Source organism: Hermetia illucens, chromosome 1 (genome assembly GCF_905115235.1).
Source record: "Hermetia illucens chromosome 1, iHerIll2.2.curated.20191125, whole genome shotgun sequence".
Taxonomy (NCBI): domain Eukaryota; kingdom Metazoa; phylum Arthropoda; class Insecta; order Diptera; family Stratiomyidae; genus Hermetia; species Hermetia illucens.
The window spans coordinates 106,945,085-107,017,173 of NC_051849.1; the positions used below are offsets into that span (position 1 = coordinate 106,945,085).

Below are 72,089 nucleotides of genomic sequence, written 5' to 3' on the forward strand. Positions count from 1 at the left end.
TAGACAGGCAAAGTATTCTCTTTCACTTCGCGATTATATTATACGGATTTATGAGAGAATATGTAATTCTTAACTTTATTTTTGTAATCCATTCGTCTCCAGCGTCATTAACTGAAAAATATCATCAAACCTTTCGACAAAATAAATAGCAAACCAAACCTAGATTGACCTGCTCAAAAAAGTAGTGATAAATATAGTAGATATTTTATGTGAAATCAACAGCAGTTTCTAAGGTTTTATGTAAACACAAAACCTTATTAAAATTGGTTTACTGTCTGTCTGTCCGTCACACGCATTTTTCTCGGAGACTGTTATAGCGATTGACACCAAATTTGGTAGAAAGGTGGCACCTGTGAACGCTCACGCATGCAGTGAATTACATCCTTTTACGTCGAATTTAAGGGGGGTCCTCATACATTCAAAAGGGGGGTGTAAAATTTTTTTTCATCAAATATAGGCATGTGGGGTATCAAATTAAAGGTCTCGGTTAGTACTTTTCAAAGCCGATCTTAGTTTTGACATTCGTTGGAAGGGCGGGCAGCGCGGGGGGTTGAAAGTGATCACTTCCATTCTCAGAAACTACCAAACCGAAAAATCTGAAAAAAATCAAGAGTCTGCCATTATATGGTGCCTGGGTTCCGAAATACCTTCCATGCCGATATCTGTTTAAATAAAGTTAATAATAGTATATTACTACAATTTTTTGCAATTGGTTAGAAACCCCCCTTAAGTTAATCCTAGAACAATGAAATTTTGCAACGATATAGGCTATAATAGAGAGCATGATCTTACCAAGTTTGGGGGAAATCGCACTATTATTAACAAAGTTATAATACCTCAAATTTGGTGCTTCTTTGAAAATTGAAGACTATGAATGTCAATATCACCCGAAAGTTAATACTCTCACATAATATATGGATATATTATGTGCTACGTACTAAGAAATACACAAAACCTTTCGTACCTGAAGCGTCCAGCTTCCGGTTTCCCGACTTGTTTAAGTTGCTATACTCATATAACCCGTTTGCATAACCTCATTTATTTGAAGAAGCTTTTGAATTGTCAAAGTGTGCGTAATTATTAGGCAGGCGGTATATTACCAGGCCCCGGCAGCAAACATATCCGGCATGTGAATCATAGTTGCCTCGGAAGCAATTTAATTCTTTTTTAACAAATACTTGTACGTAAAAAATAAAATTTCCCATATTTTCGCAGTGCCTGGTGATTTTACAGGATACACTGAAAACCTGCAATGGCTATTTTGTTGTTGTTAGTTATCTCTATCCCAATCCGTTGATGATATTTAACGCTTATATGCAGTGTGTGTGCTGAAATCGAAAAAAAATTATTGCATTCTTTAAAGTACATTAGTTGTGTATGGATTTTTAAATCTTCATCGCCGCATATATTACTATTTTTTTAATGATTTTGACAAATGCTTCGTCCAGCGACTAGATAATACTATATACTAACGAATATTTTTTAAAATTATAATTTCGGCTGAATAGTTATCGTGTCCACCACAAACCATTTCCAAAAAAGCACTCTTGAAAAACGTGTAGATCAGCTATCTTTAAATTTTTTTGTCTTAAAAAACTTCTCTACTAGATTTTTCATAAGAAACTGTAACTGTAATTTGATGCAATACAAATCAACAGTTGATTCTTTATAATAGATAATGCTGTTTTTATTTAATAATTAAGATAGAAAGTGAGAGGAGTCAATACTATTATCTACATTCCACATCAATCGCTGTGTATATCAAATTAATACCAGCTTCGTGAGAGAGATACCCTTACCTTCTTCGATAGAAGTATTGGTATTGACATCGATAAAAAAAAAGATAAAATTTGAAACCGGAAATCGCAATCAGTGTATGAAAAAGATAGTTTGCTTGGAAAATCGTAACTCTCTTGTGAGAAAGAAGAAATGCATGATCAGACTTCTTCCAATCGATTTTATTTTCGGTATCAATGTTCACTCCTACAAAATTTAACAAATCTTAACGTTATATATTCTGATTAGTCAGAAATTTACATTTCGCACATACATTAAAACAAAAATATTGGTGTTTATCTGCATAAATATACACTTGACTTTCGCACTTCTATTGAAAAAGTTCAATCACGTGACAAACGCTCCAACATTTATTCTAAACTTTCTTCGCAGAACTCATACTTTCCCTAGCATGCCGTGCATGTAAGGTTTTTTCCGATACCCCTTTCGAAGGAACAGCTTTACCGCGACGAACATCATTCCCACGCAGAAAATATATAAGAATATCCCCATCCGCATATCCATGTCGGAGAAGACACTGCCAATCATACGCTTGGATCGCATTTTCGCTGGAGTTTCAGGTAATACACTTTCATCATCGACCCCATATCGACTGATGTTCTGAGGGTTGTGAATGTTTTTCAGGAATTGTAGCACTTCCACTTTATCCCAGTCAATATCGTTGCTATGTTTTGTGGAATGTTCATGCCGGCAGGCAGGGCATGAATTTATACTGGGAAACTGGATTTTTGGAAATGCTGGATCCTCAGTTGGGTCGCCTGCAAGTCGTTTGTTCACTTGGTTATGAGCGTTCCAAAGCCAAAGAACGGCATCATCTTTGCTGGTTACGTTCCACATTTTAAGACGCGCTGCCATGCTCTGAAAAAGAAAATTTTTCAATAATATAGAACAAACAGATATTAAAAGAAATGATATTTGTCTATGTGTTTTTTAATATACGTTTAATAATAGATGTGATTTAAAGGCCAGTGCAATGAAAAGAAAATGACCCTTTTTAAGGTTTTGTGTGAAACAAAACATTAGAATCATTTCGATGCTTGTCTGTCGTACCCGATTTATTCGGAACCGGCTCTCATTGCATTTGGTGAGAACATGGGGTCTGTGAATCTCTTTACATATAGCAAGTGGCGGCATTTTGTGTTGAGTTTAAGGGGGCTCCCCCTACATGCGAAAGGAGGGTACAACATTTTTTTCACAGAATATGGCCATGTGGAGTATCAATTAGTACTTTACTATCCGGTAAAATTTAGAGGAGTGGTGGCTCAAAATATGACTTTCAAAGAGTGTAACAGGTCTCATTCTCAAAACTTATTCAACTGGAAAATTTGAAAAAATCAGTGGTTTATCTAAACGAAATCTAAGTCTCAAAATACATCCCGTTCCGATATCCGCACAAGTGAAGTCAATAATAGTATATTAGCACATTTTAGAAAACTAGTCGGAAATGCCCCTTAAGTTCATGCTAGAAGTACAAAAGACAATTCAGGCGCTGTCAACTAATTCTTTGCAAACTGTTGGCGACAATGGGTCGCCGCCCAAAGTCAAAAGGTTAAATAGAGCCCGTTTAAGGTAAGATCAAAGTTGAAGACTCTAGTAAACAGTAGCAAGTCACTACGTGTTGGTAATTCCGAGGTTTGCCTTTCGATTGGAAAATTAAATGCGATTTTTGTTATGCCGGGTCAACGTGTTAAAAGCAATACTAGTCACTTAGTGTATTATAACTTTGGAAAAGGAAAAAGTATTGTATAAAAGAACATTCGGAAATGTTCTGTCTGAAATTCAAGGTGTAAAAAGTTTACCCTATGTGAGGAATGACGAGTGCATGACCGTTCCGTGTGTACATAGTTAAAACTAAAATTGCCCTATACTTTTTAAAAAGTCATTTACACAAATAATTTGATCTGGAAAGCATTATATTGATAGCAGTCAACCCCATACGCTTCAACAAACGTGGAGAAAAAAAATCTATAACAGATACAAACAAGTCGGAATACCGGAAGCTCGGCGCTTCATATTCACCTTATGTGGGCAACTCTCCATGTACGTTTTTTCATTCGTACATAATTAAGAATATAAAATAATCCTTCATATTTTGCCAAACCACAAGATACATATGTAAGTGCAATAGAGATCGAATGTTCATCCTAAATAAACAAACATTCTAGTTAATTGATCTAACGCATCGTGGCGCATTTCCACTTTACTCTAAGTTAATGCTGCTAATGTACAGCGTTTGAATTTGGTACTCCTGAGATGGACTTAAAAGGGGTTTTCCAGGCAAATCCAAAAAAGTTGGTATCATACTCTTAGTAGGTTTATCTAAGCAGATATCGGATTGCACATATTTTGGGACCTACATTTCCTATAATCGCACCACCCAAATTTTTTTTCAGATTTTTGTGTTGGGATAGATTCCGAAAATGAGTTCTCACTTTAAGCTGATACTTGAGGTTAACTAGCAATAACTATTGTTAGAATTGTTGTGCGTGTAGTTTTAAATAAAATAAGGCGACTTTCGATTCCAATAGAACATGCTTGGGATCTGCTAAAGCTTCGAATGCCTGGAGAAACAGCTTGGCAGATCATTCTTCGGTTGAACAGGATATGCAAATCATTCACATTAGAATATATGGAAAAATAAATTGGATCCGTGTAAATGCAAGCTAAAAAGCAAAAGGAGTTCCAATTTACTTAATTTAACTATAATAGCTTAATCAGACGGCGTTTTTTATCGGTGTTTTTGAAAAGAAAAAAAAATTTCTTAGTTGCTTTGTGAATTTAGTTTCAGATGTAATAGTAGTTTTTTTTATTTTCCAGGACGGCGGTGAGACCTGCTCAACTTCAAATAGCGTCAAATAGAATAGTTTTCTACATTGTAGCGTCAAAAGCGCGGGGAAAAACTACTTTTTAGCTCGCAAAATCAAGGGGTACGGGGGCTTACTCTGATGTGAAAAAGTTTAATCGAAGTCTAACAGGAATGACTTTTGTTGCGATGAAACGGTAGTACCGCTCCTGTTAAACTGTAAATTGTAATCGGCTTCAAAGAATCTAATTCCCTGAGAGGAAGAGAGGCTCAGAATGTAATAAATTGCCCAAAGTTGTTAAAACAAGGACAGCTCAAATTATTTTTTTGTAGTTTTAAAAGTGCATTTTCCTGCATAATTTCTCGTCTTTTAAAAGTTCTTCAGAGTATTTGGCAGATTTTAATTGGAGAAGATTAAATACAGTTTGTAATGTTTGGTTGGAAAATTTATTTACAGGCATACCCCGCTTTCTGCGAACGTGGATTGGTTATAATACGACTTTCTTACAATTTTTTTCTTTTATTGAGTTACCAGTCTCAAATGCCAACATTCAGTTTATTTTAGCTTCCGCTAATAATTTATTTCATATTAGTGAATCTTAGATCAGAAATATAACGTTGATGTGCACATTTAAACTAAGATAGGATTCATTTTCAGAAACTATCATCATCATCAACGGCGCAACAACCGGTATCCGGTCTAGGCCTGCCTTAATAAGGAACTCCAGACATCCCGGTTTTGCGCCGAGGTCCACCAATTCGATATCCCTAAAAGCTGTCTGGCGTCCTGGCCCACGCCATCGCTCCATCTTAGGCTGGGTCTGCCTCGTCTTCTTTTCCTACCATAGATATTGCCCTTATAGACTTTCCGGGTGGGATCATCTTCATCCATACGGATTAAGTGACCCGCCCACCGTAACCTATTGAGCCGGATTTTATCCACAACCGGACGGTCATGGTATCGCTCATAGATTTCGTCATTGTGTAGGCTACGGAAACTATCTAACTCAAAAATCTAAAAAAATTCAGACCCATGGGGTTGTATGAAATCTAGGCCTTAAAATGTCTCATTTCAGTATTTCCTCAAATAAAATTAATAGTAGTATATTCCCAACTTTTAGAAGTTGACCGGAAACCCCCCTTAAGTTCATCCTAGGTTTAACAAATTCTGCAGTGACATAGAGACATAGTTTCAAAGTTACAGCAGTTCGAAGTTATCAATTTTGCGTGAATTTACTGCATCTCAAATTAATCTTAACCTTGGACGCATGGGAGAGCTTTGAAATATTGCGAAAGGATGCGACAAAATTGATGAACAGAGATGAGGGGAACTGTGCATCGAGACTAATTCAAGAACTTGCCGTCAAATATAGAGACCGCACCACCCACTAATTGCTGATAATTGGTGACCGTCAACGCAAAAATAATAAGATTATCATCTCTACTCGTATGTGGACCTTTTATCTTTTTACAATTCGTACTCACATATGTATCTTTGACTTTTAAAACAACTTTTTGCTTTTTAAAATTGGTACCTACATATGTATCTTTGATTTTTAACTTTTCTTATTGAAAAACAGAAAAATCTTCCCCATGATTTAGTAGCTAAAGTATTCAGGAAGAGAGTAAGTAGCTCTTGAAATACGTATCTACAAATTATAAAAATATATTGTAGTAGGAGAAGCTACTTACTACAAGCATCGGAACGATAACTAGTTTCAATATTGATAAATTAATTTGACTTGTCTTAACCAGATTTGACATAGGAAAGACGCAGGGTTCCCTTATTGTGCGTAACAAAGACGCATTAAGGGCCAGATGGATTGCTGGAGAAAATATCAACAGTAAATAAAACTTTATTAATTCAAAAGGGAAAAATGTTGATGCCACGCTTTATGACTGCGTTTGCAAGATCTATTATCGGGACCAATTATTGAAGAGAAAGCCAAGGCTTTAACCCTTGGAGTTTAAGATTTCGCTGCATTTAACCGTTGGCTACAAAGATTTCGCAGTAGACACAACATAGCATTTCGATGTGTGTCTGGTGAAGCCTCTGCTGTTAATCCAGAAGACGTTGAACAATTAAAATTATGCGGCAAAAAAAGGAAAATTTTTCCTTTTTCTAGACAATGTAACTTGCCATACTCGCGGCTTGCAATTACAAATCATGGAAGCAAGCATATCAAACACATCATGGTAAGCATTGACACTTCTTCGATGAAGAGACCAATTAACGTCTTGCAGGCCGTGCATTTCACAAAAGTAGCCTGGATTAAGGTGCAGCCAGTAGTAATTATAAACTGCTTTAGAAAAGCTGGATTTAACAAAAATGATTCTGAATCAGAAGAATTCAACCCTGAGGATGACTTGCCCTTAGCAACGATGTCTTCTATTTGTCAGTTGGCAAAAACGCTTGGGGAGGGCTATTTCGACGCAACTGAATTTTTCGAAGTCGATATAGAATTAGCCACTGACTCCCCATCAACACTCCCTGAGCTTGAGATCGACTGTTCCAGTAGTGAAATCTTTAGATGAAGAGGATTTCGATACTGAACAGCGTGAGGAAGAATCAGAGGTGCTGTCAAATCAGCCTACCTTGAAAACAATTTCAACCTTAAAGTTTTTTTTTTGTAAAAACAACTATATCGGATTCGAGCATTTAAAACATTTAGAGGGACATATTCAAACACTGCTCTTGGAAGAGAAACAGAAAATATTACGTCAGCCAACAATTTTGAAAGTTTTTTAAAAAAAGTAATGTAAATAAAAATTGAATAAAACTTTAGTTTAAGTTTTGCCTCGTAAAGAATGAAATAAAAATTTTGTCATATCTTTAGTAAGTGTATTCATTTGTTTACAAAAGTGATCTCCCTCGACAGATTTTTTTCGAAATATTCCTTATGGACGGACAAAAATTCCTCTCTTGAGCGGACAAAAATTACTCAACGGTCGGTGTCCGTCCGTAAGAGTTTTCGTTGTATATGCTATTGAAGCTTGGGGGTAGTGTCAGATATATTTTTACAGTAAACCAGTGGTATTGAGTATATGTACATACATATGTATACTTGTGTGTACCAAGGAAATCGGAAATATGCGTCCGATTAATTTATATACGTGCATGTATATGTCCCCTTTAATCTGGCCCTGGAAAAAATGATCCGGGATACTGAGGTAAATGCGAGGGGCCTGATCTTCTTTAAGTCCATTCAACTACTGGCCTATTGTTGCTGATAGCTACATCATGGGAAGGACGACCCGACACGTACAAACTGCTTCATTCCGATCGACCGGGCGGCGCAAGATCTCGGACTGCACATTGGACGAAATATATGGTGGCAACGTCCGCAACAAAAAAAAATAATCAACGACATCAAATCGCACTGGTCAAACGGGAAGAATAAAAAGAGCCTATTTAAGCTTAAAAAATCTGTTCCACTCGAAACGTCTCATAGCTTCAAAGCTCTTACTATTCAAGAATTTTTGGCCCCCTACATGAGGATGGATGATTTCGTAGTCTACATAACGAAGAAATCTATGGGCGATACCATGACGTCAAGTTGTGGATAAAATCCGGCTCAATAGGTTGCGGTGGGCGGCTCACTTAATTCGTATGGATGAGGATGATCCAGCCCGAAAAGTCTATAAGCGCAAAATCTATGGTAGAGATAGAAGACGAGGCAGAGTCTGCCTGAGATGGAACGATGGCGTAGGCCAGGATCCCAGACAACCCTTAGGGATATCGAATTGGTGGACCTCGGCGCTAAACAGGTCTAGACCGGATAGCGGTTGTTGCGCCGTTGATGATGATGTTTATGTACAGTATTCGGTATTAAGCAATATTGGTTTGTTTAGGGTGTGCATAATATCTATGTCTGTAGTATGTACGTATATCTTGTAGTTTGAAAAAAAAAATATATATATATTTTGAGTTTTTAGCCATATATAGAAAAAATATGCGTAGAAAATTTTTCACATAAGATGAACACAAAACCTTAATACCCGAAGCGAATTGTTTTTATCTGCTTTAGGTGAACTTCTTCACATTTGCTAATGATGTTGAACTTTTGGTGTGAACCGTATAGAATTAACTATAATGGATGCTTTATTTTAGTACTTTGCAGAGCAAATTATTTGTTTAAATGACTGGTGAAAATGGTATGCAATTGAATTTTAAATTATTTTGCAATTACAACCACCACCCACTCAAAGTTCCTCATATAGGGAAATAACAAACTTTTAGCTCTTCTCTTTTGATTGTCTCTGGCTACTCAGGATGATCTTTGCCCATCGACCATTCCCATTAAGTCATTACATTACAATTTTAATATAACTTAAAATAGAGGAAATAGAGGAAATGATATTAATTTATTTGTCTTCTTGAGGAGAAAGTAGTCCCAATTATAAAATTTAACATTTCTGAGTTCCACAGATCGGCACAGGGGTGTAGAGTAATGAGTTCAAGTTTCAACTTAATCGGTTAAAAACTTTTCTGTTTCCCCGAAATCTTTGAAATGTGGTTCCATAGCAATCCTTACTGATGAAATGCTCCAAAATTCTTCTTTGTATAGTGTCAAATTCTTCTTTTCTAACAGTACATACGGCGGTTTATATACCTACTACGACGCGCTTCATTCATTGCCCTACAACTTTAGAAACATTTCGAATTTCAATATTACATTCAGGCAGTACATTTTCAATATGTTATACTTTCAAAATATTTATATTAGACTGCTCAAAAAATTACATTCAGTTTTTTTTCCCAATAAGTGGACGAAGGCAGTATTGTCTGTAGTTATTTAAATTTTCAAATAACTGGAGTAAAAGGGAAACTGTTTTTCCTACAGGGTAGGGCAAAAGTTTTTAGACCTTTACGTCAGAAAAGCACCTGAAAGTGTGCACCGAAAAAAAAAAACAATTTAGAAAATCTTGTGTCTCTTTTTAATTTTTCTTATACCTGCTACTTAATTCTTAGCATAAGAACTCAAAAGAGAAGATAGGAAAATCTGAAGATAATTTGTATGTAAACTAGGCGACATAATCCATCGAAGGATATTTTAAAACGTTATAAACTGCATTTATTTGAATTAACTCAGAATAAACAGTACAAAAAGAGAAACATAACAAATAGATACATCTAATAAACTTTTAATTCATTATACAGTTCGATACAGTTTTAGCGAAAAGCACAATACTTCGCCGTGTTTCATGGTGCTCCATAAATTCTTTACCTCTAATACAGTATCTATTTTCCGCTAAACTTTTGGTGGAATATCTTGTACAGACTTTCATCTTTAAACAGAACTTGTTTCCAGAACGCGTTTGTGCAGCAAAGCAAATTCTTTTAAGTTTTTAGCTCCACTGAGGACAGGGTTTTCCTTAGCTATTCTAGAGGAATGCCGGTGTTTGTTTAGAGTTCTTTGCACCGTCCTAATGCTAACATTTCATTACACTTTTGTAATAGTTCGTCTAGTTTTACACCACTTTTTTCTTGGGCTTTTGCGTATTGCACTCACTATCATTGTTTCTTCCTTTTCAGATAACTTACAAGCCGCGCCCTGTCCTTTATTTTTATTCCACTGTTCCGTTTCCTTATAACCTTGAACGATATGTTGCATTGTTGACTTCGATCCTTTTGTGATTTTAACTATTTCCGATAATGCTTTCTTCTCTTCCAACTTCACAAGTCAACAAATCACTCTATGCAGAAGCCAAAAGAAAGATCCGAACATTAGCTGAAAAGAAGCCAGGAGTAGGTACGTGCACAATGACGAAACAGTTGAATGCATCCGTAGGCTTCGGTAAACAAAGTCAAGTTTATAACGGTACATTCAATCAGTCTGAGGGCTGTCCTTCCGTAAAGAACATCTGCGATCACGTTAACTCTGCTAGAAGCTTCAAAACCTTGGCTTCGCTGATGATAACGCCCATGGTCGGAAGCGCCGTGCAAACATCTTGTTTAAGGGTGAATCATGAAACGCGGGAACGAAAGATATTGTGAGTATACCTATTATAGCGGCGGAAATTCGCCAAAAATAGGGCGTAGCAGAAGTAAACAAGTCGGGAAACCGGAAGCTCGGCGCCTCAGTTATGAAAGGTTTTGTTTGCTTCTTCTGTGAGTATATTTGAGTGTAGAACTATCCCATTTGTATGTAGCCCGTTATGTATATGCATTAAGCATGTCTGACTACTCACTTCAGTGTGATATTGATATTCAGTTGCAGCTAATTTGCACGGTAAAGTCAATTTTGAGCTACTGTAACTTTGTTACTAATAGTAGGATTTTGATCAAACTTGGGACTAATATGCTTCATATTATATCTTATACTACTACCAACTTTTATAATTCTGGGAAAAACTTAAGGGGGTTTTACTCAATTTTCCCAAAAATATGATAATATACTGTTATTAACTTAATTTGAACAGATGTTGATATGGAGAGTATTTTGAGGTCTGGGCACCATATACAGGCTTCATGAATTTTTGAGATTTTTCGGTTGGGTAGTTTCTGAGAATGGGTCCGTTCAAGAAATCATCACTTTCCACCCCTCCCACTCCCCGCCTTTCTAACAAATCTCAAAACTAATATCGGCTTTGAAAAGTACTAATCGACACCTGTCATTTGATACCCCCATATGACTTTATTCGGTGAAAAAAAAATTTTTTTTACATATATGGCTGGCTGTGTTCTCTAAATGGAAGCCACAGAATCGTTACTTACAAACTTGATAATTATCATAGATGCGATAGAGCCAATGTATAGGGAAATGTGATAAGGCAAATCTAATCAAATTGAATCGTCTGTAACTCGTCTGCGCTTACTCACGGTTTGAGATATTTCATTTTTTTTGTCAGATTTCTAGACTACTGTCATAATAATTGCAAATTAGAGTTTGTACCTATAAATGTATGCCACATTAACAATTTCAGAAAAATCAAACCGAATGAAATACCAGCACGCAAATGAAATTAGCAAAAATATCTTTATCTATGGAGATAACGAAAATGAGGAAAAACAATGAAAACCAAACAGAAAACGACGTGACACTCTTCGTTTGCACCTACATTTCCATTAAATTGATTTTGCACTGGGGACTATGAATAGATAATTTTTATGGCAATCACGTAACCTTGGTTTGTTCCCTAAATAGTCGCTGATTTTTCGCCAGCCGGTGTCCAGGAAATAATGAAACTACATCAACAACCTCACCAAATTCTAAACATGCAATAAATATCTGATGTGCGGTGATAAGCATATGCCTCTCAAATCGTGTTAAGCTTGCATTAACTCCGGACTACAAAGACGTAGTTCACGTCTATCGATAAACATGGAAGATGTATAACAACGAATTCAATCTTGTTGTCGGAGATGCTTGAACTTGTTTTGAAAAGCGACGTGCAATTCGTGCCTTCCTTATTACGAACATGGACATACATAACTGGCCGTTTGCGTGGATTATCATGATAATTGGATCTAATGAGATTCGATAGAATCGTATTATTGTTGCTACATGGACTTTTGCTGACGTTTGAACACTTGTCTCGGCGGAGAGGGTAAAGACCAGAAGAGACTGTTGCTTTCGTTTGATAGACGTTGCTGGTCAAGAATTCAGTTGGAATTGAGATTGGAAGAAGATATGGGGACCAGATACTGGAAATAATTAATCGAAGAAGTCTTGTCGATATTCTACCTCAGATGATTCATCCAAATTCGATGCAAAAAGGAGCATTTTTTACAATTCCAAAGATTTAGTTGATGCATCTCTGAACTGACCTTTTGAATTGACCAACATCACATTCCACCAAATGCACCGAAGGAACACGAATAACCGGATTTCAGTTAGTTTTTGACTCAAATGCAAATTTACATTCATAACAAATAAATAACAAAAACGCGAATTCAGATATATTTTCTGTTTGTAGATCGAACAGCATTCCGCCATACGACTGAGCTAAAAATTATTATAATAGTTTTTTGGGTGGTGAAAGCGAGTTGGAAGCAAAAAAAGTAAATCTTAAAATAGGTACAGAGTTGTTTTGATGCAGATGTTGAAACACATTCCATAGATTTTGAAAGGTAGTCGCAGTTCTTTAAACTGAAAATATTAGGACAACTCTTGTCCAAAATCCATCAATACTTGTGAAATAGCAAGGCAGGATTGAAACCATTTTCAATATGAGCAATGATAGTTTGAGACCACCTGTTTAGAATTCTCCCAGCATATCTTGATTTTTCGCTGGTATTGGTTGTGGAGAAATGTAAATAGTTTTTCATGGCAGTAAATATACTTGTCTGAATACAAATGAATTCAACGCGAAACACATCAATATAAGAGGCTTAATCATTAGTTTTTGGGAATATTTAAAAGAAAAAGGTTATTAAAGGAAAAATTATAGAACTGCTTCCATAATTGAAAGCGCGTCTTTATTTATACCATCCGATGAAATTTAATAAATAAATATATATACATTGAATAGATAGAATATCGGTTTTTCGCTCCTTAGGTTCAAATTTTGAAATGATACCATACCTATGCCTACTTCTTATACATTTATGCGCTGTAGAATTATTATGTGCACAATACTTACTGTTGATATAATCAAATGGAAACATCCATCGTATATTGCAGCTCCCGCGACACGCGGACCAAAAAAACGCATTAAATGTAGTTACAAAAAAAGTGAGCAGGCTATTTAAGAAGCATCGTAAAAATACTTGAACGTCTACATCAGTCGTCGCGGCAGGACGTGAAATTTGTGACTTATATATTGGTCCTGGATAAGACACTTATGCTCTGTAAGAAGCAACAGCAAAACCATTCCCGATGAGACCATCGCACCTCAACATCGGTCGATGTCCTGCGAATCAATCCACCGTAACAAATGAGAACGCACTGGCTCGTCGCGAATTAAATGGTGGCGCTTTCATCAGCAGACTTTATGCTCCACATCTTAACCAGAAGGTTAAGATTATTTGCTACCTTACTTTGGTTAGACCGGTGCTCACCTACGGGTGTGCTATCTGGTTTAATTTGAGTGCTAGCCAAATGGAGAAAATAAGGATCTTTGAAAGGAAATGTCTGCGTGCTTGCACGGGGCTTAATAGGACTGCTTCGTCAAACTATGAGCACTATGTAACTAACGAAGTGATGTATGCAGCTGCTGCTGTGCCAAGAATCGACACAGTTATCGTCAGATTGATTCGGAATCATATAGTGCGATCTGCTTCGCATGGTGAGAACCCTTGGGTTTCGCAGCCGTTCTACCCAAATGATGGGTATTTCGAGAAAACTCTCACGACAGGCTTCATTCCTCCCGAAGCGTTCATGTATCTTGACAGGAATGGTCTAATTCTTGATTCTGCCGGTGATCCGGTTATGTATCATATACATAGACGGGCCACGGACAAAAGGATAGAATACCCCCCGAATTTGAGAGTGGGGCTCCGGGATTCGACTGGAGATACTCCAGAGCGAGAGCAATTGATATTAAGCGGGATGAAAAAGAGAAATCTTGGTACTGGTGGTTGCGGGATGCCGGTTAGCGGTGGCCGTGCTCAGTTCTGCCATTTGCTTCTTGGTGGGGCTTTGTAAATATGTACATATTGAACGGGTGCTGATTTTGTCTCCAGTTGTAACTTATAAATATATACGTTATGATTCTTTGTTTTTTTTGTATGGATGTTATTGTAAAAAAAGAAAAAATGTATAACATAAAATATATAATTATGATAGTTTTAAGAACAATAATTTAAGTATTTTTTGAAGCGATCAAATATTTATTATTACTTTTATATTTCTTTATTTGCCACTAAGGCCAAGTGAATTCTGTCGGGTTTTTGACCATTTCCCGACAACTTATTGTAAAATTAGATTTTTATTTCTTACTGTTTCTCTTCTCTGTCTGTAAATTGCTATTCGAAAACTTTGAAAGCCCACAGTGGCCATTAGATTTAAGTTATTTTTGTTATTTTAAAAGATTGTTTTTTATTGTTCATTTTTCCAATCTATATACTATTGTTACCTATTTCTTAAAAATAAAAATGATTTTAAAAACAAAAACAATATAATCAAATGGAAACATCCATCGTATATTGCAGCTCCCGCGACACGCGAACCAAAAAAACGCATTAAATGTAGTTACAAAAAAGTGAGCATGCTATTTAAGAAGCATCGTAAAAATACTTGAACGTCTACATCAGTCGTCGCGGCAGGACGTGAATTTATGACTTATATATTGGTATCTGCCTGATAAGACACTTATGCTCTGTAAGAAGCAACAGCAAAACCATTCCCGATGAGACCATCGCACCTCAACATCGGTCGATGTCCTGCGAATCAATCCACCGTTGAAACAAACTGAGAACGCACTGGCTCGTCGCGAATTAAATGGTGGCGCTTTCATCAGCAGAGAAGAAATGGTCTTACTTATGCGAATTCCGACCATTACGAGTCTCCAAAAACCGTGAAAGTTAAAAGTACGTTCCGCAAAGCGGCTTATGTTATGCGTCACCAAGCCTAGGTAAGTGGGTCATCAAATGAGATATCTGGTTTTGGAATGATAATCCCTAAACGAAGGTTTGTGCGAAAAAACACTTCTGTCATAAGCACACAGAATGTGCAAAATTTATTGATATTGGGTTGGGGAAAAAGTAATGTCGTATTTGTGATCGAGTTTTGACGCTTTATTTAACATATTTAGAATTACTCGATTTGAGTCAAATATGCGCCGTTTTGTTCGCAAACTTGCTGCTATTCAGAAGGCAACTCCATTATTCCCCTCTTATAAAATCCCCCACCCCCTTCCTTATTTGCAAAAAACTCAGACAGCCAGTTTTCGCAAAACCTCTTTTGAGGCGAACTTAGTAGCACCAAGAGCGTTTTGCATGGACCGGAAGAGATGGTAATCACTTGGTGCCAAGTCCGGACTATACGGTGGGTGCGATAGGACATCCCATCCGAGCTCCCGTAGCTTCTGGCGAGTCATCAAAGATGTGTGAGGCCGAGCGTTGTCCTTGTGGAACAGAACACCATTCCTATTGGGCAATCCTGGCCGCTTCTGGTCAATCGCTTGCTTCAAACGGTCGAGTTGCTCACAGTAGAGGACCGAATTGAGGGTCTGGCCATAGTTGAACAGCTCATAGTGGATGACTCCCTGCCAATCCCACCAAACACACAGCAAAACCTTCCTGGCCGTCAATCCGGGATTGGCGATGGTTTGAGCCGGCTCGCGCGCTTCGAACACGATCTTTTTTGCTTGAGATATTCGTACGTGATCCAATTTTCATCACCAGTCACCATCCACTTCAAAAATGGATCGAATTCGTTCCGTTTCAGCAGTGCATCGCAGGCGTTGATTCGGTCCAAGAGATTTTTTTCTGCCAACTCGTGTGGCACCCAAACATCCAGCTTTTCTTGGAATCCAATCTTTCGCAAAAGGTTCTAAACGGTTTTATGGTCCTTACCCAGTTCCTGGCCAATCGACCGAATGCTCACATGCCGGTATACTTGGATGATTTAGACGATTTTATCGGTTTCTACGACGATTGGCCTACCAGTACGAGGTGTATCTTCGACATCGACTACACCAGAACGAAATCGATCGAACCGACGCTGTGCTGTGCGAATCGTTACAGTATCGGACCCATAAACTACACAAATTTTTTCGGCCGCCTTCGTTGCATTTTTACCTCTCAGGTAGTCAAAATGTAAAATATGACGAATTTCTTCCTTGGTGGACTCCATCTTTGACGCGCTATAACTTGAGACTGAAACGTACGATCATAAAACTGTAAAAGAGACCTGTAGACCAGATTGTCGTCTTCAAATCGCCGTATAGTATGACCCGATGCGCTAAGTACAGTAGAAGATATGTTTAAGCGTCGCAATCTATTGACAAAATACGGTATTACTTTTTCCCCAACTTAATATTTTAACCAAATTTCGTGACAATAGCAGCAACCATTTCGGAGTAAATCTAGTGTGTCGGACGTCAAATTGATTTTCATAAGGTTTTGTTTTACATACCGCCTTCTATGTTCACACTGATCTTGGTAAGTGAATTCTCGTTAGCGTGAATTACGTGGCCAATTCTATCGAAGACGCCATTCTCGTAATTGCTCTACGGTCGCTGCAAACTTTTATCGACCGTGAATATACTCATTTCGGATGTGACTATAGCGTGTTCGCTACTGGTCCGACGTAACATCTTCGCGAGGCGGTAGACGGTCAACACCCAGAAACATAGAAAGCCAATTGTGGAATGCCACTTCATCCAAGTTATACTAATGCGTGAAACAATTTCATAATGCGGTTCTCTTCTCCGGAAAAATAAATAAAAGTGAAAAAATTTACACAATATATTAGAAACAAGTTAGTGTTAGAATGTTAATTTCAAATGTGAAAATATAATTACGGGACGACTCGATTTGCATATATAGCTAGTAGGTCATAATTTAATTAATCAAAAAGCCTGACTATTCACTTTAATATGATACTGTATTTTTATATTGTTTTATGGTATTGTAAATTCACACGAAATAAACAATTTTGACTTACTTAACAATACGATAATAGTACGATTCTCTTCAAATTTTCTAGTATCATGCCTTATAATGTTTCTTTTATTTACGCAAAACAAAAGCAAGTGGGAATACAGGAAGCTCGCCCTTTGGGTATAAGGATTTTGTGTTCATTTCATGTAAGAAACTTCAACGCACATTTTTCTATCCGTATATAGCTACAAATCCAAATCCAAACTACAAGCCATACGTACATATTACAGCCATAGATATTATACTCACCCTAAATAAACTGCCTATTTCCGAATGCTGTGCATACACATGCACATATATAAATTGATATTGCTCATATTTCCGATTTACTTCGTGCACAAAAGCATACATATGTACATATATAGTACGTATATTAAATACAGCTGGATTAATGTACAAATATATCTATCTGAATTAGACACTACTCGCAAACTTCATTACCACGCGTGTGCTATATACCTATATACATACATGTCTGGTTGGAGTAATTGATATTCATATACAAATCACTAAAAAACTAAAACAAAATAATTCTTTCCGACGCCATTCATATGCACTTTCTTCGTTAGGGGATTGTCGAATTGGTATGTTATGATAACGTCATACACATTGTAGAATGCACGAAATCCACAAAAAATGGCAAAGTTAATAATAGTTGAATTTTCTTCAAACTTGACCAAATTGTTCATTATGTTATTCCTTATACCCATGCCATTTTGTATTTCTGGGATGGACATAAGGGGGGTTACCGAGTAAATTTCTAAAATGTGGAAATACACTATTATTACCTTCATTTGTACAGATATCGGAATCGGATGTATTTTGAAGCCTAGATTTCATAGGGATGTACCACTGTGATTATTTTCAGAATTTTCGGTTGGATAGGTTCTGAGAACGAGACCTGTTACACTTTTTGGTGGTCATATTTTGAGCCCTCACTCTCCTACTAGTTTCGGAAAGTACTAATTAAGCCCTTTCATTTGATACCCCACAAGGCCGCATTTTATGAAAAAAAATGTTGCACCCTCCATTCATATGTATGGGGAGCCCCCTTTAAACTTCACACAAAATGACGCCACTTGCTGTATGTAAAGGGAACAACAGATTACACGCTCTCATCAATTTTCGTGACAATCAGTTTAGTCGTTTCCGAATAAATCGGGTGTGACAGACAGACAGACACCGACTCGATTCTAATAAGGTTTTGTTTCCACAAAACCTTGAAAAGGGTATCGATGAGATAATCATGCATGCGGTAAAATCCAGAAGGATGCTTGCATATATGATTGCTTGGTTCACGGATTATTAGAGCAACGAAAACTACTTGTCAAATTTTGTATTGCAAACGGAATTTCATATGCTTAATTGAATGGTAGAGAGCATTCGGAAGCAGTGAGAAGTCGTGGAAGATTTGCCTCGCCCTGGTCGGCTATTAACGTCTTCAACTGAAATTAACAATCATAAAGTGAAGAAAATGGTGACTAAAAATTGTCACTTGAGTTTTAGAGATATAGTTGAACTTTTTGTTTCTCGTGGATCAATTCGTACCATTTTACACGATATCAGCATGAAACGCGATTCGAAAGACCTGAATTTTCTCCAGAAACTCAATTATGTACTTAAAAATATGATAGAATAAGTCAATTCCGATTCCGCAGTTGCGGAGTTTGACCAGTCAACGTCTTTGGAATGCCGCTTTTCAACTGCAACGGAACCGAAAAAAAAATTGAATTCACGGCGAGATTCCAAGAAATGCGTTTGGAAAATGTTGATAATTGAATTATTAGTTGACTTAAATGCGAATACTTGTCAAAGGAGCGTGCAATAAACGGGTATTATTTAAAGACTCCACTGAGAGTCGAGAGGGAGTTGGTCAGATAGTCGGGTGTTAAGGTTTTATAACCTATACAGTGTAAATGCTTTTGCCTTTGTTTTACATTCACTTGAATTCGTTACTATTCGCGGCAATAAATTTGCCATGCACTGTTATTACCCCTTATTTTGTAATTACTAAAATGTGGTGGGCGGAGACCCTCCTAAGACGGGAGGACAATTCCAAAAATCTAACAAGTCGGAATACCGGAAGCTCGTGCTTCGTGTATAAAGGTTTTGTGTTCATCTTATCTAAGAAATTTCAACGCACATTTTTCTACCCGTATACAGCTACAAAACTACGAGACATACGTACATATTACAGCCGTAGATGTTACGCTCACCCTAAACAAACAAACTGCCTATTTTCGAATACTGTACACATATTGGCACGTATATAAATTGATCGTACCCATATTTCCGATTTACTTCTTATATCTATCTGAATTAGGCTCTACCCGCAAAGTTCATTAACACGCATATACTATATACCTACAGACACACATGTCTCGTTGGAATAATTGATATTCATATACAAATGATTAAAGAACTAAAACAAAATAATTCTTTTCCACCCAACTCATAAGAACTTACTTCGTTGTTGTATTGACGAATTGATATGTGATGATGACGTCATCAGGTTGTAGAGTGCACGAAATTCACAAAAAATTGTAAAGTTTCACTCCCTATAACTTTGTTAATAATAGTTGGATTTTCTTCAAACTTGACCAAATTGTGCATTATTTCTTCATTATACCCATGCCAAATTTTGTACTTCTGGGACGAACATAAGGGGGGTGCCGGGTAAATTTCTAAAATGTGGAAATATACTATTATTAACTTTATTTGTGCAGATATCGGAACCGGATATATTTTGAGGCCTAGATTTCGTAGAGATACACTATTGAGATTTTTTTCAGATTTTTCGGTTGGATAGGTTCTGAGAACGAGACCTGTTACACTTTTTGGGGGTCATATTTTGAGCCCTCACTCTTCTATGTTTCACCCAGTATCAAATATTGAACCAGTTTCGAAAAGTACTAATTGAGACCTTTCATTTGATATCCCACATGGCCACATTTTATGAAAAAAATGTTGCACCCTCCTTTCACATGTATGGGGAGCCCCCCTTAAACTTAACACAAAATGGCGTCAGTTGCTGCATGTAAAGGGAACGACAGATCACATACTCCTGCCGATTTTCGTGACAATCGGTTCAGCCGTTTCCGAATAAATCTGCTGTGACAGACAGACAGACGGACAGACAGGCATCGAATCGATTCTAATAAGGTTTTGTTTCACACAAAACCTTAAAAAATGCATCACAATATATTTGAGGTAGGAGAATCATCGATTGAGGATACGATTCATCGTGGCTCTCCCTTTCGATTGCGGCACGCGGGTCCAGGCGAGGTCAAAGCCGTTATTTTTTTATTTTAATTTTACCAATTTAGCTCGCGTGTTGACCTCTTGGTAGGCCCGCGCGAATCCCCTGTTTGTTGAATTCTCACGACTCGTTAAAAGGACACATGACGGATCGAAGTGCTCAAAGGATCCCTACACATTCTCCGAGTCTGGCTAGCATAGAGACAAGCAAGCACATGTTCCGTCAACATTTCGATGGAGCTTCAATATTTGCGAGCGGAACTTTACGGGATATAAATAAACAATTCGGAAAACCGGAAGTTAGGCGCTTTAGTTATGGAAGGATTTGTTAATATTTCATGTAATAATAATCGAGTACACGATGGTTTCATTTATATATAGTTCGTAATGTGTAGGTGGTGAACAAACCCGATGTTCAATTGAATGTGGTATTGACATTTTATCTTTTAGCAAGTACCAATCTGCCGCAAAAGATGCTTGCGAACTTTGACCGACTGTAACTTCGTTAACAATAGTAGGATTTAAACCAAACTTTCCATGCTGCTCCATATGAAAGCTTATATTAATGCAGTTTTACGAGTCTAAGCTGAACTTATGGGGGTTCGCAGTAAATTTTAAAAATTTATTAATATACTATTATTAACTTTATTTTAGCAGATATCTACATGGAGGATATTTCGGCGCATAGATGTCATATAGAGGCATCATCATAATTTTTTCAGATTTTTCTGTTTCTGAGAATGACTCCTTTGTGACCCTCTTAGTCCACCGTTTTGTAATCAGCTTCGAAACTAAAACTCGATTTGGAAAGTACTAATCATCAGATATTCCACATGACTATATTCGGTGGAAAAAAATAGTACATCCCTCTTTTGGAAATATTCGGGACCCCCTCTTAAGTTCCATATAGAACTATGCAGTTCATTGCATGCATAGTCATCGTTCGGATGCTTGTAGTTCTTCTAAATAAAAATAAAACTAGGTAGCTTTCTCCTACTGCAATATATTTTAATAGTTAGTAAATACGTATTTCGAGAGCTACTTACTCTCTTCCTCAGTACTTAAGCTTTTAACTTTTTAAAATTTGTACATATGTACCTTTGGCTTAACTTTTCTTATTGAAAAATTGATTTAGTAGCTTAAGTACTGAGAAAGAGAGTAAGTAGCTCTTGAAATACGTATTTACTAACTATTAAAATATATTGCAGTAGGAGAAAGCTACCTAGTTTTATTTTTATTTATCATTGCATGCATGTTTTCAACAAAACCTTAAAAAGTACTTTGGAGCGACGCATAATTAATCGAATGAATGGAAAATGTGGTGAAAAATCGGTTTTGCCGTCTGGAGTTAAGTTTAACAATCGCATAAAGAAAATGAACTTAAAATATTTTTAATTTGAACGGATGGACGGGCTTGTAGCTTTTTCTCTACAGAGGATGCAATTCATTGGATTGCTTTCAGAGATTAAACTGATCATTATAACTATATAGTTCAAATTATAAGGTTTTTCACACGAAAGTTAAAATGCAACTGATGTAGCGATTATTAAAACAAGTCGGGAAACCGGAAGCTTGACGATTCAGGTATAAAAGGTTTTGTGTTTCCCTATGTGAGGAGCATAACGTAGTTCTCCATTGGCTTATAGCATTGACCCGAGATATTGAAATCGTTGCGTTCTGGGCAGGTTACTGCCATTGCCAGAACTGAGCGATTTAAATATCTCGAAGGGCAGGTTACCGACATTGCCAAAACTCAGCGATTTAAATATCTCGAGGGGCAGGTTACTGCCATTGCCATAACTCAGCGATTTAAATATCTCGAGTCAATGCTATCTGCCAATGGAGAACTGCGTAATGAAATTGTTTCACGCATTAATGCAACCTGGATGAAGTGGCATTCCCCAACTGGTGTTCTTTGTGATCGACGTATCAGCGCACGTCCCAAATCTAAAATTTACTGCAATGGCGTCCGTCTGCCACTCTCTATAGTTTTGAGGGTTGGCCGACTATAAAGGAGAATGAACGGCGTCTTGCGGTAATGGGGACGAAGATGTTGCATTGCACTGGTGGCGTGACACGTTTTGATTACGTCTGAAATGAGAATATCCGCGATCGATATGGGTTTGCATCGATCGTGGGAAAACTGCAAGAGAAGCGTTTTCGATGGTGTGGTCACGTTATTCACGCTAACGAGAATTCAACAACCAGTATTGATCAGAACATCGAAAGCAATGGTACGCAACCAAAAAGCCGGCCAAAACAATGGTGGCTTGATACGCTGGATGGGGATTTAAAGGTCTCGCGATTACATCCTGATGAGGCATTTGATAAAATAAAATGACGAAACCGACCATCACGAGTCGACCCCGCTTGTGAACTGAATGCTGAAGAAAAAGAAAAAGATGTGAGGAGCGACGAGTGCACGACAGCTCCGTGTAATATAGCTAAAAATTCCATTGCCTTCTATTTTCTAGGAACCGATTTAAATAAATCATTTGATGGAAAGCCCTGTGTTGATAATGGCCAACCTCATACGCTTCACGCTCTGAGTTTAATATTATTAGCGAATGAAAACAATTTAACCAACATCAAATATAAACAAGTCGGGAAACCGGAAGCTGGACGCTTCAGTTACGAAAGGTTTTGTGCATTTCTTTGTACGTAGCATGTAATATATGCATATACAATATTATGTGAGAATATCCACTTTCGGATGATATTGACATTTATAGCCTTGAATTTGCATAGAAGCGACAACTTTGACGTATTATAACTTTGTTAGCAATAGTGCGATTTGCACCAAACTCGGTAACATCATGCTCTATGTTACACCCTATATTGTTGCGAAATTTCGTCGTCCTAGCATGAACTTAAGGGGGGTTTTGCAGCGAATTAATAAAAATTATAGTAATATACTATTATTAACTTTATTTGTGCAGATATCAGTGTGGAAGGTATTTTGGAGCCCAGGCACCATATAGTGGCAGCCTCTTGATTTTTTTCAGATTTTTCGGTTGGGTAGTTTCTGAGAATGGCCCCCGTAAAGGAATGGTCATTTTCAACCCCCCGCACTCCCCACCTTTCTAACAAATGTCAAAACTAAGCCTGTTTTCGAAAAGTACTAACCGAGACCTTTAATTTGATACCCCACACGACTATATTTGATGAAAAAAAAAATTACACCCCCCTTTTGCATGTATGGGGACCCCCCCTTAAATTCAACGTAAAAGGATGTAACTCACTGTATGCGTGAGCGTTCACAGTTCCCACCTTTCTACCAAATTTGGTGTCAATCGCTGTAACCGTTTCCGAGAAAAATGCGTGTGACGGACAGACAGACAGACAGACAGACAGACAGACAGACAGACGGACAGACAGACAGACAGACAGACAGACAGACAGACAGACAGACGGTAAACCGATTTTAATAAGGTTTTGTGTTTACACAAAACCTTAAAAAAGGACTAGGGAGAATTAGATTCTTCTTGAATGGAATTTTAATATTTCACTGGAATTTCAATTATTCTCGTTAATTATGACGTCAGCATCTTATTTGTATGGCTTAGGATGCTGTTAATTAGCACGAAATTGATAAGTTTGAACTGCTATAACTTTCCCACTAATAGTTGGATTTTCATGAAACCTGGCATATGTATGCACGAGGCTGTCCTCTATGTCGGTGCACTTAGGATGAACTTAAGGGGAGTTTTTTAGTCTATTTTTAAAAGTTGATAATATACTATTAGTAAATTTTTTGAGCAGATACCGGAATGGGACATCTCTCGAAGATTAGATTTCACATAAGTGTTTTACACAAAGCCTTAAAAAGGGCTGCAGATAAATAGATAAATAAATGTGACTTTAATATTCCACGAGAATGTCAATTTTTCCGGGTAATTATGACGTCAGCATCTGATTTGCATGGCTTTGGAAGCAGTAAACTCGCGCGAAATTGCTAAGTTTGAACTGCTACAACTTTGGCGTTAATTGCCTGATTTCCATGAAATTTAGCACATATGTACGAAATATTGTCCCCTATGCTGGTACAAAATTCGGAAGTCCTAGGATGAATTTAAGGGGGGTTTTCAGTAAATTTCTAAAAAGTAGTAATATGCTATTAGTAAGTTGACTTGAGCAGATATCGGAATGGGACATATTTTGAGGCCTAGATTTCATCTAGGCGCACCACCCTGATTTTTTTCGGATTTTTAGGTTGGGTAGTTTCCGAAAATGAGTCCTGTCTCACTTCAAATGCGTACATTTTGACTCCTTACTCAAGCACTTTGCAATTTATGCCAAAACTAATGTCAGTTTCGGAAAGTACAAATCGAGACCTTTCATTTGATACCCTACACAACTATATCCGGTGAAAAAAAATTTTGAATCTCCCCTTTGCATGTATGGGGAGACCCCCTTCAAACTCCACCTAAATTTATGCCACTCGCTGTATGCGTGGGATTTCATAGTTCCCATCTGTCCACCAAATTTCGTTCGGATCCGTTTAGCCGTTTTGGAGAAAAATGCGTGTGACAGACAGACAGACATTGAATCGTTTTGTTATACACAAAACCTTAAAAAAGAATGATTCCTGAATTTTCACCATTGTTACCGACTTAATAAAAAATGTAAACAGGGCTACTGGCCTATGCTAACGATATCGACATCATGGGAAGAACCACCCGAGACGTACAAACTACCTTCATCCAGATCGAGCAGCCAGCGCGAAATCTTGGGCTGTATATCAATGAAGGCAAGGACAAAATATATGGTGGCAACGTCAGCACCGAGGACGAACCAACCTAACAACATCAAACCGCACTGGTCAAACAGGAAGAATAAGGATAGGAGAATACAACTTTGAGACCGTTGACAATTTCTCCTATCTAGGGTCGAAAATCACAACCGATAACAGCTACCATGATGAAATCCGCCCATGGTTGTTGTCAGCCAACAGAGCCTATTTCAGCTTACAAAAACTGTTCCGCACTGAAACGTCTCACCATGGGGTCAAAGCTCTTACTGTACAAGACTATGATCTTGCCAGTCCTCATGTATTCCTCAGAAACTTGGGTTCTTAGCAAGAAACATTGCGAACTCTTGGTCACGTTCGAGAGAAGAATCCTCCGAAGAATCTTTGGCCCCCTACATGAGGATGGACGATTCCGTAGCCTACATAATGACGAAATCTATGAGCGATACCATGACCGGCCGGTTGCTGGATAAAATCCGGCTCAATAGGTTACGGTGGTCCGTATGGATGAGGATGATCCCACCCGGAAAGTCTATAAGGGCAATATCTATGGTAGAAAAAGAAGACGAGGCAGACCCTGCCTAAGATGGCAGCGATGGCCGTAGGCCAGGACGCCAGACAGCTTTTAGGGATAGCGAATTGGTGGACCTCTGCGCAAAACCTGGGATATCTGGAGTTCTTTATTAAGGCAGGCCTAGACCGGATACCGGTTGTTGCGCCGTTGATGATGATGAAACACCGAGGGACGAAATATAGTCATGTGGGGTATCAAATGAAAGATCCCTCTCCGAAGTTTTGACAATTGTTGGAAAGGTGAGGAGTGTGGGGGTCGAAAGTGATCATTTCTTTCTCGGCCCCTTTCTCAGAAATTACCCAACCGAAAAGTCTGAAAAAAATCAAGAAGCTGCTACTATATGTTGTCCAGGCTCCATACCAATATCTATTCAAATAAAGTTAATAATAGTATATTACTGTAATTTTAAGTAATTGACTGCAAAACCCCCCTTCAGTTCATACTAGAATTATGAAATTTTGCATTAATATAGAGCATATTATCAAGTTTCCTACCAAATGACACTATTACTAACAAATTTATAATAGGTCAGATTATCGCTTCTGTGCAAATTCAAGACTTTCAGTCGATATCACTCGAAAGTGATTATTCTCACATAATATGTGCGTATATTATGTGCTAGGTACAAATGGGATAAATGTCCACTCAAATGTTTTTAAAAAAGAAACACAACACAGAAGACAAAACCTTCCGTATTCATTCAATCATGTGACAACTTTAAATTGTGAATATAGTTTTCACTAAATAAATAAACAAATATTGATTTGAAATTATAATTATGCCTCATTTGAATTGAAGTCTACATAAAACCTAGTATAATTTAGTCATATTAATCCCATTACACAAAACCGTGACTAATATTGGAGGCAGCCGTTTTGAAGTAATGAACGTCTACATTTCATTGGCTTTCTACTACTATAATCTAATTTGCACAACGTTGTAGTATATAAGCCTAATTCTACTGAAACCGTTATCAAATAGGGTTGAATATTTTGCACGAGAATGATTTACAACAAAAAAATAGAAAAAAAAATCGTGAATCATGCCTTGAAACTGCAATCAAACCAATGCAGGCAGTTAACTTGGAAAAACTAATTTGTTTACTTGGAATGGATATTTACTGCCACTGATCATGACCCGATCAACTAATGTTTTCCTTTAGTCATATTCGAATACGCTTTCCACTCTTCCAATGAGAAGTTTAATTGTTTTTTTTGAAAATTGGTTACAATCATTTTTTTACCAATGTGCCCTACATGCATATGTAGGTCGGGTTAAAGGCTTCGAACATAGGTTATAAATAAGCAAGTAAACTTGTCATTGTTAAACAGATAAGCTGTTGTCGACAGGCTGTTGCTTCGATGTTTGTTTTCAGGCAAAGATTTCATCAGCCCCGATGAGGATCTCGTGCATGCCACAGAGCAGTAATTACAAATGGAGTTAGCAAAAGTTCACTGTTTACGATATTTTATAACTTTTTTCTAGCTAAAGTGATTTATCAGTGGTTAGGTTATCTTTTGAAATGGTCAGTGAAAATGCAGACCAAAAAGCACAAAATTATGGAAACTGAATAAGTAAGTCTTGTTCCGTCTTTATTAAAGCCGTTTATTGACCACTAATAAAGCACTGTGGGCAGAGATGAGTTTAAGGATCGATGTTACTTTTAAGGTTTAGTTTTACACAAGCCGGAAAAACAGGAAGCTCGACACTTCGGCTATGAAGGTTGTGTTCATCCTGTATGAGAAATATTCCTTGATTTGCCGAACTCCGCCGTTCATGTGAATTCATTTTATATGATGACAACTTCATACACCTCTTAGATTGCCGGTAAACCCATGTGAAATTCAAAACTTGACCTTCTATAACTTTGTTAATAATAGTGGGATTTTCTTCGAAATTTCCTAAATTATGTATTATATTATTACTTATATTGGTACGAAATTTTGTATATTTTTAGGATGAACTTGTGCAGATGATGTTTGCTTAGCGTCTAATAGCAAAAATGATCTGAAGCAAATCGGCCAAAATGGAATGATCGCCTTATGCAACACGGTCTCAGAATGAATCTGAATTAAAGTGAATTGTCGACGACCGACCTAACGAAGCAGCCACTGTCACTGTCAGCGTCAGTGATCTGTCCAGAACTGAGCGATGTAAATAACTTGAATCAATGCTATCAGTCTAATGGAGAACTGAATTATGAAATTGCTTCACGCATTAGTGCAACCTGAATGAAGTGGTGTTCATCATGTACATCTGGTGTTCTTTGTGATCGACGTATCAACGAATGTCTCAAATCTAGAATTTACCGCAATGTCGTCCGTTCTGTCGCTCGTTATGGCTCCGAGTGTTGGCCGACTTTAGAAAACAATGAACGGCTGTCTTACGGTAATGGAGACGAAGATGATGCGTGGGATTAGTGGCGTGACACGTTCTGTTCACATCCAAAATGAGGATATCCGGTATCAATATGGAGTTGCGCCGATCGTGAAAACATTGCGAGAGTGGCGTCTTCCATGGTATGATCACGTAATTCGTACTAACGAGAATTCACTTGCCAAGATTGGTCTACACATCGAAGCTGGTGGTAAGCAACAAAAAGGTCGGCCGAAACAACGGTGGCTTGATACGCCGGATGGGGATTTGAAAGCCTCATGATTGCATCCAGATCAGGCATTTGATAGAACCAAATGGCGAAACCACGACGAGCCGACCGAACGGGACAAAGGCTGAAGAAAAACAAGAAGATAAAAATAAGGGAATCTTTTGGTCAATTTCTAAAATCTGGTAATATGCTTTTATTAGCTTTATTTGAGCAGGTAGCGGAATGGGATGTATTTTGAAGTCTAGATTTTGTATAAGTGCACCATTGTGAATTTTCTCAGTCTGTGTTTGGATAGGTTCTTAGAATGAAACCTGTTACACTTTTCGGGTCACACATTTTAAGCCCACACACCCCTATGTTTTACCCAATATCAGAAGTAAGATCAGTCTAGAAAAGTACTCATTAAATCCTTTCATTTGATAGCACATGACTATGTTCGATAAAAAAAAATTACGCACCCTTTCTCATGTATGGGAAATCCCCCTTAAACTCCACAGAAAATGGCGCAGCTTACTGTATGTAAAAGTATTCAAAGACCTCATATTCTCACCAAATTTTTATTTCAGTAGCCTCAGCCGTTTCCGAATGAATCGGGTATGACAGACAGACAGATATTGAATCGGTTCTAATAAGGTTTTGTTTTACACAGAAAAAGGCTGGGGAGAAGTAGATTCTTGATAAGTGGAACTTTAATATTCCGCTCGAATATCAATTATTCTCGATAATTATGACGTTAGCATTTTATTTGCATGGCTTATGATGCAGTAAATTCGTCCGAAATTGATAAGTATAACGGCTACAACTTCGATACTAGTAGTCGGATTTCCACGAAACTTGGTAGTGTTATGCGCGATACTGCCTGCTACGCTGCTGGTTGCTAGGATGAACTTAAGGTGGATTTTGCAGTCTATTGGCAAGTTTATTTGAGGGGATATCGGAATGGGACATATTTTGAGGCTTAGATTTCACCTAGGTGCATCAACCAGAATTTTTTGAGATTTTTGTGTTGGGTAGTTTCCAAAAATGAGTCCCCCCTTTTCTTAGAGAGCCCCTCTTCAAAGTCCATGCAAATTTATGTCTTTCACTGTATGCGTGAGATTTCATAGTTCCATAAAATTTTGTTTGAATCGGTGCGACCGTTTTGGAGAAAAATGAATGTGGCAGACAGACAGACAGTGAATCAATTTGAATAAGGTTTTGTTTTATACGAAAGTTTAAAAAAAAGCTTATTTTCCCAGGATACAAAAGTGATATACAATTTTTCCACGTCTTGATTAATACATTACGAAGACGGTATTAACTAGACTGGAAAGCCGACGGAGCCATTCTCAGAAACTACCCAGCCCATAAACGTGAAAAGAAACACGAAGTCGCCCCTATAGATGCCGACCCTACAAAACACCCTTCATACCGATATCTACCGAAGTAAAGTTAACAATAGTATAGTACTCTCTTTGTGGGAAATTTGTGGAAACTCCCTTAAATTTATCCTAGAATCCGATTTCCTGTAATAATATAAACCACGATACCACCAAGTATAGTAGCTGAAAGTTGCATGTTTATGTAAATTTAAAACACTGAATATTAATGTTGGTGGTCAAAGGGTAGTATAGGACCCAGGGCGAAACGTAGATTGGTACTCACGATGGAGCATAAAACCTGGGAAATGCCTGCTGAACCAACACCAACAGCTCTACTACCAAACCCTATCTCTACCTCCACGTGGTGACCGCTGGGAGCTCTTTCTTAACGAAAAGCTGCAGACGGAGAAGGATGAAGGCGAGTCTCCCGCGCCTAAAAACGGGACAAATTATACCAACTGGTCCTCCAGGTTGGGGGTTGGGTAGGGCTGACAACCCCTACACGGAAAACAACTTGTTACGGAGCCACAATAGGAGGCTCGGACTGGACGAATTATACAACGACGAACCCGGCAACAACAACGGAATCACGATTTGCGCATTTTCTCATGGAACGTGCGCTCCCTGTACAGAGATGAAGCTGATAAGCAGCTTGCCGATACCCTGTCCCAATATAGGGCTGATGTAACAGCGTTATAGGAGATGCGTTGGACAGGGGCCAGTTTCCTGGAGAAGAGCCGTTACACCATATATTATAGTGGCCATCCAGTAAACCATGTGCTCGGAGTAGGTTTCTTAGTCAGCCAAAAAATGAAACCTGCTGTTATCGGCTTTGAAAACGTAAGCGAACGGCTATGCACTCTGCGCTTGCGAGGCCAGTTTAGAAATATAAGCCTCATTAATGATTCACACCCCTACAGAGGAGACTACAGAGTCGGAGAAGGATACCTTCTACGAGGCAGTAGAACGAACCCTCGAAGCCTGTCTCAGATATGATATCAGAATCATACTTGGGGATTTTAACAGCCAAGTAGGGAACGGAGCCTGTATTCAGGCGATACGTTGGATCCCATAGCTTATACGAAAATACAAATTATAACGGACTGCGGATTATTCAATTAACAGTGTCACACGAAATGGTTGTTGGAAGTACCCTGATTTGCTGCGGAAAACGGTCCACAGACATACATCGGGCCTCTCCAGACGGGACCACTTTCAACCAAATTGACCACAGTGTAGATCGAACTGCCGCCACCTCTCAGCCTTGATGAATATCAGAACATATAGGGGGCCACTATAGACTCGGATCACTATCTCGTTGGCATGCACCATGCCGAGCTCGAATAACAGCACCACCCAGAATCCCCTTTGACAATCAGGTGAGAGTTAACACTGAAGCCATCCACAACACAGCCCTAAGCAACACCTATAAGAGGGGAAATGGATGCCGCAATAACCGCAGTCAATAGAGGACCTGGAGATGAAGCATCAACTAATGATCTTCACAACCACCTGAAGAACGTTATCATTGATACGGCCACAAATTTACTTGGCCCCAGCCGCAAAAGGAGTCGGAACGGCTGGTTTGACGATGAATGTAAGCTAGCAACGGAACGGAAGAATGCCGCATACCGAGTAATGTTGCATTCTCAAAGAACGCGGGCACGCGCAGAGACTTATCACGAACTCCGTCGAGCGGAGAAGCGACTTCACAGACGGAAAAAGGAAGCCTGGGAGAACCAACAAGTCTGTGCACTAGAAAAGTACAGGGAGCAACCGCACCAGGCGCGCAAGTTTTACCAACAAGTAAGCAGGATGAAGCCTTATACACCACGATGCTCATCTTGCCGAGACAAAGAGGGAAATCTGATTTCCGACAGAATGGGCATATTGGAGCGAAGGGTTGAGTACTTTGATGAGCTACTGAACAACCAGAACATCGGCGAGTTGGAGGTCCCGCCAACTAAAGACGACGAACAAATACTGCCACCACCAAGTATAGGAGAAACAGTCCCTGCAATTCATCGGCTAAAAAGTCATAAGTCGCCAGGAGCCGATGGAATTACAGTCCGAATTGGTTAAATATGGAGGCGGCCAGTTACACCAAGTGGTTCATCACCTTGTGCTCAAGGTAGGGGACAGCGAATCAATGCTTGACGATTGGCAACGAGGCATTATCTGTCTCGTACATAAAAAGGGAGATATCACACAGTGCAGCAATTATAGAGGTATCACGTGGCTGGGTAACATCTATAAGATATTCTTCGCTATCTTGCTAGGCCGGATAGCCCCATACGCCCACAACATCATTGGCCCATACCAAAGAGGTTTCACTCTAGGCAAATCAGCAACAGATCAGATTCTCGGCGGCAAGCGTTGGAATATGGACAACAGTTGCATCATCTATTCATCGACTTGAAAGCCGCCTATGATAGCATAGCTAGGGTCAAAACTGTACACGGCCATGAAAGAATTCGGTATCCCGAAGAAATTGATAAAACTGACTAGGCTGACCCTAACCAATGTGCGATGTCAGATAAAAGCAGCAGGATCACTCTCAAGACCATTCGACATCAACAACGTTCTACGATAAGGGGATGCCCTATCATACGTCCTCTTTAACCTGGCCCTGGAAAAAGTGATCCGTGATGCTGATGTAAATGCAAGAGGTACGATCGCATTTAAGTCCACCCAACTACTGACCTATGCTGACGATATCGACATCATGGGAAGAACCACTCGATGCGTACAAACTGCCTTTATCCAGATCGAGCAGGCGGCCATTGGGCCGAGATCTTGGGCTGCACATCAATGAAGGCAAGACGAAATATATGGTGGCAACGTCAGCACCGAAGACGAATCAACCAACATCAAACCGCATTGGTCAAACAGGAAGAATAAGGATAGGAGAATACAACTTTGAGACCGTTGACAACTTCCCCTATCTAGGGTCGAAAATCACAACCGATAACAGTTACGATGATGAAATCCGCGCATGGTTGTTGGCAGCCAACAGAGCCTATTTCAGCTTACAAAAACTGTTCCGCCCGAAACGTACAAGACTACGATCTTGCCAGTCCTCATGTATTACTCGGAGACTTGGGTTTTTAGCAAGAAGAATTGCGAACTCTTGGCCGCGTTCGAGAGAAGAATCCTCCGAAGAATTTTTGGCCCCCTACATGAGGATGGACGATTCCGTCGCCTACATAACGACGAAATATATGAGCGATACCATGACCGTCAGGTTATGGATAAAATCCGGCTCTATAGGTTACGGTGGGCGGGTCACTTAATCCGTATGGATGAGGATGATCCCACCCGGAAAGTGTATAAAGGCAATATCAATGGTAGAAAAAGAAGACGAGGCAGACCCTGCCTAAGATGGAGCGATGGCGTAGGCTAGGACGCCAGGCAGCTTTTAGGGATATCAAATTGGTGGACCTCGGTGCAAAACCGGGATGTCTGGAGTTCCTTATTAAGGCAGGCCTAGACCGGATACCGGTTGTTGTGCTGTTGATGATGGTGATGAATATTAATGTTACACTAAAGTGAGTAATCTGACGTCTATATAGACATACATAGATTACTAGTTGGAACAGTTTTACACTCAAATGTTCTTACAGAAAAAAATAGACAAAATCGTTCATACCTAAAGCTTTGGTCATCTTTTCCAGTTTTACAAAACATGTTCTGACCAACTTTCTCCAGTAGCCGTACAGGAATCTTTTGGACAACCAAATAGAGCGGGGACCTTTCAGTTTGTACTTAAGTAGGCTGAATAGCTTCAATTTCATGAAATTTTGCAGGCTAAAACTTTCTTTCGTTTCCTCCGGAAGAGTTCTCTTTGTTTTTGGAGATTTTACCTTGCGTAGGCAGCGTTTTATTTTAGAAAAGTACACTCAAAAATCGCCTTTTTCTATGGAAAATGGCTGAGATACCTTTAGACTGTTTGGAGAATTCTTTTGCTTTGGCGTCACCATTTACAACATAATAACGTACAGCATTTATGCGAAAAATCAAGCCCGCAGGAATGAATGAACTCTGCCTCGAGTCGTAGGTTAACTTTGATCTTTAGGGTTCTATGTTATTACCGTCATTTAAGCGATAAATTAAGGAGTACCCGCTAATACTCTACATATAGCCTTCTAGATAGGTATGTAAGTATTACAGAGCAATCTTACATAATATTTCTTCTCGGATAAGTTTTCCGCGTTGATGAGCTCCTCAGTATGAAGCGAAATTATACTTTGAAGAAATAGGACCACTTCTTGGGTGGATAAAGTTTTCTTCAAGTTTATTATTCAATTTTGAAAACATTCACTAGGAATATTATGCCGATAATCGCTTATGTGGTTCCACAACAATTTGTCAATTAGCCTCAATATGTTGATAACATTATCTTGACTTCTGAGCAGCATGATCTATCGAACAAATTGTCTGTGGAGCGGAAATCGTTTAAAATACTAATTTATTGACTGATGTCTTATTAATTACGGCGTCATGCTAAGTGAGTTCGCTCTTATTTGATCATAAAATTGTACGGAAGTTTTCAAACAAATGATCGATCCCCAATGATAGCGATAACTGGCTCGTTTGGAATGAGACAGTAAATTTTCTTTTTTCTCACAAAACTTCGGTGTTTTGTGTTTGTTTGTTATCAAATGGATACTTTACTGGTTAAATTGGTGTGTAAATATGATTTGAATCAATGGGAAGACAGGAAGTTTTTACCTATCGACAGGAAAGATTCATTTTAAATAACATTATTGCTGATCACGTATTTCAACTAATATACTATAGATAATATGTTTGGGTTGTCACAGTTTTGTGAGCATGAAAAATGATTTTAAATGCCGGAATTGCAGGTTTAATAGCACAACACTCAACACGTCACTTGGTAATTTCCCTCGAGGTGAGCTTGTTCGTGGAATCGTTAAGTATAGACAGTTCAGAGAGGTGGAGCTATTATAGCATAAAATGGGTTATATAATGGATGATATAATTCAGACACAAGTCTAAAATGCTGCTTTTCATTTGAATGGGGAAAAGATGATTAAAACATTCAAATACGAGTGACTGAATCCTCATGCGCTATCTAAATCTAATGATGATTGGGAATGCTAAAAATGTGCTTGTATGCGGCGGGAACGCAAAGAATTACCAAAATGATTGGAGAAGAAACTGCGAAAAGGTTTACGTGACTGGACGCCGTGCTATAAGAAGAACGACTTCTTGGTCAGAGTCTACCTATTTTTATCAAAATGTTGATTTTCTTCTCCTATTCATCGATTCTTCTTTCAAGTAACGCTATTCATGCATTGGATGATTAAACTCTCAAACGCGTACGCTTATCGGCTTCTATATTCTTTCACTTTCACGTTTGCCTTTGAACTTCAACATTATCAATTTCGTTGATAAAAATGTCAACTGTAAGTAAAAGTGACTTACATATAATGCTAGCAAACAACATTTTCGTATTTGTTCAAGTTTGCTTCAAATCTTTATGTATTATAGTTCGTTTTGCCTTTAGCGAAGGTTATCGCTACGGCCGTCACATAAATTTTATTAAATGAGAAAAATTCTAATTAAAACCAAGTTATAGTATGTAATAGTGTTATATGTGTATATTTGGATTAAGTGAAACAGTTCATGAAAGAGCAACTGAAGAGTGAAACTAAAAGAGAACTAAACTGGAAACGTCTGTATGTAGTTTCCTTACAATTTGAAGGCTATTCGTTTTATCTTGAAATACTATAGATTTGCGAAGAATTCAACACAACCCCTTTTTGAGTTTCGTTTGGCTACAATAAAGCAAAGGACGGAATTGTATGTTGAATGTTCCAAAATACAATTAATTTCACTTTGTGGTAATTCTTATATGTGTATTATTTCACTGAGTGGCTTAATCAAAGCAGCTGCTTAAATATTTTAAAATGGTTCAGTGTACGAGGATCGTCTCAAAAACCATGCACATTGTTCTATTCTCCTCCTTCCCGCTTCTCAGTCGCCGATTCTTAGCGTCTCAGAATGTTTACTACGACAGGTAGCTCAGCGCGGCTGTTCAGCTGATGAATACGCTAGCGTAACGGAATTAGATACTCCTTTTACTTAGGGAACAAGTCAGAGTCTGGTGAACTCGTGTTTGAGCTGAAAGGTACATGAGGCACCACTTTCCAGTCATACATGCCAACGCAATAATCAACCACAAAGGCCCAATGTGCGAGTGCCCATTATTATGCGAAATCACTATGTGTAAATTGCTCTGATGGATTTCTGCAAGAAGACGCGATAGTACGCTGCTGTCACATTCGTTTGACCTAGAACTCGGTGCTAAAGGCCCATAAGGACATTTTTATCTGTTACTAGCGGACCCGACAGACTTCGTACTGCTTCAATCGATAAATAAAAGACCTAAACTTTTGTATAAAAATTTTAAAAAACGTCTGCGGATTCGACCAATTTCATTATGTCGTGATTGCTGTTGTTGTGTTTGATGTGCACGAACTCGTTGCATTCTAAGCCCATCTACTTCATTATCACTCACTAAATAACGCACTTCTGACATAGCAATACGACTACTTTCTTGCTCTGTCTCTCTCTGGTCATCAGTGCGGTTAGCACGTGAGGTAGCTCTTCGCACATTTGATTGACTGCGACGACCTAAGTCAGGTGATCTTCTCCTCGGCATCGTAAATTGTAAATAATCAAAGTGAGAAAATTTTTCGCTCACTTAGCACTTAGCAGTAAAGTAAATATAAAAAAAAAAGAACACATTACCTGGAATATCACTATAAAAAGGATCGCCAAAGTAAAGAAAGTTCTCGCGCACTCATAGATATCGTAACGCAATATCGTAATACTTCTTTCCGTGTTCTAAAGTGCAACAGGATGGATTGACATATTAGTTGGTTGTCAAATCTAATGTCAAATATTATCGTTGCGTTTAGAAATTTAATTTGTAACAAAACTTAATATCTAGTCTAGGTCTAGGTTTGGTCTTGAAATATTTATGGAAATTCAGAGAAGGTTTAAACGGTGAGAAACAAAAATACTAAAAACAGAAATTCTATTTTCCAATACAACATGTTCTGAGCTGTGAAACATTTTATGTCTTTTGTCTTTTTAGAAATAAAAGATTGTCATTTGGTTGTCAAATATTTCTAGTTGCGTTAAAAAATTTGTCCGTTTCATAGCTGTAATATGGGGTCCGATGAACACAGTGAGTGATTGAACTTTATTGAATATCAATAAAGTTCAAATTGACTCTAAATTTTATTTAGAAAAAAACGTTTATATGGGAAGAAGAAAAGTGCTGGTTTTAGGGTTTTACAGGCAATTATTCGAATTTTTCTCACCTTTTAAACCTTCCCTAGACCTCCACGGACATTTCAAACCCAAGATAAGATAAATCCGTTCAGCCGTTCTCGAGTTTTAGCGAGACTAACGAACAGCAATTGATTTTTATATATAAGAAGAAGAAGATTTCCTCAACTTTCTTTCTTAATTAGTTAGGTCCCAGGGAAGATGGGGTTTTCCATTAGTTTGATTGAGATTTCAACTCTGGTTCCAAATCTCTAACCCACTTTTCATTAATTACACTTTGCAAAGGGAAGGCATTACCTTCCACGACAATTCTGTGTTGGAGTTAAGGGCCTAACGACCCAAAATTTTCTTCATTTTTCAAAATGAGGAAAATAGATGAAGTTGATGCTTTGATAGCGTCGGATATTTCCTCGCATATTGCTTAACGATGATCATTGCGAAAATCCGACACGAAATTTACGTGCATATAAAGTTTTACAAGCAGTAAAACCTTCAAATAAGGAATTTGCCTTAAATTTTGTAATTAAGCGCTATCAAAAGTTCTTGCATATGAGTGAGATGATGCTTTCAAGGAGAGTTGAGAATTCGTCGAAAACTTGCCCCTTTATGGATTGCCGTCAATAAATTTTACCGAAGATGACTTCGAAAAAGTGAAAGAAATCGCATCTGAAAACCGTTCCAATTTTCCTCAAAAACGCTATCATGAATCTATCTATGGATATGATGGGTTGCTGTAGTTACGATCCCAAGTTCCTAGAGTGCAACGTAATTGGCGATCAGACATGTCTCTAGAAGTATGAAATGTTTATATTGAAGGTACTTCCACGACTTCCCGAGATGCTCGCACTCGTCTCCTACTGTCCTGTGCCAAGTGCCCTTCCGATGACACACTTGTCAGGTATCTTGGAAGAATGGATTCTGCCGCATGGCGAAGCCCACAAAGCAATTATCGCCTCCTCCTTAATGTGTGACCTTACCACTTCAGCCTTCCGATCACAATGCGTATGAGTGCCAGGCCTATGCGCCCACCAAGTTCTTCGTTTAAGATAGTGTCAGGCCAGCTTTCGCATGACATCTGGTACTCCCATAAAGCGACACAGAAAAAAATCAGCCCAGAACATTCTCAACTTGAACTTGATTTTGAGATAGCTGCTCTTCCAGATTTCAAACAAGGCGGCGAAAGCGGATCTAGCGCTGATAATGCGTGGGGCAACATCCAGTTCGGTGCCACCGTCGGCAGAAACCACGCTTCCTAGATATACAAATTGATCGACGCCTTCGATGTTATGCCCATTAAGATAGAGAGTGTTTTGTTAGTGTTTATCTTTAGGACTAAAGATCCTACTTGCCTCTCTTTTCAAGTCCGGAGCCATTTGGCCAAGGTCCATGACCCGATGAGAAAGTAAACAGATGTCAACAGCGCAGTCGAAATGTTTGAGGCAAGATGTCACAGTCCATTGAATTCTTCCACGTCCTCCGAACAAGGCAGCATGAAGAATCTTACCGATAACAAGAAGAAATACTATCAGTAGTAGGATGCATCTCTGGCGGACTTCCCTTTGGATCTCAAATTCCTCCGATGTTTTACCTCTGTGCAGTACGTGATATTTTGCGCCACAATATGTCGCTTTGATATTGGTTATTAGTTTCTCCGAAATGCCTCCTCCCTCCAAAATACACTCCCTGTTCATGCTTTCAAAAGCTTTCGCGAAATCAACGAAGAGCAGGTGTAGCGAAGAGCTGAACTCCGCGTACTATTCAAAAATGGTCCGTAGAGGGTTGATGTGGTCAAAGCAGGAGAATTGGGAGCGGAAACCAATTGCTCTCTATCGAACAAGCTTTGGAAATGTTCTTTGATGTGCTCCAGAATTATTTTAACTTCTAGAGAGAGAATGAGTCCTATCAAATTGCTCAAATGTTCAAATTTGAGACTTTTAAGAGAAACGGAAAGGATGACAAATCTAACCTCTGTTGTTCGACAAGGGTATATGCGGAGAAGGAAAATTTTACGATCCCCCTTATTTGCATGGGGACCACCTAAACATCACACAAAATCATGTTTTTCATTGTATACATAGGATTTCATAGTGCGTATATATCTAGTAAATTTCACCTCAATAGGCGCAGTTGTTTCTGAGAAAAAATCTCGACACCAAAGTCAAGCTGAGACTGTTCTACGTAATTGTTCTTCTGTATTGTTATATGAGAGTATCAGATGGAAAGTGATAGACGCTGTTACTTAAAAGTTCCAAGCCTTCGTCAGCCCTTGTCTGTGCCATATTATCGGAGTACGTTGGCCTGACACTATCTCAAACGGAGAATTTGGTCGGCACACAGGGCTGGCACTTGCACACACCTTAAAGTGCGTTTTTGAGAGGTTGTCGAAAAACGAATGTCGAATGAAGTGTCCTATTGGAAGCAGTTAGGATTTTGTACACTTTTTGAGGGATTATGTAGTAGAGTTGACATATGTGATTGCCTCGATAGTCAAAATAGCCATTTGGCAGATTAACAAGCACTTAACTCAGTCTGGATAGAGATCGAAGTGAAATTGACCTCCAAAAAGAACTTTCCTAGAACGCTTTGACGACTAGTCCGGATAGATGGCGGTCTTTTGTGGACGTCAAATTTTCCCGAATATAAAAAAGGTCACCTGGACTACCTAAAAGGTCATGGAAGCATGAAATTACGAAGAAGTCAACTGCTCCTTAGTAGGCAACCCAACTACTGGTAGCATATTATAAGCACAATACTGCGCGACGCATGTCTTTAGGTAAGGTTGCCAGAGGTTCAGAGGAAAATCGAAAGGAAACATACAAGTATATGACAGGCGGCCAAGAGACCATTGGAAAAATCAAAAAATTTTGCTCTAACAGCCAATCAATATTATGCTCGACTCTAGCCACTAATAGTAACCCGTGAATAACGTTTAAAAATTGAGTTCTAAGAGAATAGTTGAACATAAAAACATGTTTCAATTTTTGATAAACAACTTATTGCGATAAATTCGTTATAGGATTTTTCGTTGGTCGGCATAGAACATGGGATGACGAAGGAATGAGAGGTTTCTGGCTGTTAGCGTGCCGGAAAAGCTAAAACCTAACTGAAGTTATGGTCTGGACAATCATCGTCTGTGATTCTGTCAGCGAAATTGAAATAATTCATAGAATTATGAATAGTGGCAAATATACATCGACGTTAGAGACACGAGGTTTCTTCCAATGAAATTATGTACGGAAATTCTATGAGCAAATGGGATTAAAATTGTGGAGCGGCCAAGTAATTCAATCCAATAGAGAATATTAGGACCACTCTAAAAAACGTTAATGTCGGCGAACCACCAGGTCTCAAAATATCGAAATTAGAGAAACTCAAAGTAATTCAGAAGCTTTAGAGCCCGCGAATTTGGCAGACGTGTCCTAATCTAATAAAGATGCCCCCGCTAATAATAATATTGTCATGAACTTATTGAGGGCATGTAGTCTGTGAAGGCCTTTGCATGTCGTGGGTGGCATAATTTTCGGTGTTAAACCTACCCTACATGATCAGTATTTAATCCGTTTGGCGAATGACCAAATTATGGCTAACTGATCGTTTATGGCAATGACTGATGAATGGACTGATGATAGATTGAGTATAATGAAGTTGCCATTGGGATGTTGGTCGGAATGTGACTTCGGAAAGGTCCGTATATTTAAATCCATGCGATAATAACTCTCTTTTGTCGTCTTGTTTATACTAACACTTCAGTCCATCAGTTTTTCATCTGTATAGAGGAGGTCTTACAATCTACGAGATACATGCCTGGATCCTGTTTCGATATACATAATCGTCGCAATTGTTTTTGCAAGCACCAAAATGTGTGAAGATATTTCTTAGAAATAAAAGCGATTAATTCAAGAAGATGAATCTGACGCAAACTTGTGGGGAATATTCAGGTAGATCATCTTGTTTTCTGCCTTCAGTTATATGAGTTTTGATACAATTGCTATAAAAGTCATCAGTAGCTGTATAGATATCTTTAGCAACTGTACAGACATCGACAATTGTGGATAACTAACAATAAATGTTAAATCAACAAAGTAGCTTCCACCTAGCGTCAAACTGTTAAAGCGGTTTTCAGTTTCCTAAAACAAAGAGCCTGTGTGCACTTGGGTAAATAATAAAGCGCAGATCCCCGCCAGTGACAATCGTAAATATTTTTATTGAGTTAACATTTTCTTATAACAGACATTTTAATTTTTTTCATGAAGCAGATACTCAAAATATGGAAAGCTGACTGTCAGATTTTGTGGTTGTACATATTGTTTGCTAATTCTTGATGTGTCATCTTCAACTTTCAGACAAACTGAAGACACAATTATTGGATTATTAGTGACTTAGAGCCTGCTGGATAGTAAGGAATTTTTTGAGAGTGTATTTGTGGAATGCTTGGAAAAGAAAATTTTTAAGGATGATCGTGTATTGAAATCTATTTCGTGCCAACTACTGGTCGTCTGTGCAAGGGGCAAATTGAAATTTGAATAGACAAAGGAGTGAAAATGTCTTCACTTCCGAGAAAATTTCAAACTACAACCAAAATAGCAGAAACTGAATGCCCGGGAGAGAGGGAAGTGTGAATTAAAGACGTTCTAGACAAGGCAATTTTCAGGATAACAGGATAGCAATCTAGGAATCGAGATCGTAGGAGATAAATTGATATATAGCTTTCCTTTGAAAAGTCTTCTTCTTCAGCCTTTATCCCGTTCAGCTATCTTGATCAATTGCTAGGTCAACGGCCTGATCTGGATGGAGTTGCGAGGCTTTCAAATCACCATCGAGCGTATGAAGCTATCATTGTTTCGGTCGGCCTTTTAGTCGTTTTCCATCGACTTTGATGTGTCGCATTATCTAGTAGCAATCACTTATTTCCCGTATGACCCACATGTCGCAAGGCACACAGTCTTTTAACGATGCGGTGGGTGAGATGGTTTAACGAATGTCTATCGCTGTCATTGCCCTAGATTCCAAAGCCAGTCGTCATGGGTGCTTGTGTTCTTCTTTGTCCTGTCGTGCTGTTTAGTCTTATCAACTGTGGTAATAAGCGTAGAAGCCTTATACTACAACAAAAAACGACTAAGAGACATACAATATCCAAACTCCAGCGAGTTCTAATGTCCATCAAGGACTATGGAGCAATCGAAGCAAAGCAGTATAAAGTATATTATCAAACGCTTACCCAATGTAACCAAGAAATTCGCAAAGCTAAGAGGGACTTTAACGTGATTTTGCACTCCAGAAATAATGTGCCCCCAGAGGACCAAATATTCAACTAATTTGATTTGGCCATTGAAGAAATCTAACAGAACTACAAAAGATTGAAAAAGAAACTTTAGAAATCGTTTTAGATACCCACTTTCCAGACTATGGAAATAAAATGTGATACCCACTTAGATGAAACGATTTTACACAATACGGTTTCGATTTTAATATGAAATCACGCATTCTTGCACTTGCACTTCAACTACACCGCAACAAGCATTTCAAACGCGGCGGTTGAATGGAGAGGTGCGTCCCGACCTGATGGCTTCAGATGCAGTAATTCAAAAAATGATGCAGCACTCATTCTCACATAACCGGAAATTTATCCTCGTGTTAGTTAGTTAATTCTGTTAAATAAATTGCAAATTGACCAGATTTCTGATGTGCTTGGAGTAAAGGATGAATTCAATATTTCTTCCTTTCCTTTCGTCCTATCAAACGGTGGTGTAAATACCACCAGATAACTCAACGGCGTCCATTTCGTTTGTGAACAGAATGTCCATTGTCCGGCAGCCCAACCGTTCTATTTACGCGGTTGGATAACCGCCTCTCGCGACTAATCACGAGTCCCGAACCTTGAAAGGTAATAATAGGCGGATGAGGAGTGGGATATTTTCATGTCAAAATGGTTGGGTTTAACTCCGAATCCCAATTGGCAAGTGTAAAGGAGAGAATGAAGGGGGAGCAGGTGATCCCCTGTAAAGTATTTAAACGCACAAATATTAAAACACAAAAAAGTCCGTCAATTTGTCTTTATTTCAAATGTTTCGAGCTCGATATTCCACCGAGATCTTTTATCTTCTAAAATCTTCTACTTTATTGTTTCACCGCGTATCTCCGATGGAGATCCTTTCTTATCTTAAAGCGTAAAAATGGACAAGTGGAAGGGTTTCAAGCTAAACCTGTTTTCACACACACATATTCACCACACACATGTATTATTGGAAGATCTCCGTCAAGATCCATTCCCGATTTTCTCATTTGTGTAGGATTGCAAGCTATGGCAACAAGTTAGTACGTCTACTAATTGCGTGCTACCATGCTCATCCTACACGTTTAACTAAACCTCTTCCACGACAATTATGTGATTGCATAGTTTTCATCCGATTGCGCATTGATAATCAATGAGTCGGGGACACCTTAACTCTCATTGCACATTCCGAACACGAAATAAGTGAGAGATATAGAGCTCATATTTTGTCTCAGTTTTAGCTTTTTACACATTTCGATTTCACCACTTAACATCCCCTCTCTCAAGCTCCGTTGGAAAGCCGCGGTGGTCAGCTGTCCCTTAAAACTTGCGACATCAAAAATATGGGCAGGGGGTTTGATATCCGCATATATCACTAATCAATATAGCACAGATAGAACACCTATTCTTTAGCGATGATATATGATGATAGTGTCCACTTCATTCGTAAATCCATTGTGCATTATTCGACAATTCAACCGTCATTTTACGCGGTTGGACACACACCAGTTCGGCGGTTTGCGGCCAATCGCCCTGGCAGTTAACCGCAAGTGCGTATGGGCCTTAACAGGAATAATCCTAATGGACATAATAGGCGTCTTCGATAATACCTTTTTTGGGCGGATGGTGTCAATTAACAGGAAGCGTTTTCGAAAGGAATTCTGGCTGAAGAATATTTGTAGGGCATTGTGCGCTTCCATATGCAGGGGATGTTCACAAGGGAAGTCTTATTAAATCACCCGGGGGATCTTGTAGTAGACGAATTATCCATGTTACTACTGGGAGCGGGGTATCATGCTCATGCTGATGTTAGCATACTCATATCGGGAAAATTTCTGCAAATGATCTCATAGCCTGTACAACAAATTCTGGGTTTATTAGAAAATTTTGCGATAGACGCTAGTGGCTGAACAATACTTGATCCAGGCTTTGCTAACACTTGAATGAACTTTATGGGGTAGATTACCACTGTTTGAGAGCACGACTCCAAGGCAGTTAAAACGCTCATTGGCAGTGGTTGTGCGGGTTACATTGGGATCGATCACCAGAAACCGTGTTTTATTTACATTTAGCATATGCATAAGGCTATCATTTCAAATTCAGAGTAGTTATTAGAGATCAGCTTTTTTTGGAGACGTCCCGCATGAGTGCATTCATGCTTTGACACTGAAAACGAAAAGGTGGTGAAGAAGCCCGTCCTTCCTTCTTGTGGAGATATATGTTAAAATATTCAACATTCTTCGAGGTTTATTTGTTTCCTCGAAAAAGAATCTGTCATTGTTCCTTTCAAATTCTTTTCTTTTGTTGAGCAAAGTATCAAATTTTGTTTATAGAATGAATTTCCAATCCACTATGAGGTGTTAGAAAAGGGGACCCCTCGACATGCACATGACATTTCCGAAAATTATTCTGCATAGTTTCAAAATGTTTTTTTTATGCCTCGATTTCTTTGCTGCATTAACATTCAGAAAAGCTGATATTTGACTATGGATTTGTTATGTTTTGTGAAGGCGAGAGATGAAATTTGACTTTGGAACCAACGACAAATCAAGCGAATATCGTGCAAAAGGTGAGTCAGAGCAGAAAAGATCACGACAAAGTCATTCAGATTATGCTAATAATTTTTGTCGATAACCGTGGTGTGATACACTAAGAAGCGCCTCTGTCTAAATCTTACCTGGAAGTGAGCTGCGCAATCTGTACATCCAAAGAAGTTCTTGATATATCCATGCATGGCCTGCAAGACTTCCAGGGGGTCGGTTGCAGTTTCGTCCTCGGCAGCTTGCACAGTCATCGAGTGGAATAGTGTCCACAGTCCACATGTGTACCCGCGGTAGCCAGGCTTCGAGGCTATGCAGCCGATCCATTTGCTAGACGAGAAAATAGGACCCAATGATTTCTCGTACTCGAGTGCTGTCTCTTGGAATTTCTTCCCGTCGAGGGACTCATTCTGTGAATATGCGAAGTTTTTCATTTCATCCACAAACCGTCTGCCGTTCTCGCCGAGCGGGTTGTAGCGACTCAGCACTGCCAGATAACGCTGCACGGCTAATAGTTTTTCACCAGAGATCGTCGCCTTTGCAGGAATCTCGTGGAAAATTGTGTAGCGAAGAGCATGCTCCATATCAGCCTGGTAAATTGTGTGGCGAGGTTGTTTCAGGATGTCCGCAAGTGTGCCATGGTCATCTACGGATGTTTTGGTTGATTTATTTGTGTCGTTTTGACCTTCCACTAAATGCTTATCCTGCAGGAACTTGTCGATGGCTATTTTTACTGTAGAGGAAGAGGCATTGGGCAGCGAAATGGACATCGAGTCGGAACTCCTCTGTAAGATCTTGATCGTGTTGAACGTCTCGATGCCCATTTTCTTGGCTACTTCTGCATTCGTGGTGCGTCTTATCTTTACTGCCTTTACCTGGTGGAAGTTCAGTATGGTCTGGGCCCCAACTGTAGAGTTTTCCGGCTCGAAAATGATGATGGCATACTTCAATGTATCCGGTTCGTTCTTGAACAAATTTTGTGGGTTGTCGTCTTCCAGATTGGCGAAGTTGGGCCATTGGGGCTCTTGTGGCGCCTGCAACATAATGTTCCTCGCCACAACATCCGCTATAACGTCCAAATCTTGCGATTGGATTGGATCGCCGAGACTCTTCTCGCCGACTACGTAATGTGGGCCAAAATACCGCAAGCTGGGGTAACCCATAATCTCGTACTTTCGACAGACATCGTTGTTTTCGTCCGTGGAGCAATCCAGCGCTGCTACCTGGACGACATCCCGCCAAGCATGCAGGTTCGCGCCCAGCTGCTTGTACTTGGGTGCGAAGCGCCTGCAGTGGCCACAGAAGGAGTTGTAGAACTGCAACAGCGTCGCATAGTTTTTGTTCGGCACCACTTCTTCAATGTTGCGAGCCGTCAAAATAACAACTTTGTCAGTTGCGTCATATAAACCGGGGTATTCACTGTCCGAAACTGGCCTGTGGAAAGGCAGGCCGGAATCGCTCCGGGTAACGCAAATTGAGAAAAACGCCAAAGACACCAGCAATTTCATCGTGCACACGTGAAAAGGCTCCCAACGATAGTTGTAAACGCGCCGACAAATGTCCATATGCTAGCAAAGAGAAAACTCGTCACGAGCGAGCAGCACAATATTTACATCGCGAACGCAGCAACCGAGCGCGACAAACTGAAGAGCCGTTTTGACAATGACGGCGACAGTCGTGGAGGTGCAAACCGGACCGACGCTCGCTCGGCTAGAGCTCAGCTTTCACAATTGCTGCCATGCCGCCTGTAGGAGTTCCAGCGAGTGCTCCCAATCGTGGATCTAGTCACGGCTGTGGCCACTTTCAAGGTTAAGAATACGAGCGCTCACTCGACTCCTCAGGTGACGATGACGTTTGGCAATTGTCATTGCTGAGTTGCTGATGGCGGTCTGATTGCATACTATTGTGGGTATTTTTGTACAGTTACGTGCATAATTAACGTTTTACGCTTCGTATCTGAAAGTATGTAATTCCGGGTTAGTATGTAATAGGCTGTAAATGCCAATTTCCGAAACGAACATACAAAGTTTGTGCATTGTGTAAATAATCTATTGACGTTAATGCTAGGGGTAGTCTGCATTTTATGAAGATTCAGAGCAAATTTGTGAAGATGCAGGGCTTTCACATGCCTAAAAGTTTCATCCTATTTCTGGTGTTTGAAAGAGAAGGAAGCACTCTAGGGTTAACTTTATTCAAATACAACCAAGTAGTGATGCCAATTAAATACATATATGCATACAACTTCAGGCTTGGATAAGGGTATGGTCACGTATTCACGCCAACGGAAATTCACTTGCCAAGATTGATTTGAACTAGACATGGGTAGATGATGTGCCACATGTAATATTACCTTAAAGTGTGATATCACGTTACCATCACCGAGCGCGATCCAGGGATTATCTGTTCTCTCGGCTGCCTGATGTGAAAAGGTGATTTTGATTTTGTGTGATTGTGGATACTCGCTCGCAAAAATCATGATTGCTTTTTCTTTGCATGTGAAAATATTGTACTATGTACGATGTATCTTATATCATTATGGGATCGTTTGTTTCTTGTCTTTCCTGCATGAAAGGTTCAGTCATCCTTCATTGATACTTGGCGCTTAACGTAGTGAATGTAATAAATGCAAACCAAATTGTTTTCGTAAAAAGTAATATTTGGTACAATCGGCTGCTGAGTGTTATTACCTGATTTTGGTGGTATAGCATCTTATGTACGGTTAGAGTGTAACGTCACCAAGTGATATGATATTAAATTACCTACTAAGCTGATATTTTGTGCACATATAATGTGAACATCGATATCACAGTAGATCTACTATAGCCAGTACCCACACTAAAGTGACCCGACTTGCGAATGTGCTGCAGAAGCTTATCTGTACACATCAGAGACGCTAAACAAGGAAAAGGCACAATCTTCGTCAAATTGTATTGGTAAGAGAGAGATCGGTGAGCTTGTGCTATTCTGGTACTACTGCCGTGCTCACCCATATAGAAAAAAGTTGTTTCACGTATTCACTTATACATAAGCAAAAACTTGCCGATCTCACCAATACATTGGCAAGTCCGGGCGGTATGTCAAACGCAGCTGATCGGATTTTCGTTACATCTCGCTCATGCTTAAGGGCAAAACAATTTGAAATCGTGCGTACTCGCACCTTCCCCCCTTGAGGGGCAAGGGGAGTGTGGTAGCTGTCTAGTGTCTAACTGTGATCGACATTTCGATGGTAAGTGACCAAAAGGATGGGGATTTAAAAGTCATCCGGATCAGGCCTTTGATAGAACAAAATGGCGTTATGGGCCATGTCTAGCCGACCTCGCTTGTGAACGGGACAAACGCTGAAAAACAAGAAGACTCTGTACTATCCTCAGTAAAATAAAAATAAAATACTGAGATTAGGGAAAGAGATAAAGAAAGTATAGTAGGAATCTCTCTTGGTGACAGGCGATGAGCGGATTACTTCCGCGAAAAGGCAGTTGGCAACAGGTGCCATGGGAGTGAAGGCTTTGGAGTATATAATGGGGATGGCAAGCATAGTCTTGATTTTACTGACCTTCAAAATATTGTAGTTGTCAATATATGGTTTATTAAACGGTTGCCTCGTCTTCCTACCTTCTATAGTGGGAATATTAAGTCGGGAATCGACTGCATTCTCATTGGGAGCCATTTTCTCACCGTCACTGATAGCAAAATCGGTCTCTGTGAAATGATTGCACCCCAACCTTAGTCAGTTGGTTGCTATTCTACGAATCAATCTAGAACAACACGAATGGTGGTGATTTTTTGAGAAAAGAGAAGAAATGATTTAACTCAACAGACTGCCGACCATTCAAGGGTCGGAGAAATAGGATCCACAAAGTGTCTTACGCAGCCCTTGTGGTCACTAAGCCCGGTAATTAGTTCATAACCGGAGATACTTTGCTTCGGAAGGAAGATGTCCAAAAGAAGGTCCGTGAGAAGCACCGCCTCCATATGGTTGATAGACTTTCACCAATTGGCAATTATAAGAAACCGAACGGAGAAGCAAAAAATCGACCACTGTTAATCGAGCAGCAAATTATAAAGATTTTTATAATAAAAAGGACACTCAGGAGGGTGAGAGAGATCTATATTAGTTCGTCAAAAGTCGACACAAACGCACACAGGATATCAAACACTTCTGCTGTGTTAATGATAATAACGGTACACTACTTGGTGACGGTCGAAGTGCGACAGACAGATGGTGGGGAAACTTCGAGCAGAGTTACTCATTCACCATTTCCGCAGTCACTACTAATGTTTGGATCAATCCATCTGTTAGTGTGAAAGAAGTTGAAGAGGCAAGCTAAGGGGATGAAAATCGACAAAGTGACTGCACCATTGCAACTGAGCTCCAAAAACTTCGCTCAATTGCGTTATTGAGGATGGTAGAACACCATCTGATTGTGGTTAGACAATATAACCGTTTGAGGATGGAAAGGCGAAGAGAGTCCGACGGTTGTTATACCGTGCCGTGCACGTTTTTGAATGCATTCGTTCAAATTATTGTAAATTAAGTCGGGTACCCTAAGAACTGCTATGCGGTTACTTGCAGAGAAACTTCGCGAGAAGTACCACTCATAATCTCACTTGGTATGGACTGCGAAAACATTTCGTGCCAGAGGAGCTACCTTAAACGCCGTTACTGGGATCCCAAGAGTAAGGTTAGAAGTGGGGTAGGTATATTAAAATCGCTCCGTTCCGGGATTTTCGTTAAAGAAGGGTCACTCGCCACTGTTTTTTGCTCTCGCCACGCGGAACATTTAACGTCCAGCTACCTACCCATGCTCTATGCTGATGATATTTTCTTAGCATCTTACAAAGTGGTCAAAGGGTAGTATAGGTCCCGGGGCGAAACGTGGATTGGTACCCACGATGGAGCATAAAACCTGGGAAATGCCTGCTGAACCAACACCAACAGCTCTACTACCAAACCCTATCTCCACTCCACCTCCAGGATGAAGGCGAGTCTCCCGCGCCTAAAAACGGGACAAATTGTACCAACTGGTCCTCCACGTTGGGGGTTGGGTAGGGCTGACAACCATACACGGAAAACAACTTATTATGTAGCCACAACAGGAGCCTCGGATAGGACGGATTTTAAAACGACGGACCCGGCAACGAAAAAGGAACAACGATTTGCGCATTTTCTCATGGAACGTGCGCTCCCTGTACAGAGATGAAGCTGATAAGCAGCTAGCCGATACCCTGTCCCAATATAGGGCTGATGTAACAGCGTTGCAAGAGATGCGATGGACAGGGACCGGTTTCCTGGAGAAGAGCCACTACACCATATATTATAGCGGCCATCCAGTAAACCATGTGCTCGGAGTAGGTTTCTTAGTCAGCCAAAAAATGAAACCTGCTGTTATCGGCTTTGAAAGCATAAGCGAACGGCTATGCACTCTGCGCTTGCGAGGCAAGTTTAGAAATATAAGCCTCATAAACGTTCACGCCCCTACAGACGAGACTGCAGAGTCGGAGAAGGATACCTTCTACGAGGCAGTAGAAAGAACCCTCGAAGCCTGTCCCAGATATGATATCAAAATCATACTCGGGGATTTTAACAGCTGGTTTGCGCGGAAAGCGGTCCACAAACATACATGGGCCTCTCCAGACGGGACCACTTTCAACCAAATTGACCACGTGTTGATTGAACGCCGCCACCTCTCAGTCTTGATGAATGTCAGAACATATAGGGGGGCCAATATAGACTCGGATCGCTATCTCGTTGGCATGGTCCTCCGAGCTCGAATAACAATACCACCTAGAATCCCCTCTGACAATCAGGTGAGAGTGAACACTGAAGCCATCCACAACACAACCCTCCGCGACACCTATAAGAGGGAAATGGATGCCGCAATAACCGCAGTCAACAGAGGACCTGGAGATGAAGCATCAACTAATGATCTTCACAACCACCTGAAGAACGTTATCATGGATACGGCCACAAATATACTTGGCCCCAGCCGCAAAAGGAGTCGGAACGGCTGGTTTGACGATGAATGTAAGCTAGCAACGGAACGGAAGAATGCCGCATACCGAGTAATGTTGCATTCTCAAAGAACGCAGGGCACGCGCAGAGACTTATCACGAACTCCGTCGAGCGGAGAAGCGACTTCACAGACGGAAAAAGGAAGCCTGGGAGAACCAACAAGTCTGTGAACTAGAAAAGTACAGGGAGCAACCGCACCAGGCGCGGAAGTTTTACCAACAAGTCAGCAGGATAGCCTTATACACCTCGATGCTCATCCTGCCGAGACAAAGAGGGAAATCTGATTTCCGATAGAATGGGCATATTAGAGCGATGGGTTGATTACTTTGATGAGCTACTGAGCAACCAGAACATCGGCGAGTTGGAGGTCCCGCCAACTGAAGACGACGGACAAATACTGCCACCACCAAGTTTAGGAGAAACAGTCCGTGCAATTCATCGGCTAAAAAATCATAAGTCGCCAGGAGCCGATGGAATTACAGCCGAATTGGTTAAATATGGAGGCGACCAGTTACACCAAGTGGTTCATCAACTTGTGCTCAAGGTATGGGACAGCGAATCAATGCCTGACGATTGGACAACGAGGCATAATCTGTCTCATACATAAAAAGGGAGATATCACACAGTGCAGAAATTATAGAGGTATCACGTTGCTGAGTACCATCTATAAGATATTCTCCACTATCTTGCTAGGCCGGATAGTCCCCATACGCCCAGAACATCATTGGCCCATACCAAAGAGGCTTCACTCCAGGCAAATCAGCAACAGATCAGATTTTCTCTCTGCGGCAGGCGATGGAAAATCTGTTGGAATATGGACAACAGTTGCACCATCTGTTCATCGACTTTAAAGCCGCCTATGATAGCATAGTCAGGGTAAAACTGTACACGGCCATGAGAGAATTCGGTATCCCGACGAAATTAATAAGACTGACTAGGCTGACCCTGACCAATGTGCGAGGCCAGATAAAAGCAGCAGGATCACTCTCAAGACCATTCGACATCAACAACGGTCTACGACAAGGGGATGCCCTATCATGCCTCCTCTTTAACCTGGCCATCGAGAAAGTGATCCGTGATGCTGAGGTGAATGCAAGAGGTACGATCCTCTTCAAGTCCACCCAACTACTGGCCTATGCTGACGATATCGACATCATGTGAAGAACCAGTCCGAGACGTACAAACTGCATTCATCCAGATCGAGCAGGCGGCGCGAGATCTTGGGCTGCACATCAATGAAGGCAAGACAAAGTATATGGTGGCAACGTCAGCACCGAAGACGAATCAACCAACATCAAACCGCACTGGTCAAACACGAACAAGCAATAAGGATAGGAGAATACAACTTTGAGATCGTTGACAATTTCTCCTATCTAAGGGTCGAAAATCACAACTGATAACAACTACGATGATGAAATCCACGCACGGTTGTTGTCAGCCAACAGAGCCTATTTCAGCTTACAAAGACTGTTCCGCTCGAAACGTCTCACCACAGAGGTCAAAGCTCTTACTGTACAAGACTATGATCTTGCCAGTCCTCATGTATTCCTCGGAAACTTGGGTTCTTAGCAAGAAAAATTGCGAACTCTTGGCCGCTGTTCGAGAGAAGAATCCTCTGAAGAATTTTTGGCCCCCTACATGAGGATGGACGATTCCGTAGCCTACACAATGACGAAATCTATGAGCGATACCATGACCGTCCGGTTGTGGATAAAAGTCCGGCTCAATAGGTTACGGTGGGCGGGTCACTTAATCCGTATGGATGAAGATGATCCCACCCGGAAAGTCTATAAGGGCAATATCTATGATAGGAAAAGAAGACGAGGCAGACCCTGCCTAAGATGGAGCGATGGCGTGGGCCAGGACGCCAGACAGCTTTTAGGGATATCGAATTGGTGGACCTCGGCGCAAAACCGGGATGTCTGGAGTTCCTTATTAAGGCAGGGCCTAGACAGGATACCGGTTGTTGCGCCGTTGATGATGATGATGATCTTACAGCAAAGTTAATTTGATCATGCAGGATGTGTTTTTGACACCCGATCTCAACACAATAACTGCCAGTGACAGCGACCTACCATGAATTGAGCAATTTACGTTCCTCCAATCGATGCTCTTAGCCAATGATGAACTTTGAAATTGCCTCACAGATCAGCAAAACTTGGCTGAAGTTGAGCTCCACAATTTGCATCGCTTGCTATCAATGGATGTATCAAATATCAAATTTACCTAGTGTCATTCGCCCAGTCGATCTATATGGTCCCAAGTGCTGGGCAATGGACACTGCCTCGCGTTGGATTGAGGGTCGTTGTGATAATTAAGAATTCGCGCTGGTGAATGGGTCAAGAAGTCGAAGAAGAATAATCCGATCCGGCTAAATAGGTGGAAGGTAATGGCTTTTCTTGTGTTAAAATATTGCTGGAATATTATAAGTGGCAGCTCGATAATTACGCTCTATAAGAAACCCGATGGTTTGGTGCCAAAAGCTGCGACATAGAACGCGAACGCAGTAAAAATGGTTACAATCCTCTCTATAATGGTAGCCCACACACCCAATATGGGGGTTATCGTAATGCCCCTAAAGAATTCGAACGATTTGATGACCGGTTGTTGATGCTCATCATTCTATCAACTGATCACTCTTACGCACTGACAGGTAAACCTGATTACCGAGAAAGATGCCTTCTGACAACTTCTCGATGCGAAGACCTGTAAAGCGCCTCCTGGCAATAGCCGCCATGGGCGGAAAGGGTTTGGAGTGCGCAATGACGGTGGCGAGCGTATAGTCGATTTCATCTCCGTTCTGGTGGGGGCAGTGAAACGTAAGTCAACTTAGGGGTATTTTGCTGATCTAGCCCTGGGAGCAGCGTGGACCGAAAGCGGCAACAGATGGAAATCGCTCCTTTATGAATGCGTTACGGAGTGTGTTAGAGCACTTCATTCAAGACCGTAACGGTACACTACAGTATATTGTAGGAGACAATGTGGTCAGCATTGCGCTCGCCCGAGATTATTACCCTGATTTTGACTCAGGTACTCGTTCACAGCTGAGTCGACTGGTATCCGACGTCAAATCACGATACAAATCCTACTGCCACCAGTGACATTTGAACCGCGACCTTCAGTACGACAACCTTGTGCTCTAATCACTCAGCTATCCGGACACTAATATAATAATAATATATTCTGTTGGATTCAATGCGAAAAGAATTAACGAAAAAGGATCAAAGAAAACCCTTACTGAGGGCGAAAAACCAAAATTGAAATCCAGACGGTGCCAAAGAATCGTAATAGCGCGGGTGTAGCCAACATAGATCGGTCAAATACTCCTATGGGCATCGGATATTGATCGGCCACCGATAAAACAGCAGGAGGAGTGTACTGGTCCGCCGCGCATTAAATGGTGGAGATTTCGAGAGAAGAAAGAAAGAAATATCTCACTTACATGATTACCAACCATTACGAATGTTCAAGAGCTGTGGAACCAAGCTAAAAAGTCAAAGCCAACAGGCAAGATAAGCTGTTTGTCAACGAGATGTAAAAATAAAAGTCCATGAAAAGAGACTCTACGCTCGCCAATTGGCAAATTTACAAGAATGCCATCCGGGAAGCAAAGAAAGCGATTGCTGTCACCCGAGTGGTCCATTACAAAGATACTCCGGATGGCGAGACAGATCTGTATCAATGCGCCAAAAGCCAACACCAACGAACATAGGATATCAAACACTTTTGCTGGGTTAATGGCAAGAACGTTACTTTGCTTACCAACCGACGAGCAGCAACGGATTGATGGCTGGAATATTTGGAGCAGATTTTAACGGAAGAATTTGTTCATCCTCCAGTTCCACAGGCACTGCCAACAATTGGAGTAATTTCACCTGTCAGCGCAACTGAAGTTGAGGAAGCAATGAAACGAATGAAATCAGTTAAATCGGAGAAAGCAACAGGACCTGACGGCATCGGATCTGAGCTTTGGAAAGCAAACAGCTGGGACCCAACACTGTGGCTCAGTCAATTCTGTAATTTGGTTTCTGAGAAAGGTAGAACACCATCTAATTGGCAAGAAAGTATCACAGTCAGAATATAGAAAAATAAAGGAAGTCCAGCAGGATGTTCAAATTTCCGTCCGATACGCTTGCTTTCTTATACCATGAGGTTTTTTGACAACCGTATTCGCGAAATCGTTCAAATAACCGTGAATCAAGCGGGGTTTGTCAAGAACTGCAGAGCTACTGATGCAGCATCTGTTGCGGTTTACTTATGGGGATACACCGTGGGAAGCATCGCAAATTTTGAAATTGCATTTCTAGATCTGGAGAAAACGTTTGACAGTGTACCACACGAACTCATCCGGTATGCTCTACGGCAAGGCCTAGCGTTAGAAGAACTCGTGCACTAGGTTAAACTGACCTACCACGATTCGATCTTCGTATCTCTGTTGGCGTACATCAAGGACTACTTCTCACCAATTGTTGTTATTATGGACACTACTACACGGACATCCAAAGTCCAGCGCTCTATATTGCATTATGCAGATGATGTTTTTCTTGCGTCTAACAGCAAAAATGATCTTGAACTACTTGTCCAAAAATTGAATGATCGCCTCATGCAACAAGGTCTCAGATTGAATCTGATTAAAACTGAATATCTGAAGACCGACCTATTGAAACAATCGCTATAATGGCAGTGACCTGCCATCAACAATCGTCTCGAATCCAAAATTTACCGCGATGTCGTCCACCCAATCGTCCTTTATAGTTCTGAGTGTTGGTCGACTATAAGAGACAATGAACGGCATCTTGCGGTAATGGAGACCTTCGTCTGTTGCCTTGGACCAGTGGCGTATTGGCGTGACATGCCTAGATCACATCTGAAATTAGGTTACCCGCGATCGATGTGGACAAATTGCGAAAGAGGCGTTTTCGAGAATTCACTTGCCAAGATTAGTCTGAATATCAAAGTCGATGGTAAGCGACAAAAAGGCCGGTCGAAACTAATGGTGGCTTGATACCCTGGATGGTGATTTGAAAGCCTCGCGATTGCATCCAGATCGGGCCTTTGATAGAACAAAATGGCGCAATCTATCATGACGAGCCGACCCCGCTTGTGAACAGGTCAAAGGTTACAAAAAAGAAGAGGATTGCTGGCGCCCGGTGAACTTGTCTATTGAAGTTCTTCACCTGTCTACAAAAAATAGTAGGAATGCGAGTTAAATTTGACGCAGACATTTTTATACTGCCAAGATATTGGGCCAAAAAGACATCTATGAGTTTGATTCCCTCTCCATGGCTGACGAAAATTATTATGGCGGTAATGTCAGAGAATATACTAATACAATATTTGATAAGAGGCATCTAAAAAGCGCGGCACCGGAAACTCGGGAAAAGACTATGTGAATGGTTGACAGAATCAACAGGACAGCAAACTTCACAAGATAAAAGAAATCAACTCCCAGAAAGGTGAAATCGGCGAGAAAAGCCGATGAAATTGCTAGAGAAACGTATATAACGCACTGTCTGAGAAAAGGGTAGAATCCTACAGGCAAGTTGCGATAGCGTGGAGAATGGTAGCATAACAGCAAAGGGTAGATAGGAGGAGTATACGGCATGATGTGAATATCGTCCCTAAGGGTCGTATGGGGACACTTTCGGAAGGGTTAAGGCAGATCCAGAAGTCTCCACTTTCGGCGACAATTTTACCTGCATCAGAAAGTATTAGAAAGAAAACTTTATGTTGGAGTTCAAGAAGAAAAGGAAGTAATCGCTTACAAAGGCGGGAGATCAGTTAAGAGAGAAGATGTGGGTGAAATCACCAGGAAGAAGGGAGGCTTGCAGAAGGAGTTTAATCTCGACATCAGTTTACGGCTGGAGTTAACATTCAAACTGGTACTACTGAAGCTGGAGTCAATGCGGGCAACAGCAGGTATTCGGAGATGAGGTTGATACAAATTAATTACAAATAAGTCCGTGCGCAAGAATTTGCTAGAGTGGGGGTTGGCAAATTTTATTCATGGAAATCTTATTGAAATCGTCACTCAAAGGATCTGTTACGTAGGCAACAACTGTGACCCCATGTTGGGCGCCAACTCTGTTGCGATGAGAGTTCATTGTTGCACCACTTTGACACTATCAGTGTTACCAAGGCTGTCAACCAACCAAATTCCCCTAACACCGACTGCGAGACATAATATATGGAACCGGATAGCACGTGCTGGAGCTAACCCAAACGGCCTAATAAGGAATGGGCGGGGAAGGATTAGCTCTGAGCTAGCATCTACGCGACGAGTGGCTCCCGTCTTCCTTTCCTCTTCATGGGAAAGGGGGGTAGTGAAATGACATGGTGGTCCTGCGGCGGTCCGTCCCAAACTAAACGATCACTCCCTTCCGCTTCAAACATAATGGGGGAACCCTATGAAAAACTGGAGCACCGTCGCCTTCACCATAATGATTTATTTACTATTCCAGATCATCAATTTTTACTTCTTTCGCGTCAGCAACATTCAAATTTTAACACTATATTCGATTTTAAGATCATTCCGTTGGCTATTGCACGTCAAAACACGTCGGGAAACCGGAACCTGGGCGCTTCAGGTATGAACAATTTTGGGTATTTCCTTTATAAAGACATTTGAGTGTGAATTTGTCCCGTTAGTACGTAACACGTAATATACGTACATATTATGTGAGAATATCCGCTTTTTGGTGATATTGACATTCAAAATCTTCAATTTCCAAAGAAGTGGCAACTTTGACCTATTACAACTTTCTTAGTAATAGCGCGATTTCCACCAAATTTGGTAGAATCAAGCTCTATATTATAGTCTACATCGCTGCATAACATTCGTGATGTTAGGGTGAACTTAAAGGGGGTTCCGCAGCCAATTTCTGAAAATTATAGTAATATACTATTATTAACTTTTTTTGAAGGGATATCGGTATTTCGGAGCCTAGGCACCATATAGTGGCAGCCTCTTGATTTTTTTCAGATTTTTCGGTTGGTTAGTTTCTGAGAATGGCCACGTTAAATAAATGATCATTTTCGATCCCCCGCACTCCCCCACGCCTTTCATCATCGTCATCATCAACGGCGCAACAACCGATATCCGGTCTAGGCCTGCCTTAATAAGGAACTCCAAACATCCCAGTTTTACGCTCGAGGTCCACCAATTCGATATACCTAAAAGCTGTCTGGCGTCTGACCTACGCCATCGCTCCATCTCAGGCAGGGTCTGCCTCGTCTTCTTTTTCTACCATAGATATTGCCCTTATAGACTTTCCGGGTGGGATCATCCTCATCCATACGGATTAAGTGACCCGCCCACCGTAACCTATTGAGCCGGATTTTGTCCACAACCGGACGGTCCTGGTATCGCTCATAGATTTCGTCATTGTGTAGGCTACGGAATCGACCATCCTCATGTAGGGGGCCAAAAATTCATTCGGAGGATTCTTCTCTCGAACGCGGCTAAGAGTTCGCAATTCTTCTTGCTAAGAACCCAAATTTCCGAGGAATACATGAGGACTGGCAAGATCATTGTCTTGTACAGTAAGAGCTTTGACCCTATGGTGAGACGTTTCGGGCGGAACAGTTTTTGTAAGCTGAAATAGGCTCTGTTGGCTGACAACAACCGTGTGCGGATTTCATCATCGTAGCTGTTATGGGTTGTGATTTTCGACCCTACATGTAGGAGAAATTATCAACGATCTCAAAGTTGTATTCTCCTATCCTTATTCTTCGGTTTGATGTTGTTGGTTGGTTGGTTTTCGGTGCTGACGTTGCCACAATATACTATAATTTGTCTTGCCTTCATTGATGTGCAGCCCAAGATCCCGCGTCGCCTGCTCGATCTGGATGAAGGCAGTTTGTAAGTCTCGGGTCGTTCTTCCCATGACGTCGATATTGTCAGTAGGCCAGTAGTTGGGTGGAGGAGGATCATACCTCTTGCATTTTCCTCAGCATCACGGATCACTTTCTCCAGGTCCAGGTTAAAGAGGACGGCATGATAGGACATCCCCTTGTCGTAGATTGTTGTTGATGTCGAATGGTCTTGAGAGTGATCCTGCTGCTTTTATCTGGTCTCGCACATTGGTCAGGGTCAGCCGACGAAATTGATAAGACTGACTAGTCTTATCAATTTCGTCGGGATACCGAATTCTCTCATGGGTCTGTACAGTTTTACCCTGGCTATGCTATCATAGGCGGCTTTAAACTCGATGAATAGATGGTGCAACTGTTGTCCATATTCCAACAGTTTTTCCATCGCTTGCCGCAGAGAGAAAATCTAATCTGTTGCTGATTCGCCTAGAGTGAAGCCTCTTTGGTATGGGCCAATGATGTTTTGGGCGTATGGGGTTATCCGGCCTAGCAAGATAGCGGAGAATATCTTATAGATGGTACTCAGCAACGTGATACCTCTATAATTGCTGCACTGTGTGACATTCTCCCTTTTTATGTATGAGACAGATATTGCCTCGTTGCCAATCGTCAGGCATTGATTCGCTGTCCCATACCTTGAGCACAAGTTGATGAACCACTTGGTGTAACTGTTCGCCTCCATATTTAACCAATTGTAATTCCATCGGCTCCTGATGACTTATGATTTTTAAGCCGGATGAATTGCACGAACTGTTTCTTCTATACTTGGTGGTGGCAGTATTTGTCCGTCGTCTCCAGTTGGCGGGACTTTCAACTCGCCGATTTTCTGGTTGTTTAGTAGTTCATCAAGTTACTCAACCCATCGCTCCAATATGCCCATTCTGTCGGAAATCAGATTTCCCTCTTTGTCTCGGCAGGATGAGCATCGTGCTGTATAAGGCTTCATCCTGCTTACTGGTTGGTGAAACTTCCGTGCCTGGTGCGGTTGCTCCCTGTATTTTTCTAGTTCACAGATTTGTTGGTTCACCCAGGCTTCCTTTTTCTGTCTGTGAAGTCGCTTCTCCGCTCGACGGAGTTCGTGATAAGTCTCTGCGCGTGCCCGCGTTCTTTGAGGATGCAACATTACTCGGTATGCGACATTCTTCCGTTCCATTGCTAGCTTACATTCATCGTCAAACCAGCCATTCCAACTCCTTTTGCGGCTGGGGCCAAGTATGTTTGTGGCCGAATCAATGATAACGTTCTTCAGGTGGTTGTGAAGATCATTTGTTGATGCTTCATCTCCAGGTCCTCTGTTGACTGCGGTTATTGCGGCATCCATTTCCCTCTTATAGGTGTTGCTTAGGGCTGTGCTGTGGATGCTCGCAGCACCATGCCAACGAGGTAGTGATCCGAGTCTATATTGGCCCCTCTATATGTTTTGACATTCATCAAGGCTGAGAGGTGGCGGCGTTCAATCAGCACGTGGTTAATTTGGTTGAAAGTGGTCCCGTCTGGAGAGGCCCACGTATGTTTGTGAACCGCTTTCCGCGCAACCCAGTTACTTCCAACAACCATTTCGTGTGACCCTGCTACTTGAATAATCCGCAGTCCGTTATCATTTGTATTTTGATGTAAGCTATGGGAGCCAACGTATCGCCTGAATACGGGCTCCTTCCGTACTTGGCTGTTAAAATCCCCAAGTATGATTTTGATATCATTTCTGGGACAGGCTTCGATGGTTCGTTCTACTGTCTCGTAGAAAGTATCCTTCTTCGACTCTGCAGTCTCCTCTGTAGGGGCGTGAACATTAATGAGGCTTATATTTCTAAACTTGCCCCGCAAACGCAGAGTGCATAGCCGTTCGCTTATGTTTTCAAAGCCGATAACACCAGGTTTCATTTTTTGGCTGACTAAGAAACCTACTCCGAGCACATGGTTTACTGGATGACCACTATAATATATGGTGTAGTGGCTCTTCTCCAGGAAACCGGCCCGTGTCTAACGCATCTCCTGTAACGCTGTTACATCAGCCCTATATTGGAACAGGGTATCTCCTAGTTGCTTAGCAGCATTCGGTCTGTACAGGGAGGGCACATTCCATGAGAAAATGCGCAAATCGTTAATCCGTTGTCATTGCCGGGTTCGTCGTTGTAAAATCCGTCCGAGGCTCCTTTCGTGGCTGCATAACATCGGTTTTCCGTGTGGGGTTGTCAGGCCTACCCAACCCCGAACCTGGAGGACCAGTTGGTACATTTTGTTTCGTTTTTAGAGGTGGGAGACTCGCCTTCATCCTTCTCCGTTTGCAGCTTTTCATAAAGAAAGAACTCTCAGTGATCAACACGTGGAGGTGGAGATAGGGTTTGGTAGTAGAGCTGTTGGTGTTGGTTCAGCAGGCGTTTCCCCAGGTTTTATGCTCCATCGTGAGTATCAATCCACGTTTCGCCCTGGGGCTTATACTATGGGTTCGTTAAAGAAATTATCACTTTCAACCCCCCGCACTCCCCATCTCTCAAGAAATGTTAAAACTAAGCCCAGCTTCGAAAAGTACAAACTGAGGCCTTTAATTTTATACATGACTATATTTGATTGAAAAAAAATTTACACCCCCCTTTTGCATGTATGGGGACCCCCCTTAAATTCGACTTTGATAGATGTAACTCATTATCTGCGTGAGTGTTCACAGTTTCCACCTTTCTACGAAATTTGGTGTCAATCGCTACAACCGTCTTCGAGAAAAATGCATGTGACGGACAGACAGACAGTAAATCGATTTTAATAAGGGCTTGTGTTTACACAAAACCTTAAAAAGGGACCTAAGTAGATTTTTGGTGATGTAAAGATAGTTTTAATATCCTCTGCCAATTCGAAATTTGAGACCTGCATGAACTCGCGACTGTTAACGCTGATTTTTAGCGACCCGGTCGACGTTGGGGCCCTAATATGAAGACATCTTCCAATCGGCAGATCACTTCTTGCACTTCTAAAACTAAACAAAACTTAGTGTACTATACATGCGCGCTCACAGATGATCACAGCAATACACCAGGTGTTTTGGAGAAGAGAGTATTTGCACACTCTTCAACGACGCTCCAAGTGCATGCAGGAGATGACTAGTCCAAACATTGCGGAGATGGCCAAAGAACTGGACCTGTCTCCAATGAAATGGTCACTAGCGTGCATTTAAGACGTTTATTCGCGGTTAGACGGACGAGTGTAAGCTGTGATGATAAGATAAAATAGGAATAGAGCCAAACAAACTGTCGTCACTGACCTGTGTCAGCTTCCAATGAATGTCCTCCCCGGAAAGAGGTACATTAACAAAGGTGGAGGTAAGTTCGACCATCTACAGGGTAGTGAGGAAACAGTCGTGTATAAGGAATCGCCGCCAAGGACAAAACGAAAGCTAGATCAACCTATTATAGGACACCGAAGAAAAGAATAATTATTCCCTACACCTGCATGGCTGCAGCAAATGCCAACTTTCACATTTCACATGGCTGGTCTTACATTCTGTTTGAAAAGCTAAGAATGTGAAAGGCAATTTAAAGCTATTTGTAAGGCCGATATAATTTTCCTAGCCGCTTTTGAGGTTCTAATATTCCAATTTGAAATTAAAATTCTAAATTTTAAATTTAAATCTTCGGACTTCTACTACGGAAGGGAAATTACATGGCTGGGGAGTTGGTTTTTTTTAGGAAGAAAAAGAAGAAGAAGAGGAAGGTAACAAGTGCGGAGTGTGTCGTGCATGTTTTTTTGAGGTTGGGGTTTCTAAAATTGTAAGGATGGGAGAGCCCGAGGAGAAAATCGACGTCCGGTTCCATATATTATCTCGCGCAGTCGGTGTTCACAACTAGCAAACCTGTTAGGGAAGTTTGGTTGATTGACACTCTTGGTGACCATTTTGGGCCAAGGTGATGCAACGCTGAACTCTCATCGTAACAGAATTGGCACCCAACGTGGGACGCAAGTTGCTGCGTACGTAATATGTAGTTCCTGATGGCTTGCAAGCTGCGACCTCTTTACTCGAAAGCCATTTTTTGACATGGAGGCTTCCAATATAGTGGAGAAGGATGCTTTCCATGAGCAAAATTACACACATTTCGGGAGAGGCTGATGATATTGTAATCGCTCTGAATGCTAAAGTGGGCCCTGACAACATCTTGCATAAACATATAATGGGGAGATACGTTCTTGGCGACGGTAACGATTATGATGGGAGGTTTGTTGTTTTCTGCAGCTTTCACTGTCTCGTCATTGGTGGCATATTATACGAGCATAGAGCTTGCCATAACGTCATTAGGGTTTCAATTGACCGACACCGTACGAGCACTTAGATCACTTTGCGATCATTGGCACATTTAAGAGTTGTCTCCTGTGCCGCCATTTGATTGCGTGGTTTCGCCATATCTTGTAGGGTTGGACAGCTTCGACTCCCCAAATTCAACAGTGACCGCTTGTATAATCCCGCTATTGATCGACGTGCTGCTAACTGGAAGGTAGATACGTTGAGTAACCCGCCTGAGAATACGGATGAACATTAGGCCGTTACCTGAAAGCTTTTTTCTCGGATGCTATGCAAGTCGTCTGTCATGTCCTGAAGGGGCGTCATAAGGTCTCGCAGACTGTAATAAACGGAAAGGATTGAATGATCCAGCGTCGTGACAAAAGATAATTTGTTGTAGTGCTGATTAGTGAAGAAGAAGCTGCCACGGATCGCAGTGATTTCAGAAGTGCATACTGTATCATGAATGAATCTGAATGTGGTCGCAAATCTTTCAATGGTTGTATGAGGGACGAAAATGTGAACACTTCACCACGGTTCTTGACCGTATCACATCAGCCCAAGTTCCTCTTCTTGTGGTTGAAATTGCTAGTCACTGGTAATACGGACTGCTCCTCCAAGCAGAAGAAAAATCATCTCGACCGCAGAGTTTTTTCTCGCTACTTCCGCAGTTTCTGTAGATGCCATTTCCACTTTGTACGGACATTCTGAGAACACAAGCCCTTTTTGAGATTCCAAGGAAGGTGACGATCGTTAAGATTCCGTAAAGATAATAGCTAAAATAGCCCTGAAAACCATGAAGGAACATCTCGAGAATTTGATTGACAAAGAGCAAACTAATTTCCGCTCTGGATCCTCCAGCATTAACCACACCTACACCTTGCATATCATTTTGGAATAGTGTCCAGAATTTAGATCCACGCTTCGCCTGCTCTCTAAAACGTCTCAACTACACTGTTGACATCTGTTCGCTCTCTCATCGGGTCATGGGCCTTCACCTTCGCACTGACTCTGCAAAGAGGGGAAAATAGAGAAGTATAGTATAGTATTAAAGATAAGAACCAACAAAACCCGCAGCCTACATAAGGACGAAATCTATGAGCGATACCATGACCGTCCGGTTGTGGATAAAATCCGGCTCAATAGGTTACGGTGGGCGGGTCAGCCCAAGATATCGCGGTTTGTACGTCTCCGGTAGTTCTTCCCATGATGTCGATATCGTCATCATAGGCCAGTAGATGGGTGTACTTAAAAACGATCGTACTGGTCGCATTTACCTCAGCATCGTGGATAGGACATTCCCTTTACCACGGTTATGTTATCATAGGTGGTCTTAAATTCGATGAAAATATGTCCATATTCCAACAGTTTTTTCGCCGCTTGCTGCAGAGAGATCTGATCTGTTGCTGATTTGCCTGGAGTGAAGCCTCTTTGGTAAGGGCCAATGAAAGAAAGCGCCCAAAGAAGAAATGAATGTCTAATTTTTCTTTCATATCGTCGAGAATATGAAATATGACTTAGTGCATGTAATAGCAATCCCTCATAAAAGAATAGAAGCACAAATTTATAATCCCTGTGATAAAGACATCAAAGATAGTTGTAAATTTCAATTACTACGTGTACTTCAATTTAGGTGAGGAGGAGCTTAAACATATACAGCTGAAGACGATCTATATCTATGCGCTCCAGACATCGTAAACAATATGAAAACAAAGCCAATTTGTGCGCTAGATGAACTATACAACGGACATCAGGCATTGGAGTAACAAATGAGCATATAATGTAGAAGGAGCTAATGAAGTTTGTTGATATCATCTACAAAAATGGCAGAAAAGAGCTTTTGCTAAAGAGTGTTAAACTCAATTTCGCGCCAGAATTGTCGAGAAGGGTGGTAAAATATTGTTTCGGGCCTTGCTGCTGATATAATTCCGCAAAACCCCGCTGAAAGCTTTCTTAGCTGTCCCGAAACGAAACATTCGTAAGAAGTGCATCGCCATCGCCCGAAGGAGCGCAGTTCAGTCAGGTTTAAGTTTTGTGGATAATTCAAATGTGAGTTAACATTTTTTAAACTTTAACTCTAATCTTAATTGATAATATATGACTGCGTTAGAAATTTGTGTCACTACTATTCAAATTCAAATCAAGTCACAGGGGAAAAGATACCGCAGAATAATCAACTTTCCCAAAGTTCGAATTCCGCTTGCAGCCTGTGGATCTTTTATCGCGGCCCGGGTAAAGATGCCGGTGAAGGTTCTTGTGCGTCTGTGTTCGGACATTATTTCTGACAAATCCATGTACACATTGTCCTTGCGCATTAACTGGACTCCCCCACTGCATTGACTCTATAACATTTATGCTGACATATGTAAATCAATTATGTAGCAATGTGACGAAAACTTGCATTAATTTAATTTCTCACACTTGTAAAATGGAAGACATGATTGAAGCAATCGATGAAGATAAATATTAATCAACATTGCAACACTATTCTGCGGGCACGCTGTACTTGCAGAATTTGCCATATCGCTTGTCACCATTACTACGGAAACATAAGATAAATTTAAGGATTATCCTTTCACGCAACAATTACTCACTTTTTTGTTAAAAGCTGGTTGACTACTTTAAAAGTAAAAAGGACAAACACTAAACCGTACGCTTTCACGCAGATGAGATTCAAATTGCTCGCTTCGTGTCGTCACATTAAGTTGCTAGCAAAAACCGCGCTTTCATTTCCGTCTTGTGAGAATTCAATTTGGTTTTTTTCAACGGATATGGTAATTAGTTCGGCGTCAAAAAACATGCATTTATTTTCTAATGCGAAGAGTCTATGTTCGAATATTATGGGATCATGGCGAAATAGGAAAACATGGAAATTAACGAAGGAAGAGGGGACACGAGATCAGTGCGATCATAACCAGACATACAACATCACTTCAGGAAAGGTTCAACAAGATTCTTACTGGCCGAAGCAAATCTGTTCCGAGCAATTATAACGACCTCAATATGAACGAATATAAAATCCTTCCAGGCATGCAATTTAAGCTGAGTTTAATTTTTTACAAAATATTTTACTCTGCCCGTTTTCTGGTAGAATATTCTTCACCTAGATATTTGTAAGTTCCACCAACGTCAAATGGAATTTGGCAAATTTATGATTTGTAAGTATTCGGTGTGTAACTTAAAACCGCATATTTGCTACTAACATCTTTATTATTTTGGCATATTGCTTAGCAGTGATATTTGTCGCATGCCAAACAGTGCATCGTCAGCCATTTCTAAGTGCTTACATTTACTAGGCATGATCGGAAAACAAGGAAATCGTATAAATTTATTGATAATTGAAACCAAGAAATATCGCAGAATTCACATGTGAACTGTTGTTCAAACGACAAAGCCGGACAATTTTTTACATCGTATTGTTGTTGGCGATGAAAAGGGGATACATTACGATAATCTAAAACGAAAAAAAAAACCGAACAAGTCGGGAAACCGGAAGCTGGGCGTTTCAGGTATGAAAGGTTTTGTGTACTTCTTAGTACGTAGCATGTAACATATCCATATATTATGTGAGAGTATCCACTTTCGGGTGATATTGACATTCATAGTCTTGAAAGAAGTAAGAACTTTCACGTATTATAAGTTTGTTAGTGACAGTGCGATTTCCACCAAAATCATGCTCTACATTATAGCCTACATCACTGCAAAATTTCGTGATGGGAGGATGAACTTAAGGGGGTTTTGCAGCGAATTACTAAAAATATTACTATAATTAAGTTAATTCTCAAAACGAATAAGTTAATACTATTATTAACTTTATTTGAACAGATATCGGTATGGAAGGTATTTCGGAGCCCAGGCACCATATAGTGGCAGCCCCCTGATTTTTTTCAGATTTTTCGGTTGGGTAATTTCTGAGAATCGCCCCTTTAAAGAAATGATCAATTTCAACCTCCCACACTTCCACCTTTCCAACAAATGTCAAAACTAAGACCGGCTTTGAAAAGTACCAACCGGGACGTTTAATTTGATACCCCACATGACTATATTTGGTGGAAAAATATTTTACATCCCCCTTTTGCATGTATGGGGACCCTCCCTTAAATTAGACGTAACAGGATATAACTCACTGTATGCGTGAGCGTTCACAGTTCCCACCTTTGTACCAAATTTGGTGTCAATCGCTATAACCGTCTCTGAGAAAAATGCGTGTGACGGACAGACAGACACACGGGCAGACAGACAGACAGAAGTGAACCGCTTTGTGTTTACACAAAACCTTCAAAATCAACATCGTGTGTAAAGCCAGATATCAATTCTTTGCAATTTTCTTGCATTTTATTGGACCAGCTGGGTGTGGTGCACTATAAGCTATTGAAATCCACTGGAGAGATGTCAAATGGAGGGCGATGTCAACTGAAATTGATAAGATGTGAAGTGCCTCGATTGACAAATGGCCGCAATATGAATAGCTATCGCGAAGTTACCCCCCAACATGGTAATGCGTGGTCGCATGTTGCAAAACCGGTCAAAATGGTACTTGGAAACATTGTAATGGGAAGTCCTACCACAATCGCTGTATTCTTCAGGCATCGCTACTTCAGACTTGCGCTTGTTTTTGTTGTCACACAAATTAGGTCGATTCAAGAACAATGTCAAAGACCCAAGCCCTTTTCTAATGTCGCATCGGCATTCTGCCAGAAAAATTAGAAAACCTTCTAACTAGCTATGGACAATACTTCCCTTCAAGTGACCATTTTTAAGGTTTTGTGTAAAACAGAACCTTATTGAAATCGATTCACTGTAAGTCTGTCTGTCTGTCACACGTACTTTTATCCACCGTTGCTTCGGCCGACCCTTTGGTCGCTTACCATTGACTTCGATGTTCAGACCAATATTAGCAAGTGGTTGTGTTAATGCGTCAAGCAATTCCCGTGTTGGGCAAGTTACTTTCATTGACAGAACTGAGCGATTTAAATATCTCAAGTCAATGCTATCAGCCAATGGAGAAATGCGTCATGCTCCTCACATAGGGAAACACAAAACCTTTTATACCTGAAGCGTCAAGCTATACTCGGTTTTTACCTTGCAGAACTTCCAGGGGGTCTTCAGCAGTGGCGACAAGTAAGAATTGAAAGAGGGTCCATAGTGTCCATGTACAGCCCCGGAAGATAGGCTTTGAAACCGTACAGCCTATCCACTTTTTCGCGGAGAAAATATTTCCTGATACTAAATCAAAGTTCATTCGTTCTGCCCAAGAAGGCTGTGGTTTGGCACTCGCAAGTAACGTTTCGCGGATAGCAACATGCCTCCAGATAACATGGTTAAGGAAAAACTTCATGGAAAACGGTGTACCGAAGAGCCTTGCGCAGGGGATGCGTGAGAACCCATTTATGTATCGTAATATTCACAGCATCTATAAAGGTTGGATTATATGTTGCTGCATCTTTGTCACACAAATGATTGTCGGCAAGGAACTCTTTGATTGCAACTTTTACGGTTTCGGTTGTTTAGGCCGGTAACGAAATGGATGTTGAATTCGACTTTTTCCTGAAGACTTCGACAGTTTTTTACCTGCCGATGCTCAACTTTTTAGCGACTTGGGCTATTGTGTTGCGTCTGCTTTTCACTGCCTTTATGCTTTTTTAATGAGTTTTCCGGTTCAAAGAGGATGATAACGTACTTCAACTTTTTAGCTCCCCAAGAAGCAAATTCTCCGGGTTACAGTCTGCCAAACTTGCAACGTTGAGCCACGGAGTTTCAATAGTTCCTGATGCAAAACATCCCGAGGATGACGGACTTTATAGTTCCCAATTGCATCGGGCCGACACCTTCACTGGGATTTCCTTCTTCGAACTTATTAACTGGGAAAACTTGTTATATTATATTTGCTGAGAGGATGTTTCTCTGGCGTTGCACAGGTTCTAATTGCTACTAAAATTAGGTCACGACAAGAGTATGAGTTGGCTGCCAGCTCGTTGTAAATGGGAGCGTAGCACTTGCAGTGGCCAGAAGCATTGTAAAATTGCACAAGGGTTCCGTAATTCTGTTGCAGGAACATCTTATCTGCGTCCTGGCCTGCTAAAATAATGTCCGAAGTTTGATAGAAGCTCCTAGTGTCTGCGGAGGATAGTCTTCTGGTCAGGACGAAAAGGAAAATTGTCAAGCAAATTAGAAACTCCATCCAGCATATCCTGATTAATTCAAACTTTTCTGGCTACTTTTTACGTAACGAAACTTCGATTATTCGAGATTCTTCGCGGTTATCGCATTATTTCGTGTCTCTGATTCCCTTCAACGAATTTTATTTGAAAACGGCAAAGCAGTATCAACCCCAGCGCCAACTAAACACGACGAGCTGGCCGTCCTTGGCTGGCGCTGAAATCGTTTCACTTTAGCTGCCAGAAATACTGCTGATGTGAAGTCTTCTCAAGGTTTACAATATCAAATCGAGGCGGGCGGCAACTCCGCTCGCAATTGAGCAAGTTGACCAACTGAGTCCCGACGAACCACTTTTATACTATACTTCCGATTGCATAGTGCTAGGCGCTTTAAAATACAGCTACGATAAAAACTTTCTACAAATACTTTACAAGGTTTCAAATTAAACTTTTAGTGGGTGAAAAGTCGTATGAGTTCAGGTATTTGAAGTTAAGCGAAAAGGAGAACTAATCAGTCGAAAACCAAAAGTCAGACAACTAAAAATATCAAACTGCACAAGCGAGAACAATAAAGATGGGAGACTACCACTTTGAGACCGTTGATAATTTCTGCTATCTAGGGTCGAATATCGCAACCGATAACAGCTACCGACGATGAAATCCGCACACGGTTGTTAACAGCCAACTAGTGGATGCAAACGGAACGTTAATATGGTAGTCTGAGGAGGCATTCTTTTGTGGTGTCTTGAAGTACCTCCAGATTATTGCATGAAGGGCTGTCCCTGGTTGACTAAGAGGAAAAAATGCTAACCAATGGCGTTGTTGTTTGGTGAATGCCTTGATGCATTTACTAGAATGTATTGTAATTTTCCTCTGATAGGGTGATAGCGCTGAGAAGTTCTCACTATATCTTTTGACATTTTAGTAGTTGTGGTTCATGCACCAGCTGGACATACAAACCAGAGAAGCGTTAATCCGGGCAACCTTGGATAGTCGTTTCCATATATTGAATCAATTGACGTGTGTTGTGAACTCAGTTTGGTCGTTATCTAAATCACTTTTTTCATTGTATCCTCACAAATAACGGGAAAGACACCAATCAGGCGTAGAATCTTTCAAGGGGAACCTCTAATCCTGCTGTAGTTTTGTTTGGCATTCAATCCGTTATCCCATCTTTTGCATGAAATCAAATATGGGTTCTAAGTTAAACATGGCATATTGTCCAAATGTACATTCAGTAATTCAATGTATACTGCTGACATCAAATTGTATCCCGAAAAGGCTGAAAATCAACTTCACTCGTTGCTGGACATCACCATCCAGTTCGGAATTGTGGGGCTTGGAGCAATGCTGCATGAAAACAATCCTTTGTGGAAAACACACCTACAAGGAAGAGTGCGGACAAAATGACATCTAGATTGAGGGCATGGATTCGGACGTCGTCAACAAATACCTTGGCACATTGTAAGCAGCAACATTTTCTGTGGCAGTTGTTAAATCTAAATTGCAGGAGGAATTTGAATGGCGCTTGGGTCTTGTCCTGAAAACTAAGCTGTTCAGGAAAAAAAGTATGGCAATGAACACCTTCCCCATTCCCGTCCTTCTATATATGCTCGGTGTGATACGGTGGAGTAACATTGATTTCGAATTTATCAAAGGGTAGTACTTGAAAACAACAATATGTACAATAGAGTTGCCGTAAAATTGAGGATCACTATCCTACATTATCAGGAAGGAAGAGGAGTACTTAATTTGAAAGCATTGCTTTACGATCCTGTGCGTTCTTTTTGTGAGTTTTCTTTGAGAAACATACGTCTGGCCGGCTACTGTCATGGGAGATAATTAATTTTCTCCTTTGAACTTGAAAAGTAGAGAATGGGATCCCATGACGAATGTCATTTTAGTCCAATAGAAGATCGACCTGTGAAAAGACAAACCCATTCACCGAGGTCATATCAAAAATATGTTGTTGCCGGGCATTGACATCGACGTCTCCAAAAAATGGTTGATAAACCGGTGTTTTATTCTATGAGACCGAAGGCATTCCTCACTTCAATTCAGGCTATTATGCAACTGTGAAGAGGAGACCATCCAGTACATAATATGTTGTCGAATGTTGAGCAGTACCCATCTACTCTATCAAAATTTTGCGTTGAAGTATAACTTCGTGGGAAACTACTTTGCAGAGAATCTTGGGATATTGTTGGGACAAACTACTATGGGATCATACTGTTGCCACCGACCACAGTGTTAACCACAATAGACCCGATCTAGTTTTACTTCACAAGAAAGAACGAGTATGCTTCATACTCGATGTAGCCGTGCCGTTGGATAGGCGGAACGCTGTTGAAAAACAGGGAAAAAAACGGGACTGCGGTCTATTGTTGGTCGATGCGGAGAATAGAGAAGATTAAAGTAGCCCCAGTGGTAATCAGTCCCGAAAAATTTACATAAAGTGCTGAAAATGCTCGATCTGAGGGCTAGATTATACATGAAGATGTAAGGAGCTGTTATCGTTGCAACTTGTGCTATAGTCCGAAGAATCTTGTCCGAAAATAGTCTGGCCTACTGGGCTTTCGCCTCGATTCGCACTGTCTTTCTTAAGGTTTTGTTTGCAAAACCTCTCTCTTCTCTGCCTTTCGCAGTTTAGTTTGGATGGATGCGATCATGGAGTGGACCGCATCCGAATTTTCTTGATGTGCTAGCATTTTCGGTACCAGATTATCTGGTACCAGCGCCTCTCCTAGAGTCTCCTGTCATTTCCTTCCTTTCTTCTACAATTATCGGGCAGTGGAAGAATACATGCTCTGGGTCCTCCGGGACTCCATCGCAATTTGGACAGTCGGGTGAGGTCTCCAATTTAAACCTGTGCAAGTATTGGCGATATCCTCCATGCCCCTTGAGAAACTGGGTGAGCTTACAATTAATCTCACCGTGTCGTCTCTCAAC

General features: G+C 40.5%; 1 protein-coding gene across 1 annotated transcript; it reads right to left on the reverse strand.

Moving 5' to 3' along the window:
• Positions 1 to 1,937: 1,937 nt before the first annotated feature.
• On the reverse strand, positions 1,938 to 46,663 carry LOC119652914 (sulfhydryl oxidase 1). Its single transcript, XM_038057301.1, has 2 exons — positions 44,971 to 46,663; positions 1,938 to 2,655 (listed from the first exon to the last, which is right to left on the reverse strand). Exons 1-2 carry the CDS (start codon positions 46,396 to 46,398, stop codon positions 2,173 to 2,175), a joined length of 1,911 nt encoding a protein of 636 aa, XP_037913229.1. The 5' UTR covers positions 46,399 to 46,663; the 3' UTR covers positions 1,938 to 2,172.
• Between the last annotated feature and the right edge of the window lie 25,426 nt (positions 46,664 to 72,089).

Coding starts and splice junctions, on each gene's coding strand:
- LOC119652914 (XM_038057301.1), bottom strand. CDS start 46,398: ATGGACATTTGTCGGCGCGTTTACAACTATCGTTGGGAGCCTTTTCAC. Junction 2,656..44,970: donor ATTGCGCAGCTCACTTCCAG/GTAAGATTTAGA, acceptor TTTCTTTTTCAG/AGCATGGCAGCGCGTCTTAA.